Raw genomic sequence first — 71,080 nt, forward strand, 5'->3', positions numbered from 1 at the left:
AATTACTATGTATAACTATCGATTTCAAGTAAATTGTAACAAACTTATCTGCGAGCTCTTGGTTCGGGTAAAAGTCAATTTTAAAATAGTATTGAAGTTCAGTTCCGCTTTCTTATCGCAAAATCCTGGTGAAATCGCAACCGCATGGCCGCGGTTGCAAAACCTGTGACGAATGTGACATTTCCTCTAATAAATCGTTCGAAATTACAACACACATAATTGTAGGAAAGTGCATGATTTCCGCTCGGACTGTGGTCCGGTCCCCTATCGGTACCACCGGCACGAAACCAATCCCACTATCGGTTCATCAGCTTTCACCTTGCACTGTGTCGGGCGGCCAGCCCTATATCGGAAAATCCGAAGGATCGCGTGTCTTACGACAATGACAACGGTTCCGGTTTTCTATTTTTGGTGCGCTACCTGCGCTGTACTGAGAGCGTATGATGATGCCATCGGTTCCGTTCGGTGGAGAAAAAAAAAAAGAATTACACAAGAAAGGATAGGATCTTGATGCATTCGGTGGGATGTCCTCGGCTCGGGCTGTGAGTACTGTGCACTTCTCGTCCAAGCAAGGGACGGCGGCGGTGGTGACTTACGTTACTTATATTCCGGTGAGAGTGTGGTGATGCAAGCATCGTTGCTTCGAGCCGACCCCTGGATGGTCACCCGCTTGACTATGCTAAACGCGGAAAGATTTAGTTTAGATTGCCAGTACGCGAAGGAAAACATGTGTACAATGTACTCACTTAGAACAAAGAAACAGAAAACTATAGGAGAGAATGTAGCACGCAGACTTTAGCATTTTAAAAAGGAGAGTTTTCCTAAATTGAACAAAATTTAGCTACACAATCAATTAAATTGCTTAATTTTCATTTTTAAAGCACAAGAACAGTGTTTCGACCACATTCTCCTCTACACGTGATGTGACGCTAGAAGACCCGGCCATACTCGAAATAGGTGGAGCCCGAAGAAGGGACAGGGCAAATCACTGCAATCCGACGTCGTTCCGAACGGATGCAGACAACGGACGCGGAACGCGGTTGGCTGCATCGTCGTTCTCGCCTGCCAAGCATTAAAAGTCCTCGCTGGAAGTGCATCGCAACTACACAGCACATGACATAGCAAGCCATGATGCAGCCATGATATCCTACATACATAGTTTCCCATAAGCCTGCAGAGAGGGCGTTCTTGGGGCCATTCATCTTGTCTTGTATGTCGAGTGCGAGACGTCCGTTCGCCAAACCGCAGCTGCTGGTGAAACCTCCCAGAGCACCTGGGTGCAATACCGGACGATTGACTCCCACTGGCCGGTATTTTTCCTACTTGCAGCTATTCGGCCATGAATCTAAGGGTGAGTGAAGGGGGAGAAATAACTTCCAGTGACGGGTTTTGCAAAGAAGTATAGCACTGTTATCGCCAGATTAGGATCGTCCCTCGAAGCAAAGCTGGTTTTACCGAAACGACCTGCTGCAGTGAATTTACAGTTTAAGGTGAGTTTTTGCCAAGGAACTAAAAATTATTATTTTTGGTTATGTATTTAAAGACATACGAGAGAATGCAAGTTTAATGATATCAGTCATCTAAACAACGTTGCACACTAAAGAGGCCTAAAAAATATTTAGAAATATTTAGTTGCAGTCTCAGGTGTTCAAAATGTTATTCATTGGACCTTTTGATATTATTTTTGAAGAGATTTGAAGCCATCAGATTTATGTACGTTATTTCGATCATTTCAACATCAAATCCGAATGTTGTTTATTGTTACCACATGAATTCCAAAGTCCGCGTGAAAAGTGATTTTAGTCTAATGAATAACACGTTTAGCGTGCAGTGTATAAACAGTTGCTGTTGAGAAAACTTCTACGCTAAAATACGAACAGTCTTCATTCTTTGATTGAAAAAAATTCTAAACAATACATACAATATCACTCGGCGCACTTTCCACAAACCGATATTTTTGTGCTAAAAGGTGCAGCATAAAACGTTCCATCGATTCCTCTAGATTAAGCTATAAAACCGAGGATCTTCAACCTGACATGTCACGACCAAATTACCATTGGCTGATTACGTTTGATTACGCTCCAGTTCATCGTCCCTTGTCAGCCATCTAAAAACGGCGCTCCGGTATTGCAAAATAAAAGAAAAGAAAAGAAAAATCCAACCGCGGGCCTAGACGTGACCACGCAGGTGCTCTGATTGTGCCAGGACTGCTGCAGGGACCACGACTACGGTGGTGATTCCGCCGCCGCCTGGCAGCTACTTATAAGACACAAACCCAATTACGTCGTCAGTTGCGTCCGGCGCAAAAGTAATCCCGAACCCGGTTAACCACCAAATGAAGCGGCGGCGTTGACCGACGCACGGCACGGAATCGCGGTTTGCGGTAGCTTCAATTGGAATTTATGGCTAAATCTATCCAATCCGGCAAGACGTGGTTGGACACACGCTGGGCACCCAGCGTGGATACAATGGGTCTGCAAAAGTGGTGACTTGCGCAGGTCCCCCTTTTTCATAGCCATTTAGATCGGAGCAGAGAAGAGACTTTAATCAACATTCCCGCAATGACACTTGAACTCGAGCGGTACGTTGAAGATGACGCAAAAATCATATGAGCCAGTGGATGAAATCAAGAGTTATGTTTTATGCTAACCCACATTAGTAATAGTCTTAGTTATTATCTATGACATTTCGAAGAAATTGAGATTGGTTTTAATTTTTTTTTCTCTGTGCTTCGGATGTCATCTTTTATGTTACCACTTTCACCACAAACCTGCGTAGTAGTACGTAGTACTTTTAAGAGTTTTATAACCAATTTCAAAATTAACCGGGTACTACTTCTAATAAAATTGTAAAAGCTCATATAGAGCCAATTTATTTTGAATGATATATTTTTTATGTTACTTCAATTTGATGGTTTATGATGACTTATTATGATGACTTCACGATCTCGAGTTAATATTCTTTTCAATGATCATTATTTTTTATCAAGTTTTAAAGACTTTAGTGGCATTTCTATTTTCAATATTTGAATCGATTGTAAAAATGTTCTGTTTTTATGATTTGAAACAAAAATTGTTGAAAATATATAATACAAATTCAAAAAAAACAGCAAAGAGTAATTTTCAGAATTACTGAGATTTTTTTGCTGAAAATGAATTTCGAGAAAAAAATCTGTTTATGATAACGACGTTCTGTGTTCTAGAAGGCAATAAAAAAGCAAAACTTTATTGTCATGAACAATATTCTCATTATAAGCAAATCTCCATTATACACTTAATTCTTTATTACGCGGATTTAAGAATTCACACGCTTTTTTACACAGATTTCGGGATTTACATGGATTTCCCAGAAAATTCGTTTGTTACGGGACATGTTTTTAATAGTTTTTATTTTCACATCGTTTATTTAGAGTGTTCGATGAGTTTATTTGATCGAATTACTTAAAATTCACTGATTTGGCCTAATTTTTTTAATATTTTTTCTTGATTTTTAGCTCAATTCGCAGGTGGAAATAACACTGCTTATTGGGACAGTTTCGGACCTCTTTCTAGCGGCGTCGTAGTTTGATTAGACGGAGCTCTAAATCTGTAATTTATTTTTTGCATTTAATTTTTAGTATAAATTTTGAATTAATAGTCACTTACAATTTTGGTCTTTTCATATAACTGTCACCAACAATATCAGACAATTTTCTCTAACTGAAACTTCTTATAAATTTTGAACAACGTGTTTCTTCCTTGCAGTGAAGAGTGTAAGTGAAAGACAATAGTGCTGATAAGGAGGAAGTGATAGTCGATAAATGAGCAGGGTATTTTAGATTGTGGATCTCGCTATAATGGATTGACTTCAAGTGAGCAGGGTGTTTGAGATTGAATCTCGCACGGGCAGAGGCGCACGGGCAGTGCCCCCAACATCCCCCGGCCCATAACGCTGGTCATTGATCTCCTGTGTGTCAGCGTTATCAATTTTCTTATGTAGTGAGTTGGTGTCCTGGATGTCCAATATCGCGATCTTCGTAACAGGACGTCGTAGCACCCCATTCTGAGTTTTGACGAATGCCTGCCTTACTCGTCCGTCGCGTCCTGTCAATGTAGATAAAACTTTGCCACGCAGCCACCCATTACGCGTGGATTCGTTCACAATAACCACCAGGTCCCCCTTTTTGCACTCCTTCGTATCTCCTGCCCACTTGGGGCGACAAGCTATTGTAGGAAGGTATTCCTTAATCCAGCGGTGCCAGAATTCGTCCACCAGACTTCTCATTAGCCTCCAGCTGTTTCTCGTCAGTTGAGCATGCTCTATCTTGGGCTGTGGCCGTTGCGTTACTCCTTGGGAGCTTAGTAGCAAAAAGTGATTGGGGGTTAGTGATTCCTGTGCCTCATTGTCTAACGGAACGAATGTAAGTGGTCATGAATTAACCACTCCTTCTGCTTCGATCAGGAGTGTGACAAGAGTTTCTTCATTGGGGTTTCTAGTGTTTGACAGCCCAGCAAAAGCGGTTTTAATCGAACGAACGAGTCGCTCCCACGAACCGCCCATGTGGGGGGCTGAGGGGGGATTTAATATCCACTTAGTATTGGCGTTAGTAAACACCTCGGAAAGCTGTTGATTGATCTGGCTCAGCTGCTCCTTCAGTTCGCGGCTGGTACCGATAAAATTGGTGCCGTTGTCGCTCGAAATTTCCAACGGCGATCCTCTTCGTACCAGAAACCGTCGAATAGCCATCTTGCATGAGTTTGTGGAAAGTGATTGCACTACTTCCAAGTGTACTGCTCGGTTGGTGAGGCGCGTGAATAAGGCAACCCATCTTTTCACCAGTGAACGCCCTATCTTCACCTGGATAGGGCCAAAATAGTCAAGGCCCACGTAAGAAAAAGGTCTGACAAACGGACTAAGCCTTGCTTCTGGGAGCGGGGCCATGCGTGGAATAATTGGTTTCGCTTTTCTTATTTTGCAGTGCATACATAGGTTTCCCACTTTCCGAAGCTGGGTGCGCAGAGATGGTATATGGAATCGCTGTCTGAGTTCATTTACTACTGTCTCATTATTTTCGTGAAGGTAAATGCGGTGATACCAGTCTATCAAAAGGATAGTGAGTGGGTGGGTTATCGGCAGAATAACCGGGTACTTTGCTTGGAAAGGCAAAAAGCTAGCCACGCATAGTCGAGAATCCATTCGAATTACGCCATGGTTGTCCATGAAAGGTGATAATTTATAAATTCGGCTTGTTTTTTCTATTGAAACCGACAAGCCATTTTGAGTGAACTTTGTCAGTAGCTCTACTTCTTCCGGGAAGGCATGTTTTTGAACTAGAAGCCATAAAGTGTCTTGGGCCCTATTCAATTCCTCCGGGGTAAGACAACCATGTTCAAGTGGTAATCCCTGTTTCTTTCGACGAAAGTTTTTTATTGCACGGTGTACATATACGACTGCACGCCAAACTCTTTCAAACTTAGAGAAACGGCTCCAATCGATTACCCCATTTACTACAATATATTGTACCAGACAAGGTTTCAGTTCTTCTGGGGTTTCTTCGCTTATAAACTGTCGTGGCCAAGATGCTTCTGTTTCTCTCAGGAACTGAGGACCAGTAAACCAGCGACTTTCTGGGTACAAGTTAGGTCCTTTGCCCCATTTTGTTGCCTCGTCCGCCACATTTTGTTTCGTGGGTACCCACTTCCAATCTTCGGCATTAGTTTTGGAGAGGATCTCTCCCATTCTACACGCCACAAACTGCCGGTAGCGGCGGTGATCGGAATTGATCCATGCGAGTACTGTTTTAGAGTCGGTCCATAACACCCTTCTCATGATCGGTAAACTGTGACCTGCGCAGAGTGTTTTCATTAACCTAAACCCGATAACGGCTGCCTGCAACTCCAACCGGGGCACAGAGAGGGACTTTAAAGGAGCAACCTTTGCTTTTGCGCCCACCAGTGCGCAGCGAAATTCGCCACGGATCTTTGCCCGAAAGTAGCCGACGCAGGCAAATGCTGTCTCACCGGCGTCGACAAATATGTGCAGCTGGAGATCTTCAATCTCATCTGATGTCACATTCGGGAAATAGGCGCGGGAGATGGTTACTTGCTTGAGATCATCGAACAAGCTCGTCCACCGATGCCAGCTTTCGAGAATATCCCCTCCGACATTGTCGTCCCAGCCAGCCTTTGTCCGCCAGATGTTCTGTATTATTACACGGCCATGGATAAAAAAGTGAGACAGTAAGCCAAGTGGATCGTACTGGCTCATCACGCACCGTAAGATGCTCCTCTTAGTCGGGGCGATTGCAGCCAAGTTCATTGCATTGGTATAGACGAAGACATCAGGTTCAGATGCCCAAAGCATCCCCAAAACTCTCTCAGTCCGCCCGCTCTTGTCTATATCAACTGCCTTCTCGCGGTGTACATCTGTTCCTCCGATTCGTCGAAGGACTGCAGCAGAATTAGACAACCAGTTCCGCATGGTGAAACCGCCTTCTTTGTGCACTAACTTGACCTCCTCTGCCACTCGACACGCTTCTTCTTCGCTATCAAAGCTGTCCAGATAGTCATCAACATAATGCCGTTGCTGTATCGCCTCAACTGCCCTAGGATAACGATCGATAAACTCTTGAGCGTTCAGGTTTTTAATGTACTGCACTGAACATGGCGAAGACGTCGAACCAAACGTTGCCACGTCCATTATAAAAATCCGCGGTGTTTGACTTGGGTCATCTCGCATAAGGAAACGCTGGGAGTTACGATCTTCTAATCGTATTTTATCCTGATGGAACATTTCTTGTAGGTCGCCACCCAGGGCTACTCTGCGTTCTCTAAACCCGTACAGGACTGTTGAGAGTGGTACGATGAGATCCGGTCCTTTCAGCAGCATACTATTCAGCGAAATCCCATCGACTTTAGCAGCGGCGTCCCACACGAGGCGAATCTTATTTGGTTTTTTTCGAATTGAGAACCACGTTTAATGGCAAATACCAGACCAAGCGTGGGTCCGCTGTTTCTATTTCCTCCTGCGTCGCTTCGTGAATATATCCTTTTTGTTGGTATTCAATCAATTGCCGTCGAACGTTTTCTTCGATGAGAGAATTTGCTTTTAGCCGTCTTTCAAAGCACTTTAGCCTGCGCATCGCCATGGGATAGCTATCCGGGAATTCCACATGATCATGTCGCCACAATAGTCCAGTCTCGAAGCCTCCATCGATTCTTTTCGTTTTTTGCTCAAGGATTAATCTTGCCCGCTTTTCATCATCCGATTCCGGTCCTTTGTCAGCCGAAACGCCGACGTTCTCTACGGTAAAATATTGTTTAACCATTTCGTGTAACTGAGTATCGCCTGTGCATTCACAAATATGGAAGGTATAGCAACGACTCTGCATCCGTTGTTCCACTGGTCCATACACCGCCCATCCAAGCCGGGTTTTTGCAGCAACAGGCTCTCCTGTTCGCCCTTCTCGGAGTTTCTTGGTAGCGGTCAACATTGTATGTCCCGCGCCTATCAGAATTCCGGGTGTCACCGACTCATAATCCACGACTGGCAGCTTACGAAGATGTTGGTAATGCTCAGCTAGCCCCCGGTACCGAAGCGATTGTGTCGGGAGTGCAAGTGTCCTAACAGTTCGAACGCCATCAAGCTTGTATCGACGGTCTGAATTGTTTCCTGATATTTCTATCGTAACTTCTTGAGAGTTTTCTTCGTCTCTAGTAACATTACCTGTCCACGATAAGCACAGACGTTTTTTGATACCCTCAACATCGAGTGCATCTGCAATCCATTTTTCCATCAACGTAACTGAAGACCCCTCATCGAGGAAAGCGAATGTATCAACACTTCTTCCTTTTGCTGAAATAGTCACCGGTAAAATGCGAAACAGCGTGGTACCCTGACTGTGCCGGTGTGTGTTGACTCCTTCCATTTGATTCCGAATTGCAACGGTGTCTCTATAACTAGATGACGCACTTGCCGACATTGGCGTTGAAGAACCACGATGTAATAACGGATGATGGCGCATTTGACACCCTTGCATCTCACAACGTATTTGAGAACGGCACGGTTTCCTCCCGTGTTTGCCAAGGCAAATGCGGCATAGCTGGTGATTTTGTATAACCTTCCATCTGTCGACTCCACTCATATTTTTAAAAACGCCACATTCTTTTATTTTATGATCTTGATCGCTGCAGATTAAACATCGCACCGGTGAATTTTCTGTTTTTATAGAACTCGATCTCGATTTTGCCTGTTCACTCACTTCCGCTGAATTTGCATGAGCGTTGACGAACTCTTTCGGTTTATCCCCTCTGCCTACCTTCGCGTTAGTAGGCTCAAGCGTCAGTGTGACATCCGCCGCAGCAGACACTAGATTTGCCATATAGCTGCCAAAACACGTAAATCTGCGACCATATACTGCCGTTTATATACCACCCAATCCAATTTCAGGTGTGCGGGTAATTTGTCGATTAGCTCTTGTAAGAGAACTGGATTAGAGAGATGAGCCACTTGATCCGCTGCCACTAGATAATCGCAAAAATTCTGCACTGCCATACCAAACGTTACTAATGTTTTCAGATTGTCCGCTTTCGGGGCCGGAACTTCCCTGACTGTTAAGAGAAGAGCATGAATTATCTGCTCGGGACGTCCATACAAAAGCTGCAGTGTTTGCATCACCTGTGGTACCGCAGAGGGAAGTAGAAGACGGCTTCGTACTGCTTCCAATGCACTGCCCTTTAGACAGCGTTGAAGTCGGCCGAGGTTCTCCACTTCACTGTAACCACAAGCCTCTGTTGACGTGTAAAATGCACTATAAAACATGGGCCACTCCTTAGGGCTCCCACTAAACGCAGGAAGATCTTTCGGCATAACGTGCCTGGTTTCGTACTGGAATTGTTTGATTGGCACCAGAAATATTGGGAGTATACTGAGATACGGACACGGGAACGTATGGGAATGTATTTGCGTTCAAAAGATTTATATGAGAATAAGCTGGCCCTGCACTAGTGAATGAATATTGAGGAACCTGTGCTTGTCCTAACCCTACTTGCAGTTGGTTGTTATATCTTTGTAAATGATTATTCTGACTTACATTTGTTCCAAACAAACCAATCGTACTTATTGTCGGCGGCAGTGATTGGGTAAGAACCGTCTGATTCGTCACTGGATCAACCCACGGTGTTGCTGTCGCTGACGTAATAGGTGTCGACGATCCGAGGTTGTATCTCCCCCCACCGGAGAGAAAATCGTGCCCGTAACTGGTGGTCGATCTCACTGCACTCGGGTACGTTGACGCACATGCAGGATGAACACTCCTCGGCAGTACAGAGGATGACATTGGTGGTATTCCGAAGGAATTAATTCCTGTAGCAGCAGTATTAACGAGCGAAAACGGTACTGGAGCATTTTCCACACCTTGGAGAGTGCTTCTCGAAGAACTCGAACTCGAAGTAACGCAGGTGTTGTTATCGACTTGGGGACCATCAGTTACCTCAGCTAAAGTCATTAAAAACTCACATCGTCTTCGCCATGCCGCCTGTTCCACTTGCAGCTTTTTTCTCTCGCACTCCATTTTACGATCTAACTCGATCTCTCGCAAAAGAAACGCCTGTTGTTCTTCCAGTAATTTGAGGTTGAGCTTTGTTCTCTCTGTCTTTGGGTCAAGCACACTCGTTTCCTTGCAAGTAGTTGGTGGTGGTTCACTGGTCGACATCGAAACTACTGCAGAACTTGTGACAACTGGCTCGTTGGCCACGCCGCTACCGATACAATCATATGACCATATGGCACTTCCAATTTAATTCCTTCCTCCCGTCGTCAAATCCCACACAGCCGTAGTGGAACCATCCGCCACATCTCCCTTAGCACTGGACCAGATCATCGATATTATTGGCCAGCTCGCAGCAACGGCAATCGAATCGGCTGGATTCAGACATCATTCTCCAACAAATAGCAAAATTCTTTAGAGAATTATTGGGACAGTTTCGGTTCTCTTTCTAGCGGCGTCGTAGCTTGATTAGACGGAGCTCTAAAGCTGTAATTTATTTTTTGCATTTAATTTTTAGTATAAATTTTGAATTAATAGTAGCTTACAATTTCGGTCTTTTCATATAACTGTCACTAACAATATCAGACAATTTTCTCTAACTGAAACTTCTTATAAATTTTGAACAACGTGTTTCTTCCTTGCAGTAAAGAGTGTAAGTGAAAGACAATAGTGCTGATAAGGAGGAAGTGATAGTCCATAAATGAGCAGGGTATTTAAGATTGTGGATCTCGCTATAATGGATTGACTTCAAGTGAGCAGGGTGTTTAAGATTGAATCTCGCACGGGCAGAGGCGCACGGGCAGTGCCCCCAACACTGCTATTGATTCTTTTGCGAAAGTATTTAGCATGTTTAACAGAAATATTTAACAACCTGCAGCAAAGAAGTTTTTTTTGCGGATTTTAGAATTCACGCGTTTTTTTTTTTCACGCTACGTTTCCCCCTCGTAAAAAAACTATAGTTCACACGCACAAGTTGGATCAACAAACTCACATCAATATTGTGCGAAGTTAGCGCAACTTTTGATTGATACCGATAAGCAGTTTTGCCACATTTTCATCTGTACTGGAAGGGTAAAAATCTTTTTCATCCCGAAAATCTGTACCAAAATCTGTACCTGTAAAATTTGTGTTGTTGTAAGGTTTACTTTTGTTAACCTCAAAAATGTTTCAGAAGTTGCAAGTTATTGATTTAGTTGATGATGTTAATACATATTTTTGTTGAATTTGGAATTTGTTTTCAACTGTTCCAAGAAGAGAAGCACGACAACAGTAACGTTTGGTTTTGTTTTGTTTTCCGAATGATGCACCTCAAGTGATTTGAAATGCACCGAGGAAAAATATCAGTTTGATTACCGGACGCTTTGAAAAATCTGTACTCATCTGTACCTGTCAACAAAAGCTATACAGTCAGGTTTTTTTTACGCGGGGGATACGTACCTCGTAAAAAAAAACGCGTAAAAAAAACCGCGTTAATTCAAAAATCCGCGTAAAAAAAACCGCGCTAATTCAAAAATCCGCGTAAAAAAACCGCGTTAATTCAAAAATCCGCGTAAAAAAACACGTTTTTCAAAAAACCGCGTAAAGTAGTCCAGTAAGAAGGGCTTTAGAAAAAAACCCGAGACACTCTAGAACCAGTATTTAATACAGAATTTGATTGTCCTCTTTGACGGACATTCCGGATCTTTCGGTGGGCGGAGAGTATTTTTTGGACTAAGTCTTTTACTAGATAAACACTTGAACGTTTCTGGTTCCAAACCCACGTTAATTTGGAAATTCGTGAAAATTTTTTTGAGTTACGCGGTATCGCGTAAAAAAAACCGCGTTAATTCAAAAATCCGCGTAAAAAAACCGCGTATAAAAAAACCGCGTAAAAAAACCTGACTGTAATCTGTACCATACAGAATCTGTACCAGGAAAAAAAAAGAGAAAAACTCTACCTTTCCCGATAAATCTGTACATGTGGCAACACTGCTGATAGGGGAGCATACTTAAATGACGTAACATTTTTTCAGTGATTTTTACAACCCCCCCCCCCTACTTCCCCGCCTTCCTCCCTTCTCGTGGCATTTGGTCACAAAATCTCAACCGTCCTGAAAAAAACGTAGCATTAGATGACACTCCTCCCCCCGTTCTAAGAAAAACTTATGAAAAAAAAAAACAAGCCAAAACATTTATAAAAAAAAATATAAAAAAATAAAATCACCATGTCAAATTAAATTTTTTTATCGCTCATACTGCACTCTATGTAATTGCCTCTGCAGAATGTGTCTTTGGCACGAGGGAAAAAATTGTTTATACAACTCCATACGGTCCATGTCTGCAGAAAACACAAAAAATATTTACGAGCTCGTTAAAAAAATAAATAGCTGCACTTACCAGCAAAAAACAAACGAGTACCTTGTAATTTTCACTACTACAAGGCACGCGTGTGAGATGCAAGCGATTGTTTATGTGCTAGAAAAGCTTTCAGGAGCTCGCTGAATCTTCTATCTTCTTCTTCTAAACATATAAAAATGCAGTTCTGTCTGTCTGATCTATATAGGCTCGGAAACTACTGCATCGATCGGCGTAAAGTTAGTTAATAGGAGTTTTGGGGGCCGGGAAAGGTTACTAGGATAGTTCGAGCCCCTCCTTATTCTGGAAGGGAGGGGTTCCATTCAAATTAAACACAAATTTCTGCACTTTTCGAGAACTAATTGAGTAAATGGAAACAAATTTGGCAGGCGAATGTTTTTAGGGATAACAAATATGTCCAAAGTGGTTCGACACCCCTCCCTCTTCTGTAAGGAAGGGGTCCCATATAAATGAAACACAAATGTCTGCACATCTCGAGAACTAATCAAGCAAATGGAACCAAATTTTCAATGTAAAAGTATTCAAAGCCAAAAAAATATTTCCATGGTGGTTCGAAACTATCCTTTTTCTGGAAGGGAGGGGTCTCATACAAATGAAACACAAATTTCGCACAACTCGAGAACCAATCAAGCAAATACAACCAAATTTGATATGCGAATGTTTTTAGGGTCGACAAATATGTCCATAGTGGTTCGACACCCCTCCCTCTTCCGTAAGAGAGGGCTCCCATGCAAATGAAACACAAAATTCTGCACATATCGAGAACTAATCAAATGAAACACATATTTCTTCACAACTCAAGAACTGATCAAGTAAATGAAACCAAATTTGGTATGTGGAGGTTTTTTAAGGTAAAAAATACTTTCGTAGTGGTTCGACACCACTCCCTTTTCTCAAAGGAAGGGCTTTTATACAAATCGAACATGACCGAATACCACCCAATATAAGTGTTCCCGGAAGCAGAATGACGCTCAGAAGCCAAAAATTGTCTCCAAATGCCATTCTGAAATCCAAGATGGCGACTTCCGGTTTCTGGAAAATAGCCGCTAGGGACCCAAAACCACCCAGCATGAAAATTTCCGCAATCGTGTTGATGCATTAAGGCCACAAATCAACTACAGACACCATTTTGAATTCTAAGATGGCGACTTCTGGTGTCTGGAAAATAGTCGAAAATTACCAAATACCATATAAATATTTCCGGAACCATGAGGGCGCCCAGAGGCCAGAAAATAACTTCACATGCCATTTTTAAGTCCAAGATGACGACTCCCGGTTTTCGGGAAACAGTCTAAAGTGAAATTTACATAATCAGAGAAAAGAATTATATGTTTCCATTAAACTCTACTATAAATACTACTCTAAAGTGACCAAATACCACCCAATATGAATATTTCCGTGATCGTGATGATCGGGATGAAAATGACCAAATACTACTCAATATATTTGCTGTGCTGTACAAAATCCACTAAAACCAATCGTTTTAAACCATATGTCTTTTGCCTTTGATCGTATCCAATATTCGGCTCGTCATACATTTGCAGACTATAAACGAATCGCCAGGAACCAATCAATTTGAAATGTTCAAAATTATTTTAATAAAGAAAATAATGGGCGGAACGAAGTCTGCCGAATCAGCTAGTGTCATAGATAAAAAGATTTAGACAGCTCCCGCTGCTTTGTACGATGTTTTGGTGGATAGGTTACTTCTGTTCTGTAAAAAAATGGTCTTTCAAAAAAAAGTGCTACGTCAATTTCAATAGTATTAATTTGCTATGGAGCACGCGGAACTGATGAACTCATAGCAATAAAAGTAATGCGGCTTAATGCTGCTTTTGTATTCTAGCTAGTACCTACTAAGAATAAATTTTGCTTGAGTTTTCAGATTTACTCTTAGTGTTTAAATAAAGACAAAATCTCCAAAAACAATCTTATATGTGGAATCCAATAAAAGAACAGCTCGACAAGTCGTGAAACAATAGAGTTAAAATTCAATAGAACTAGAAAAAATACGTACATTACAAATTCAAAAAGGTAGGTTATTGCTTCATAGTTTCATTTCGTTTCTAGGACATTTTGGAACATTTGGGACTGATTATTTTCTTATCATTGGTCATGACTCTTTGTCTCCTCAATGAACAAAAAGTTTATACTAAAATCAACTTCTGTAGATTGTAACGAGTTAAAAAATCTTTTGATTGCTTTTCGAATAAAATTTAAGAATATTGAACAGAGAGTATCCTAAATCAATGACCGATCATCTAACAAACGGTATTAGAAAACAGTGATTTAGCGCGCCTTTATCATTTACTCTCCATACGAGTTGCGTTGTAGTAGAGATATGCGTACGGGAGAATATTGAAGAGAGAGAATAGGCAGAGCCGGATTTACGATTGTGTGAGCCCAGGGCCCAGTTCCAAGTGAGGGCCCTAAAATATTTATTTTTCATACGAGTACGAGATTTACACCAATGGTGCCAGATGTTTTTGAAAAGAAGTCTGCAACTTCTCGAAAACCGGAAACTTTTTCTTGATATAAAAAAACCTACCGTAATTTTAAAAACTTACGATCCACAGGCAAAAATTTGCACTCAAAAGACTGCGCAAATATTAGGCGACCGAGACAGTAATCTACAGAAACTATGAAAAAACTACACACATCTGCAGGTCAATAAAATCTGCACACGAGCTCTGAAAATCTGCATTTTGCAAAGCACATCTGGTATCCCTGATTCAAACAAGTTAGCAATAGCAATGCATTAAAAAACTTGTGGGTTATTTTTTTCTCTGCTTTACATACCTAGCTACAAAAACGTGATGAAAATTGAGTTGATAAAAAAAAACAATGGTTTTAGAGCCGTAGTGGCTTCGGCAATGTTGATCCATTGATTATTCTCCATTTCATAGAAGTTGCAGTTTCGTGATTAATCCACCAAACAGTGAGAAACGAATTTTACTTTTTCATTTTTACATATAAAAATTCACTTTGTTTGGCAAAGTTATAGCACATTCTATGAAAAACAGCTTTGTTAAAGACACCGTGCTTCTATCTGCCAGTTTTAATGGACTTTTGTGGAGTTTTCTACAGTTTGCCACAAAAAATCAATTTTTTCGATATAACATTTAGTGGTTCTTTTCTACATTTTTTCAATGTTCTACAATGTTGTCTGCTACATCTGAACAAATGATTTCATCAAACAAAATTTATTTTTATCTCTCATATTTCTTTCATTATTGACGATTTTTATTAAAATAATGCACTAATATACTAACAAATATCATCAAAATCTGCAAATATCCGCAGACTAAACAATTTTTATATTAAAGTATAAGTAAACCATCATTCGATTCACATGTAGGCATTTGTCTCTCGCTGCCTCCTGTGTAGATATATGTAAGTAAATGAGAGCTCTATTTACTAAAAATTTTCAGTAGCTGTCTAAATAAAAGAGATAAAAATAAACTTTTTAAGGTGACCTCATGTGTTTTATTATGATAAACAATATTGAAGAACATTGAAAAATTTTAGAAAATCACTTGAATAGTTATATTAAAAATTGATTCTAAAGGGCATTCCAAAGAAAACATCACAATAGTTGATTTAAATTGGTAGATAGAAGTATGGTGTCTTCGACAAAGTTGTTTTTATAAAATGTGATACAACTTCACTCAGCAAAGTGGATTTTTATATCCAAAAATGAAAAAAATAAAATTCGTTTCTCACTTTTAGGTAGATTAATCACAAAATTTTAGTTTCCATAATATGGGGAATAATTACTGAAACAACTTTACTGAAGACAGCACCCGGCACCCCCCCCCCCTTAAATCCGGCTCTGAGAATAGGAGAGAACAATGTAAAAGAGCTAGTGTTTTCCTGCTATCATTAGTAATACCGCTTACCGTGCAACGCTCGTGCTGTTTAAATGTCAATGTTCAATCCGCCTGACACAAACTGTAGGGTACCAATGGAAATCGACTTTACGAATTTCGTCTGCTGTTTAGGTTTCAAAAGTTTTGTCTTCTCGAAAAAAGTCCAAGTAGCTTCTTTCCCAGAACCAGGTATAGTAGGATGTCAATGAAAATCGATTTTTCAAATTTCGTATACAAGCGGGACTAAAAAGTTTCGTCTTTCGTCGTCCCTATGCAAAATTTCAGCTCAAGAACACGTGCCTCAAGGCGGTCAAAGTTTCTACTTTTTGAACGATGAAATAAATGCACAGGTAGTAGATCATTTAACTGCCAATATCGATATTTTTTTATGCCAATTGTCTCAGAAATGCATTAATAGACGAAAGCTGGTGTTATCTTCGAAACAAAATTTTTTTTTGGAAAAAAATTCAGCTTTCTGGGACTCAGAAATTTTTCATCTGTAAAATTCCCTCATCAGTTTTTTTCGTTTTTTTCGACCACTGATCAAAATAGGATAGCCCAAGAGTTCAAACTGGTTCCTGTGAATTGTGGTGCCCTGAGCAATAAATAAAGTACATAAACGTACGAAGCAACGAACCCGGCTAACAAATACTCTACTGCCTTTTAACGCATTTCTATCTGTGCTAGGGGCAGGGTAGGGAAATGTACTGGTACGCTACAGTAATCACACGACAGTTGCGAGATTTTTGTGATTACCACTGTGGAATGAAACACAACGCGACAGTAGCCGCTACCGAACTTTCATACGATCTGCTTTATCTCTTGCTTTTTGTTACGAATTCAATATGAACAACAATTCTCTCGCTCACTTCTTTTCATACTGTTGTCATTGTATAGACAATCTCTGGCTCGTGTGTTATTGACTGTAGCTATCTGTGGTATTTATTGCATTTATTACGAATTGAAGTGGAATCAATTCACTTAGCGTCAATTTTTATTTAACCACGAGGACGTTAATTGAATTTGTAAGATTCATGCTTTTATTGTCCTGTTTTTGATTAAATATGCTAAACTTGTATGAGACTTTCGCTACAGCGAACTATTTTCGAATGAAAAAGTTTAGAAGTTGGGAATAAAATTTTCTGGTGTACACGATTGATGATACTTTTCGGCAGTACATACATAGTAATTATTAATTTTCCATCTTATTACTGTGCTAAACTGTCGCATGATTGCCAATTATTGTCATTCGCACAATGCGACAGTCGACAGTCGAAGCGGCTGGAGATCGGAACAAAAGAGAATCGTTACCTATCCGTGTTAGCCTTTAGTCTCACGATTCTCTCAAATAGAGAAGCGTACAGTTGAACGCTGCTGTCGAAGTCAGCAAGAGAAGCAACAGTATTTTTCGATAGGGTGTCATGCAAAAATGTCAACTGTTCTACACACTGGCTAGGGGTACCAAAATTCACAGGAATGGTTAAAAAGCTGTAATCTCTCATTTTTCCAGCTTCAACTTTTTGGAAAAACCTGTGTTGATCAGTGTAATCGAAACTTATGAGTGATTTAGTATATAAGTGAGTGAGAGTAGGTATATAAATTATGTGAGAAAGTGAGTGAATGAGCGAATAAGAAGGCAAGCGAGTAAGCGAATGAAAAAAAGGGGAAAGGAGTAAGTAAACGAATGAGGGCATTAGTGAGAGTTGACAAAAAAGTAATTGAGAGAGCGAGTGAATGTGTGAAGAAACTGCTGGTGAAGAAAGTGCAGGGTACGTGCATCAAAATGTATTCTGGACAGACTAGTGCATCAGTAGTATTGAGGCTGTGCATGCGTGCTATATAGAAATGGCAAAACTAAACTCGGAAATACTCCGGATTCTCTTTTTACACGGTCTTTTTCTACACGGTTTTATTGCACGCCTTTTCTACACGGTTTCTCGAAACAACATGGTTTTTTCTTGCACTGATTCTCGAAATAACACGTTTTTTTTACATGGGACGCATCCCCCGCGAAAAAAAAAATCGGGTGTAACAAATTTTGTCATGCGATTGAGTTTTATCAAAAATTAAAAATGGATGTTAAGATACAATTGAAACTAATATGCTTTAAAAATAGCTATAAAATAAAAAAAAGTGAATAAAAATGAAAAAATGGTATGAAAAATAACATCTGTATGTCAAGACAGTTGTTCAGGCATTACTTCAAAATCAACCTCCCAGCTATCCTCGAGGTGCGATGCTGGTGATTGAAGCCAGAATCGTAGCGCCAGCCCCGCAATTGTCCTGTACATTAACAGTTGGCTGTGAAGTCTGTGTCAAAGGAGGTCAAGTCCCGAATTGGAATGTAGCCCGTGGGCTTAGCCATTCAGAACCACTTTATTTTTTCAACTGTATGACGCACAGAAAAAATTTGTTGCACTGAGTGATTCTGCGTTTTAAAATGTTTCCCTCTATTATTTCTCATATATTCAAGGCCACTCAGCAATTGGTTCTGATTATCCATACAAAGACAGCAATTATACGCTGTTTTTTCAAGCTGTTAAACGTGATAGCAATAGCTAACTGCAAGATACGTTTGATAGACATTAAAGATAATTTACATTCTCTGCTTCTAGACATCATTCTTATAGTTTTTTTCTTAGATATCACTTGCGTTATGAGCACAAAACGATGTTGTTTTCATGCATTTCAGTACCTTATGAATGGAAAAACATTGAGCAAGAATTGAAGAAAGCAGATTATAGAGCATCTAGAAGCCAGTTGCATCGTTACTTGATTTAAATCATTGGCTCTTATTCATCTTATTAGAACAAAAAAACCAGTGGAAGATCAAGTGTACGCACGATAACGAGACAATAACTTCGACAATTATAGCTTATTGTCACTTTTACTTGTTATTTTGTTTTGCTCTGCTTGCCTGCAGGTCCATCTCGCTAAACATAGTCGATATTACCCAATTAGGGCCACCTTTCTGCATTATTTTTGCTCCACCACAACTGACGACCGGAGAGTCTTGTCTTGATATCTCCCATGTTTTGCGCCAGGTTTGATTTCCCTTTTTCCAAACTAAATAATTTATGCAGAATGTATGTTAATAAATGTTTTGTTTCTGACTCTTTGCAGAGAACCTTTCCCCATCTCCCGGGCTACCAGCCGCTCTTAACCACCACCACCACCATCAGCCGACATGAAGTGCGTGTTCTCTGTCTGGCCGGCGTTTGCCTTATTATCGCGGTGCTGTTTTCATCGCTCTGGCTTACGTTCTGTGGTTTCGGAAAGGTCCCAGACTAACTAACCGCTGCTCCCTCGTGCCGGCCCAGTTACTTCCATACAAGTGGTTCTGTTGGGCACCTGAGATTGCACTTTGGCTGCCCGCTCTCCACAGTCTGGTATTGCGTTTATAAGTAATATGTATTTTTGCTCAAATATCTCTTAGCTTGGGGCGTTCCACAAATTGACATGTGATGATTTTATAACTAATTGAAAGTTAATATAATATTATTTAGTGCAAGCATTAATAGGTGTTACAAGTGGCGGCGTTCTCGCGTCCTCGTGTGGGTCTCGGGGTGTGCGGAAATTGGTCGGCTCTTCCCCAGCTAATCAAATGCTGGTAGAACAGACACCAATTGGAGTGCAAATTGTCGGTTCCTTTGTATGGCGGATGCGAGAAAAAAAAGGACTCTTTTTTAATGGCTCAATGATTCAAGAATTTAATGGTGCAATTGTTTGAATAAATTCATTCCATAATTTAATGAGTGCATAATTTCATTACTGATGAATTTCGCCCTACATCGCCACATTACATTGGCAGCAATCTCTGCGTATAGAATAGAACTTTGTGAGTGTTCTGTACAGGAAAATAAACACATTCTAGACCAAAGCTCCGTTGTTTCAATAACAAGTGTGTTGCCGTATATGGAAAAAAGTCGCCATTCCATATTGATAAACAGCTTAGACCAAAAGTGGAGGATAAAATAAATAAAACACCTAAGTTGTTATATCTTTCCAGAGAGATTGAAAATTTTCATCCAATCAAATTCAGTGCAAAAACAGGAACTTGGAATCAGATCAGAATATTTTCCTGTCGATTAATTGCCAGCGAATGTACGAAAAATGTAGGCGGTGCGAGGAATCGTGGTGAGTTTAAGCGGTCAAAGACGGACATGGCTCATTTAGATGCTACCCGTACAATTCGACAGGCTAAACATAACTCACAGTTTTCATTGTTGGTCATCGTAGATTCGATTTTCGTGCAAATTTGCCGACGAAAACAAATTTAAATTTGGCTGAAACATCCCCACGAACCGTTGCCATGTAAAATTTTTGACCTGGGATTTGCTCGAAGTAGGCCTTGACATAGGTTTTATCGTCCATCAGAAAACACACGTTGAACTTTGTCATAGCTTTCGAGCACGGCTTTGGCCACACTTGCCTGTGTCATGGTCCGGTTTAGCTGTTTGCTAGCTAGATACGACTTGAATGCTTCCCGGAGTCGAACTCTCCTCACGGTACTATGCACCGTCAGCACCGAATTTTCTGACAAAATCAATTTAGCTAGCCTAGATGCAGACCACAATGAATTTTCCAAAAAAACTGTGCACAATTTTTCCCTTTTTTCGGCTTCCATTTTGACTGTTCACAAAATACAGTCGTTTCGTTTCGTATAGCTAACAAAATTCCCAACACATGGGCGCCAAAAACTTCAAAATCCGTTCGCGAAGAGCGCCGAGACATCAGCAAAAGTTTGTTCCAATTCTAATTATATGAGTATGAAAATGCCATTTAAATGCTACAGTGTATTCGACAAAGTTTTTGTAAATCTTAGGGCGCATCTTTTGATGAAAATAAATTTTTGATTAATTGACCTAAAAGTGAGATAAAATTTTTTTTTTTTATTTACTTATCAAATTAAGACGAAGTCTTCAGCAAAGTTAAACACAATCTCATGTAGAAAAACTTTGCTGAAGACACTTTTGTTCTATTTCTTGAAAATCGACCACATACAGGTAATTTTATACACAGACATTCTTAAAATTTCTTAAAATCTAAAAATGCCAAATAACTTTTTCTTATGTGATTTTAGAGGCCTTCTATATTAAAGACATATTTTCATATTTAAAAAACACATCATTCTGCCGAACATACCTTGTCAAATTTTCAACTTTTTCATAGGGTTTAGGACATTTTTTCTCGAAAAACTGCAAAAAGCTGCAAAAATAACAGTCTCCACTCAAAAGATGGGGATTCCCCAGGTGGTTTCACTAGTTTTTTGCAGTCTCTTTAAGACTTGGACGTGGGTGTAACAAAAAAATTTTTTTTTGGTTTTTCGGCATTTTTTATGTTTTTTTCTTCCAAAATGTACAGAATCGAAATGATTTTTGATTTTTTATTGAAAAATACAAAAACATTTATATTTACGGCACCGTGCATTATTTGGAAACATAAAGATAGAGAAAAAATTTCTTTTCAGAAAATAATTGTAATGTCTCTACATGCAGATGTCAAGGATTTTTTTCAACAAAATTAGCAACATTCTTTGACGATTTTCCAACGCTTGAATTCTGGAAAAAATGACAGAGAGATACTCTCATTTTTTTAAATTTTGTCCATACGGAGGAATCTCGGTATGGATTAGGTACCTCCGTATGGACAAAATTTTAAAAAAATAAGGATATCTATCTCTGAGCTGACATTTTCATTCAAGATTCAAGCATTGGGAAAACGGCAAAGAATGTTGCTAATTTCGTTGAAAAAAACCTTGGCATTTGCACACACTACTGACATAACAATTATTTTCGAAAAAATTTTGTTTTCCAAATAATGTACTGTACCGTAAATATAAATGCTTTCCGTACTTTTTAATTATGAATCAGAAATCGTTTCGATTCAGTGCATCTTCGAGGGAAAAAACATGAAAAAACGCCGAAAAACATATTTTTTTTTAGCCACGCCCAAGTCTTTAAGAGACTGCAAGAAACTAATGAAACCACCTGGGGAAGCTAGTATTAATCCCCATCTTTCGAATGAAGACTATTGTTTTTGCAGCTTTCTGTAGCTTTTCGAAAAAATTTATTTTGAAAAAGTGCATTTTTTTACCTAAAATGTCCTAAACCCTATGAAAAAGTTGAAAATTCGCCCAAGGTATGTTCGGCAGAATGATGTGTTTTTCAAATGTGAAAAAATATTTAGAACATAGTAGGCCTCTGAAATCACATCAGAGGAAGTTATTTGGCATTTTTCGATTTTAAGAAACTTTAAGAATGTCTGTGCATAAAACTAACTATATGTGATCGATTTTTAAGAGATAGAACGAAGGTGTGTTCAGCAAAGTTTCTCTACATAAGGGTGAACTTTTAGGTGAATTAATCAAGAATTCAATTGCATCGAAAGATGCCCCTTAAGATCTACAAAATCTTTGTCGAATACACTCTAGCATTTGAATGGCATTTTTATATTCAAAAGGCTGACGTCACGTTTATCGCGCTTTAAACCCTGTGCAGTGGTCCCAAATTACTGCCTTGCGGGACACCCGATAAATTCGAGAAACATGCAGATTGCTGTGATCCAATCCTAACGCATAACGTTCTATCTACTAAATAGGACCTTAACCATTGTACGATAGCTGAAGCTGCTCCTAATTTTTCCATCTTAGCAAGCAAGATTTTGTGGTCAACGCGATCAAATGCTGCTTTCAAGTCCGTATTAACCGCATCGATTTGTGCACCTTCGGACATATTTTGTAGGCATGTAGCGGCAATGTTGAGCCATTCGTCAGATATTTAATCAGTTTGAAGTGAACAATTTTTTCTACAAGCGTCGGACACTCTACAGTCTTTGGAAGACTTTTCCTCAGGAACAAATATAAAATTCAAATATTATGTATCGATATATTTTTTGGAGCTAACTAGACATCTTTGGAGAATAACTTTTGAATACGGACGGCCCCTTTTTAAAATCCAATGGAAATTTATAAAATCGGGCGCAAAATATATTTCGACCGATCGATCTTAAAATTTACACAGTTGTTATAGGACTCATAAGGAACACGAAAAGTGCATTGGAGTAACAGAATAACACCATCAGTTCTCTCCAACATCCAAAAGCAAATCGCTCCGTTCAATGCTATATGATACAAACCCCGCTAAATTCAGATATATCCAACGGTATGCTGGACGTCGCTGCACCTGAACGCATATAGGTGTCAGATTTACTATCAAAATGTTCGAGGCTTATGAACGAAGATTGATGACTTTTTCATTGCTGTATTTAACGGCGAAAACGACGCCATCATCTTGACGGAGACCTGGCTGAAAGACGATATCAATTCCATGCAGTTGTTCGACCAATGCTATTATCTATACAGGAAGGATCACATTCCTAAAGCGACTGGTAGAACGCGAGAAGGAGGCGTTCTTATAGCTATCAAGAATCTCTTTAGTTCCACTCTCTGTTTGGTTAGTATCGATGATAGCCAAGAACATCTATGGGAAAAGGTTAACTTTATTGAACGAGTTAATTGCCTATGCGTGGCTCTTCCTGGATTTATCGAGAAACCACCCTGTTATAGAGAAGCTCAGTAGTTCGATTTCTTACGTAGCAGAATGACTTCAATCTTTCGAACTTGTGCTGAATCAGCTTCCGTTAGTAACACTTTTATTGACAATATGATGAAAAATTATTCATAAAGAGTCTGTTTCGATGTGTAACCTTACAGAGCCTTCTGAAGCGCTCATTTCCTAGCACATCTGCTCCTTACGGCTCCCATAGGCTTTAGTGAACCACATTAACTTCTTGACTTCGCACGCGCTGGTTTTGAAGGTCGGAATTGGTCATCAGTTTACGTCATCAACGAGGCAGTTCAATTCTTCAACGCAACTTTCATACAGCTATTCCCGATATTCGTACCAACTCGTCGCCTGAAAATGTCGCCTCCGTGGACCAACAGCTGCCTTCGCTATCTGAAGCAACAACGTTCGAGAGCTTTGAGACAGTACTTAAACAATCGTGGTTCGGCCACGAAACGAAGGTTTATTGGAGTGAATACCAAGTATAAGTTGTACAAACATGCCCTCTAAGGACTGTACGTGCTACGAATGCAAAATACCCTAAGAACTCAGCCAAAAAGATTTTCGGGCCCTTGTTAGTGAGAAGTGGACGGAGCACGGTCTACCTTCAAGTATGTTTTTGGACAGCAAAACCTCGAGGTCCACTGTTTGCAAAACGCTTTGCTACTGTGTTTGACGACGCAGTATGCAGCCACCCACAGATTGATGATGCGCTTGGAAATCTCCCTTTTTGGCACGGTTTCAATGTTTTACGGGTTGTCGACAACACGGATGTTCTAGTAGCTGTTAGAAAATTGAAGTCCTAGAAAACACCTGAACCGAATGGAATTCCTTTAACTGTGTTGAATAATTGCGCTGTTGAACTACGCGCGCCATTGAAAGCAACATTCAACCTATCTTTATTACGAACGCCATTTCTAAAATTCTAAAATCATGTTTCCAGTTCTTGAAAAAAGTAACAAAAGATGGAAACTTTTTGAGATACTGATGAACGCAGAAATCTTCCGAACAGCAAAGTCATATATTTCCCATGAGCAACACGGATTCTTTCCTGGCAGATCCATTTTAACGAATCTACTACAACTTACATCACTGTGCCTTACCTCCATAGCATAAGGGTACCAAGCTGATACAGTCAGACGACTTGAAAGCAGCCTTCGACAAAGTTAGCCGTTGCATTTTGCTTGCTATGTTGGATTTTCTTGGCGTATCCTCGAATCTTGCCCGCTGATTCGAATCATATTTGCAATCGACGATTATCTGTTAAACTAGGGTTCGTAGAGACAGATGAATTAACTAACCGATCAGGTGTTCCCCACGGTAGCAATTTGGGGCCACTACTATTCATCATATTTGTCAACGACGTGTGTCTATCGCTGCCTAAGGACTGCAAATTGGTGTAAACCGAAGACTTGAATATTTCTGGCTTTATTAGCACTTCTGTCGACTGTCAGATTCTACAGAATACACTGTTCGTTCGCTAACTGGGCTGAGGGCCTAGCCCAGTTAACGAATGTCGCTCGCTAACTGGGCTGACAATTCAAATATTGTGAATTATCGAGGGGGATTCGGATGTAATGGCTAGGCAGAACTCTCTCAGCGAAAATTGGAAAATGTTTCAAACAAATACACTAAAAATCCTGATTGATGAACAGAAAATGAGATAAATTGCTGGCCTTGCGTGTGCTTTATTCGCACTAACCGTCGCCTGGAAACATGTTCTTTTCATTAAATATTTTTTCGACCTGGAAACCAGTAGATGGATATCTAGTGGATCGCATATGTGATGACAACCAAAATCCATTGAACTGAAAAAATCAATCTCAATTACCTATTCATGTGCCCCTATCTCGTTTTGGCAGCAATATGATAAACGCTGATTTTTGACGTTCATCTGTGTTTTAACTGGGCTATAGCTAACGCTAACGCCCAGTTAAAAAGCAGCCCAGTTAAACAGTACCCAGTTAGCGAACAGTTACTGTATATTTGACAGACTTCATGACTGGTGTCAGGGTATCGAAATGCCCAGAGATAACTTTTGCAAGGAAAAAAACATTCTATTCAAGGGAACTACCATATAGGCACCGAAACCATTAGCCAAAATATTTACTGGTGTTGAACCATTACTTTCGAGAACACTACAGTCACGTAATCAATAAATCTAGGCGGTATCTTGGATTTATTTATCCGGTGTCAATGGAACTTCGTGATTTTTACTGCCTGTGATCTTTGCACTATAGCCTAGTGCGATCTGTTCTAGAAACAACTGCCGTCGTGTGGAGCTTTTTTTCGCAACACCTATAAATGAGAATTGAAAAAAAATCAGTCAAAACTCATTAGTTACGCTTTGAGACAGATTCCTTGGAGAGATTTGTAACAAATTTGTATGTGCAGATAAAGCTCTAGATATTAGCATGATGTATAGATACAGTTATTAGCTCTTAAATGTTCATTTACACTGTTTGTCGGATGAATGTAAATCAAATTGAAATGAGAATAAAATATCACTCAATATATCAATCAATATAAAAATTTGCAAAAATATATTTACTTTAAAATAAACAACTTTAGTCTTTCAGGATTGTGAAATTTCCGTTTCGTATTCTACCTCTGCCTCTACTGTTTGTTTGTGCTTCTACTACGACTTTTGCTTCTGCTTTTACTTCTACTTCTGCTTCTACTTCTATTTCTAATTCTGCTTCTGCTTCTGCTATACTTTGCTGTTGCTTCTGCTTCTGCCTCTGCTCTTGCTTCTGTTTCTGCCACTACTTCTGCTTTTGCTTGTACTTATACTTCTGCTCCTGCTTCTACTCGTACTCTTGCTCTTGCTCTTACTTTCACTACTATTGAATTCTGACAATAGCTCAAAACTTGTGCCTAGAAGCCACTAAGTTTCATAAAAGGGAAGTAAATGTTCCTGAAGATGTTTCACTGGAACTGAAACAGTTATCTAATTCTTTAAGATTTTTTGAGCAGATTTTGTTTGAATAGATCGGTTAAATTTATTTGAGCTTGACGACCGCACATTCCGTAATTGCTCCTCCGTGATCGATCTAAGGTAGTGAAGTTGCACAAACAACCACGTATATGGCTACTTGGGATTAGTTAGCCATCCTCAATGTACAACAATTCAGTAGCTTCCATTTTATATAGATCGATAATGGCACCGGCCACGTCCCACAGTGCAACGTTCCATAGACTAAAATCAAAAAAGTGGACTTTTTATTGAACCAATTCTATATGCTGATATGTTTCATACATGTTTGAGACATACTGTAATGATATTATTAACCTAGCAAGTTATCCTAATTGCGAAAGCAAACAAATCCTAACAATTAAAATTACAAATTTCTAACAGTGTTGAGAAGTCACCATTTGTGATTGGACACACATACTCATTATTTACTAATATTTATCATAAATACTTAAGCTACTAACAAATCCCCCCCTTACAAAAAAAAACCTCGCAAGTTCACCAATACGATCATGAAAAGCATTTACTGTAACTGTAACTGTATGTAATGTAACTACTAGATTTCACATGTTACTATTCAGACATAACGTAGCGCATTTGAAAGTTAATTGCTTCTTGGTAATGCTTTTTTTTTGCTTAGAGAAAAAAGACACTTTCGGATTAAAATCGATCGTCAAAAAAGCACCCCAAAGTACCTCTCTGAATTTCACTTTTTCCCCTTATTTGGAATATCCTTCAAACTTTGGAAGTGATTGGCATTGCTCAAGTTTGCTCTTCCAACCAGAATTCGCGTTTTCGAATGATACCTCTGGAACCAAGAGTGAGCAATTTATCGTACATCTGTCCCTTAATTTTATGTATATCACGTAATTTATGTGTAAAACACATAAGATTCCTGAATTAATGATGTCGAAATGGTATGCAACAGTAAACCGTATATAAACATAATTAAAAGGGATATCAATAAAAGTAATGATAAAAACTAATAGTCATGGCATTTAAGTCACGTTTTAGTCAGGCATCGCAAATAAATTATTTTAATATGCTTTTCAAGCCTTTTATCTCGAAATGGATAATATTCTTGGAAAATTATCATTTTATGCTTCTGTACAAAAAATGGAGTTTGAGACATTTTTGCGATTACGTATTTGACATTCGCCAATTATGCAAATGTTAGCTCTCATCGGTACTAAACATTTTTCGTGCTACACAAATTGAAAAAAATACTAGAATGGCTGTTTCGATTTTTGTCCCGCGTTATCTCATACTTTCAACGCACTGTGCGTCCTTACGATCGTTAGGGTAGGAGAGGATGTCGTAAGGAAGAAGATATAACGAGCGTTGTTGTCGGCGATCGAGTTTAGGTCTGCATCTCCAACGCTGCGACGAAAAGGAAGAATTGCGTCATCATGATGAGTGACTGAGACAGACAGTGTTGCGCGCGAAGTAAATTCATTGCGAAGTCGAATGATGAGTATCTTTCTTGTCAGACCCCGCGACACAGTAGTCCAATAAGACAAAAAGTGGAATTCAATTTCATAGCAGCTTTCACCTTCATCCTAGCTTAATAGTGTCTTAGGGATATGTGTTTGTATGAATGACCCGCATAATCTCAAATTGTTAAAAAAATTGTTAAAAACTTTTCATAGTTTACTATATTGAAAATTAAAAGCAATAATTTTTTTTTGCATAAAGAGTTGGGGAATGGTTTATTCCACAAAGTTGTAGAATATTTGAAAATATGAACCATTGCTGAACAAACAAAAATCCTATGTTCATTATATACAAAGTTACGAAGTATATTATATGAAAGTTACTTAAAATTTAGTATTTTGTACTTTACTTTTTAGTTGCATTTTACAAAAAAAATTTTGTTCGGAGGAATTGCTAGGGTACAAAAAACACACATTTTTGACAAAGTCCATACAGCTCCAGGACTTTCCTTTACAAAGTTATATTATATTTTAGCTTATTAACTTCAAGAACGTATAGGATATCGGGGGCAAGTAATCATGATGTCAATACTTTTCCTTGAAGTTAAGCTGAATTGCTAAAAACTCTTGCGGGATCCATTTGTCTCAGTCCTTCCACATCAGAGTACAGCGAGCATATGTAACAGTAGGTTTTCACATATTGAAAATACTCACTTTTTTGGGTCAACAGAGGGGGTTAAAGTTTTAAAACATGCAAAAATAAGAAACTTTGCAGAACATATAAAACTCATATCTTCGTTGGGTACAGAGCTACAGAGTATTTTATATAGAAGTTGTTTTAGAATCAGTTTTTTGTGCGTAATTTGTGTTAGTTACATTTTACAAGAAAACGTTATTCTAAAAAAGCATTTGAACATATAAAACACACATTTTCGTTGAAGACTACACATCTCTAGGGCTTTTCCTTACAAAGTTATAGCATATTTCAGATTACTTTTGCAATAACTTTAAGATTATTTTATTAGTAGCCACGAATTCAATCGGTTCATCATTTATATGGATAATATTATGATCAATTGATTCTCTAGATTTATTTATCAAGAGAGCCTTAGTTTTGTGAGAATTTCATAACATATTTCTGCAAGACCATTCATAGACATTGCGTTAATAAGACTGAACATCAACAGCAAACATGTGTACAAAACAGAAAAAGCGGGCCAAGAATAGAACCTTGAGGTACCATGGAACGGGGTGAAATTGATCATTTTTATAACAATTTCCAATTAACTAGCTTCATGTACATTTTTCCCGAAATAGTATAATTTTAAAACAAGTACTGGTATGTGCTCCAGTCAACCTCTATGGCTATTGGTAAAATTTCTATCGTCTACTTCATGAAATAAATTCGATAATTCTATGGGGTAAATACATTCTTTTGGCAAAGGGCTTTTTTTCGATATGCAAGAGATAAATGATGATTTCTGTACTGAAAAATAGCATTTACAGCTAGTTTGGAAACGAAAATAACGATATTTCATGTTAAAATTTGTTTATTTCGGTTCACGAGCTGCTTGTTGTTAAATTTGCTCTTATTTGAGCGTCGTTAGACCGATTTCAATTCGGCAAAAAAAAATAAAATCTTTGTGGTTTCCTGCGAATTAATCAGTATTTCTTTAATGGTATGGAATGATCATTGTTGAAAATTACATTTTTTGAGCTTTTATCAAACTTTACTCACTTCTCCAAATTTAAAGTAATTAACCCTCAACTAAGATTACTTTAAGCAGTTTTGACCGAGTTAGAAAATTTTTTCGAAAATATGAAAAATTGCACCGGGCATGCAAGGGTTAACTTTGACAGGTATGTGAATCATGCAAAAGTTGCGTTTAAGGACACGTTAACATTGCCTACACACTTAATTTATCCCGGTAAACTTCCCAACAGCTGATTGGGCTCGGCAAAGTTTTCAACAAATGTCAGCAATATATTTCGACGAACATTCAGCAAATATATCGATTTACCGTAAACCAGCAAGTATTGACATTTCATTTGCCGAAGTTCTTGAAAACTCTGCCGAAAGTTTGTAGAACATTTCGCTGAATTTATCAGCTGTTAAGTTCTCGGCAATAAAATCTAAGTGTGTAGTGTTGTAAGAGCAATATCTTTTGATTAGTATTTTTTATAACGAATTTTCAGGTGATCAATTTCTCCCCATTCCACGGAACACCAGATTTAGTTGGTTCAAACAAACACAGAGTTATAACAGACCACAGTTTGAAAGCGGTTTTCTAGATATGATTTTATAAGGTTTACGGTAGTGTTATAAAACTGAAAAAAATTATAAGTTTATGTAACAATTTCGTATCCAGCTTTCTACGAGCGGTAATGGCGCATGGATTTGACAATGGGACACCCGAAAAAATGTTCAATGCTAAGAGTTGGCGCTGTAGTGGTAGTGGTAGTAAAGTCGAAATTTCCACGAGCATTTTGCTCAATGGCCGAAAAAACTGCTATTAGTTACCCTGTTTTTGATTATTTTAACTTTCTAGTACTTGCTTTTACTACATGCAATCTATTTTTATCAAAAAACTTGATTTTCCTATACAACTCAATGAACTCAATGGAGTTGTATAGGAAAATGAAGATTTTTGTTAAAAATAGATTGCATATAGTAAAAGTAAGTACTAGAAAGTTAGAATAATATAAAAACAGGGTAACTAATAGCAGTTTTTTCGGCTATTGAGCAAAATGCTCGTGGAAATTTCGTATTTACTACCACTACCACTGTAGCACCAACATTTTTTTGGGTGTCCCATTGATGTAGGTTGTCAAACTACTAATTCATTGAATACTTCGATTGAAGCGGATAGGACACCCTATAGAATGCTTCGGTAAAATCCAGCGTTTCCAGGTATCAGAACTTATCTGAATTATCCAGATTTTTGAACATGTGTCCAAACCGGTAGATTTAATATCCAATTTTCCGGATTTATCATAAATAATCCAGATTTTATTCTCTCTGTCTCGCATGACAATTTGGCGCAAAATTTTGCAATTTTGTTACTGCAAATGATGCGTTCCCCCAGCATTTTAGCCGAAAAACAAATTACCTTTTGCTCCACGAAATTTTTCCGAAACCCCGATTGGTAGGAAGTAGAAAACCCCAGTTCATTGATGAAGTTTGAGCTTTGAGTAAGAAAAGGCTTCTCGAAAACTTTCGAAAGTAAATTGGGTCCAAAAGCCATACCAGTTTTTATATATCATTCGAAAAAGCCGCGTTTTCTGAGCAAAACGTGATTTTTTAAAAATGTTTATCGTTTTCCTTCGATTTTTAAATGAAGAGTGAAAAAACTGCTCGAAAGGTCTTAGTTGACGTTTCGCCCATGTACGGTATATGAGAGAACTGTTATTTAAGGCATTTCGAGCAGTTTTTTAATCTTCATTTAAAAATCGAAGGAAAACTATAAACATTTTTTAAAAATCACGTTTTGCTCAGAAAATTGCACTCTTTCAGCTGATATATAAAAATCAGAAAACCGTTTAAAACTTCAGGACTTAATTTCAACTGGTAATTCCACCACGCAAATTATATAAAAATATACACCTCAGAGTAATTATGTACAACCAATTCCAAGTTAAAACCCGAGTACTTTGAATTTCAAAATGTTACAACTTGGATTGATAGAACGCTGAATATCAAATATTTAAAACGGTAAATGTTTTATTGAAAAATTTGAGACGTTGCTAGCCAAGTCTGGAATCCTCTAGCCAAAACCTCACCCGCTTCAACCAAACTTAGACTACTAACCAGCAGATGTCACTTACTCATATCAATTTAGGTACAGCGGTATCCTCATGAGCTATGCGCACACGATGCGATGCCAAACATTTAGCTAGCGGCAACACATGTAACATCTATGACTGTATGCATGATGCAAATACGCCACAGCTGGTGATAGCGAACCAAAACAGAAAATAAGAAAATCGAAAAAGATAATTACAAGCCCTCTCTTATTTATATTTTCACTACCGGACTCTGCAAGTGATTTTGGGAATAGCTCTGTGATCGAGTGAAGTTAATGACACAGGTACAAAAGGTAATATCTGTGTTCTCTTCATCACCCACATCGTCAGTGTGTTTGTTGATACGCCGTTCGAAACACCACACGGATCGAATACATGCTCGCAAGAGTGGATTCTGGTTTGTAGTAACAATCCTGCGAGAAAGGTTGGACGTGCAAAACAAAGTGTTTTTTAACTTCTGCTAATGCAGGCAAATTTACGGACGTGGTGCTAATATATTGGCCAAAGAAAGAACATCTCAACATTTCGTCATCTTTGTTCCTCCTCTGCCAGTTCATTGTTTGCCACTGAACCGCGAGGAGTGTTTTTTAAGCTGTACCCTACCGGCCCGATCGAAATCAAATCACAGGTAAATAAATTGCGTCTGAGCAAATTCAGTGACATTGAATGCTATTTTTTATCATATAGAAATGGAAATTTCGGATCAATACGTAACACCACCAGCAGAAGAGTCGAAACCCACTACATCAGACAGTGAATCGATGATATCCAGTATAGAGGACATCCACAATTGGTCTTTCGTCACTGACCCCGATATGCAAAACGACGGGCAACCGATAGAAAGTGGAAGCATTGAGTGGTAAATTTGCATTGTTTTTTTTTTTCGAGCTTGATCGATGTTCTCATTACACTAAAATTATTGCTTACAGTTGCCGCGAAAGTTTCTCCTCTGACAGTATCAGCGTTATTAGTGAAGGGGAAGATCTTCACTTGGAAACGTTCAGCTCAGTGCAGACGAATACTAGTTCTATTGAGTTGATTGATCACACAGAAAAATATGTTGAAAATTATCACAAAGCAATGGCAAGTCAGGAAGCGTTACCAGTACGGAAAAGCGTAATTTGGACCACTCCACTGGTGCTGGGTGTCGTCCTTGCCACGAACGCTGCTATTCTGTACGGTCATTCGAGAATATATCAGAATGTAATGAACGAGTTTAAAACCCTTCAGGACATTAGGGTATCCGAATTGATGAACAGTACTTCCAAAAGTTTGAAATGCATTAACGACTTGGAAACAGAAAACGGTCAGCTAAGAGAAGAAATAGAGCGGCTCAAACGGATTGACATTAAATCCGAGCTGGAGAAGCATATCCACCAGACAGTACTTAAACTTTTATCTGAGCATAAATCCAAAATGGATGATTATCGGGAAACAGTGAGAAATGCGAAATACCATGAAATTCAATTCAAAACATTCCTGAATAATAATTCACCTTCAAAGGAAATTAAGGATGAGGCAGCCCAGCCGGAATTTTGCTATGATAAATATGCAACACAAGATGCAACATTTTCGGAAAAATGCAATTTCGGCCATGATGACAACGATCTCAATAAAATTCCTCAGGCCAAAACACGACGAGGCCGTAAGCGTCGGCGCATACTACCCAAAATTTGCTACAATAAATATGCCACACAGGACGCACTATTTTCCGAGGAATGTAACTTCGGAAAGCATACGAAAGACAAATCTGAGACTTTCAAAGATTCCTCAGAACAACTCAATGACTACTCGAAACAAAAGGTTCTACCCAGCTTCTGCTACAACCAGCGTGTAACCCAGGATGCTCTGTTTGCGGAAGAGTGCAATTTTGGAGAAAGCCACGCCAGACACGCCAAACCGAAACTGATGAAGGCAAAAAAAGCAACCATTAAACGAAGCCGACAGGACCGGTCACCTCGCGGCCACAACCTGCCGAACGAACGAAATTAGTTTTACACAATTCGATGTGTAAGAATTAATATACGAGAGATTACCATAATATTTGGCAACAATGGCTGTTGATCGGCAATGATATGCATTTTAATCTGTGAAACGAATAGATCTTCATTTTACCGTTATAAATAAACATACCAACCTGAAAAATAAACGTTTTGGTTCCTATTCGAACAGCAAATAAAGTTTGAAAACAATGAAATGCACTCATTTGTTTTCAGTCTAGTCTCGTGCCAGATTATTTTTTACAGATTGAGCTGTAATTTTGTTTAAAAAATAGTTTTGCTGAAATGCAATGAATATTCTACAAACTCCCATTTTACGATGTTTGGTTAACGAGTTATTAGTTTTTAAAGCAATTCAAATTAATTTTGATTTTTTTCGAAGAAACCCACCAATTCTTAATTTTTTTTCAATTATGCTTTGTCATTGGTTTAATTAATGAAAAACGTGTCCACTTTTCCACCGAACAATTAACTTTTTCCCAATCCCAATACCTTGCGCACAGGCGTGTTGTTGAGGCGTATTATGCGTATTATACGCCTAACAAAAACATCACAAAGTTGCATCTTACGTGAAAGAGAAGGACGATCTGTCACTAGCTGGTAATTATAATTATTATCATAAGTATTGCATTGGTAATCGAATTATGAAAGAAATATATCAATAATCGTAGCAGCAGAGATAATTTTTACAGCGGTACTCTAATGACTGAATCTTGCTGAACAAAATTATCTGCCTTCTCGTTGAATAGAAAAGTACCGCAAACCCAAACAAAAATAAAGCATCACCCCTTTCGTTGGTATTGGTGTTGACAAGCAAAATCGCCACCCCCGCCGGCCGCACAGCGGCACAACACATGTTTTGGTTTACCTCCCACGACCCCACAACCTTTGCAAGGTTCGTGGGTTTGCAGCGCAGTCATCATTAGCGTTTCGTTCCTCAAGCTGTGGTGACGTTTAAGCATTGTTCAGTGTTCGCGCAGTAAGTCGTCATTCGATGTGCCTTTTTTTGCGTTGGAAAAATGTAAACTGCAAACTTTTCTATCTAAGTAGACTATCGATTTAGCGAAGAAAAACGACAATCAGCTGCGAAAAGTTTAATATCGCAGCAGAAGAGTTCATTGTAAAACATAAAACTAGATAAGTAAATCGAAAAAGTGTTATATCATTTGGCGTCGATCAAAATTTCGAGTGAAAAGACTTTGTTGAAACTCAAGTGCAGTTTCAGTGCTATCGTTCTCGACAAGGTAAGCAGGCTAATCTGAAAACAAGTGAAAGGTTATTACATTACGCTACTGGTTAGCAAACCAGTTTCAAACACTTCCTGATAGAACTTTTTCTACTCCTTACGTTATGAAATTTCGAGCTTGGCAGATTTGAGCTCAATTTTGACAAGATAATTTAAAGGGGCCTAACAAAATTTTTACCTCGTTTTCCGACTTTTGCTTTTACGACTACCTTTGTACTTATTTTGCCGGTATTCAACAATAGCTAAAAATCAAAGACAATCGTTCTAACAAACCTTTCCTTAGCTAGAATTTATTATACAAACAGAGGAGTGTCTATGCAAAAAGCAGTGAAAACTCCAGGTAAAAAATTAAAATTCAAACTTGTACATTAAAGCAAACAATCAGTCCCCTCCTCTATTTCTGTACATTTCTACTTCTCTCATTAACCATTATAGTAATGAAAACCAATGTAATATTTCAAAAAAAAAAAACAATTTCAGGCCACCCCTCTGCTCACACAAAGTATTTTTAAAATTAAATCACAGTTCGTTCTCAGCTTAGAAAATTTGTTTTCATTTTTCGCTTTTGCTCCATTCATTCTAGCGATCTACCCACGATGGACCCATCCGCCGAGAGAACCGGCGACAAAGTGGTCTCTCCCGCAGAGCAAGACCAGAGCACCGGCACGGATATTCTAGGCGCAGAAGTGTTCGAGAGTTGGACATTGATAGAGCCATCGCCGAAACGTACAACGCCAAATTCCACCAAGGATTCCACGGTAGAGACCGCCGGAAAAGTGCATGATCTCGACAAAGACGATGAGGATGACAGTGTAGAAGAAGAAGAAGAGGTAGAGGAGGATGAAGAAAGTGGATCGGAGGAGGCAGACGACAGCGAGCATAAACCCGTGGATGCAAAGGCAAGCGAAAGTGAAAAAGCGAGTGGCGTGGAAAATGTTCCGGAAAAAGAGAAAAAAACGAGTCGCGAAAAACCTGGTGATGATGAGCAACACAAAAAGAAGCGAGATGACAATGAATACAGTGCTGTGTGAGTAGATTTTTGCCAACTGACGCCCTTTCTTTAATACCAAATGAGTCATTGTTCACTTAAATGAGAATGGTTGCGGGAACTGATTTAATTACTTTTATCTTTATTCTTATTACAAACAAAATTTCAAGTGAAACGGCTTAGACATACTCTGATCTTTAAAAAATAGCACTGCCGCCAACGGGCTTTGGTTTGAAAAATATTCTACCCGAAATTTTGGATTTAAAAGTCTAACCCTTACAAGTTAAACTTTTAAACACATTAGCACTGCCTCCAATGGACTTGAAGCTAATTCGTTTGAAAAAAATTCTACCCGAAACTGTGGATTTAAAAGTCTAACTCGAGCAAGTCAAACAGACCCTCCCTCTATTTGCTTAGTTCTATGATAGGAGTTGAACCACAGGCAGAATTGTCCTAACCAATTGCATTGCTCTTTTTTAAGAGTAGAATTGTTATAACTAGAAGTCTAATGGTTTAATGAAGCTTAAACAACGTGTAAAGTCATAAAGGATGGATTAAGAAACCTAAATTAATAACTGACTTTATGAATGAGGCCAAAAACATACTGGCGCGTCCTGCGCTGCGGAGACGGTTCGACTTCCGTGAGTTAATGTACAGCTCTAATTAACGCCGTACATTAACCCACGGCAAGGCGAACCGTCTCCGCAATGCAGAACGCGCCAGTATGTAAACGGCCTAACGCTTTTAAGCGTTGTGGGATTGTTGTTCAAAATTAGGTCTCGAAATTTCATGATTATCTTGTGATGGTAGTTCATGCATGACTTAATTTATTAATTTATTAAGATATCAAAAGAACAACGAATACCATAAGTTTTTTTGACATTGCCATACTTGATCCACATTTCATGACAAAATTATAACATCAAAACAAATAACCTTATTTACAGCTACGTTTTGGTGTTTATTATTTATCGATGTCGTAATGAGCATTCATCAACTATTAATGAAAAATTAATGAAGAACTTGCCAAATAGTCGGAAGTCAATTTGACGCATGATTATCTTTTAACGCACATTAAAATGTAATTATCTTTATTGGGATTATTAATTGTGGAGATAGTATCCGTCAGTAGCCGGTTATATGCGGTTTTCTTACTGTTGATTCCAAAAACCAGTTTTTATTCACTTAGGTACCAAAACGCAATGAAAAAAAAATGACAAAAAGGGTCTTTTTTAGAATACCATTACGAACCAATTAGCAAACCTAAACTATAAAACGATGTTGATATTTTGATGATTAAATAACTTATAAGAAAACTTATTAGTTTTTTTTGTGTTTTTACACATACTAGAAATGAGTGGTTCTGATGATACCAATAAACGGCGAAATAAGTCGAAATTTAAGATATCACTATTACTTGAGATTTTTATTTTTTGATTCCTGAGCCTCTTCGGAACGTTGACCAATTAGAACATTCGAATATTCTATAATTTCGCTGCCATCGATAAGTATTTTACGCACTGAAGCTGGTAGTACCAAGGGTATACATAAGGGTGGGGAAAAGTGATCGATTTTCCAGAACCAAGTTTTTTTGGTTCCTTTTGGGGCCCCAAACAACCCTAAACTTACCTGAAGTCGATTAGTTTTGTCTCCGCTTGGCGCATTGCATTTCAAATTTGTATGAAAATTTATATGAGAAACCCTACTTTTTTGCATTTACCTTTCTAGAGAGCTCAATAATGCTCTAATAATGCACTACATTATGTTAAAGTATAGTGTTTTAGATGCCTAACAACCTTGCAGAAGGCACTGACGAGCTAGGATGTTTCTTAAAAGAGCTATAGCTGTTCAAAGTTGAGTATGTCGATTTAAATGCAGAAAATCTTGTTTTCTGCCAACATTACCAATGTACCGGCGTCAGTAGGATTCTTATCAGAAATAACCTGTCGTTACGAGTTTGTACACTCAGCTGGATCAAGCAAACAAATTTAGGTCAATATTCTAGGCGTAGAAAGAATCTACAACGTGTTTCAGAGGTTACTTCTGATGGAAATCTGACTGTCACCGGTACACTGGCAGTGTTGGCAGAAAAAATGATTTGCAACATAAATTTCGACATACTCAACTTTGAACAGCTCTAGTATTTTTTGGGACACTCTTTAGTGTCTTCGGCCAAGTTGTAAGGCATCAAAAAACCTACTATTTGAAGTTATGAAACTTATGGTTTGAGACATTTTGAGCTATTCAGAATGGGAAATGCATAAAAGTTAGTTTTTCCATACAAATCTCCATATAAATTTGAAATGCAATGCACCAAGCGGAGACAAAACCAATCGACTTCCGATAAGTTTAGGATTGGTTTGGACCCCAAATAGAACCAAAAAAACTTGGTTCTGGCTTTCTGCTATCAACTTTCGTTTTTTCCATATAACGATTCCCCACCCTAGTATACATACACTAACATGTTGCTGTTTCTGTATAATGTTCAGAAAATTGCTGATTTTTTATATAGGAGATTTTATCCACCCAAACTTTCAATAACTTGCTTGAGGCGATGATAAGGTCGATAAAAAAGATAGGAAAATAGGAAGTTTGGAGAAATGCAACCACTATAAAGCGTAGTAAAAAACGTTGGTTTACAGAATCCAAAACATTCATTTGGTTTGGTGTTGATGGTTGTTGTGGATTCTGGAACAATAATTTTCCCTCAACGGTGGCCTTGATAGAATCCAAAAAAGTTATGAACATATTCCAATCATTAGATTCTCCATCGCCATTTTCGAGTTTTTGTTTGTATTCCACATGTCCTTTTCTGCCGTCGAATCCCCATTTCACCAAAAGTATGGGAGAACCGTACAGAACGCATCAGCAGGGTAAGATGGCCCATGCTATTTATTCCCTTAAAATACTTTAAATAATGTTTTTTTTTTCGATTTTCTCATATAAATCTAACTACAGTTCTTATATAAAATGCGCCAGAATGACTTAAATACTTGAAAAACTGTAGAATTGTCTCTGGCTCTGTTCAATATCAACATCAACATTTTATATAATCTTTTATGGTCAACTGACCTGCACATATTACAAAAAAAAACATTCCTTCAACTTTCACACTTTTGAAATTTGTAATTCCATAAGTATTTCAATTTATTTCACTAACTTTCAAATTTTTTTTACCTAAAAACGATAAAAATTCAAATTGAGGTAGAATGCAATATGAAGCACTGCAAAAGCTTGCTCGAAAACTTAGCGTTTATTGTCTCGCTTTTGATTTTGCTTCTGAGACTTCAAACGCTTCCCACTTCGCGTGTTGGTTTCTTAGAGGGGTATATTCTGCATCGGCCAAGCATATTGGCCTTTATTGTGGTGCGTCTTGGCCACGAACTTGTTTGGTAGCAAAAGTAATTTTTAAAATTTTAGAATAAGCTTCGTCATAAACATACATTATATAGATTCTACAATCATCCTGCAATGCCTAAAAATGATCGTGTAGTTACTCGCTATTTACTAAAACAATCCTGTTCTTGATATGATCTAGAAGCTTCTTTAGATTTGCTTCGACCTTTTTCTCGCCGATAATGATGAACTGTTCTTACGGATAGCACTCTTTTTTGGAAGTCGAGCGGTTTACTTCTCCTGGTAATTTTTTCAAGAAACATTCATGCGGATGCCGCACCGTCTCTCTCAATATTTTTGTCCCATTCGTTTGACCGCCTTCACAAAGCTTCATTTTAGTGGCATATGCTAACCTGTTGGCGGAATAATCACGCCTTAGCATTCTTTCTTAGTTTGTTAAAGACAGTTTGGGAAGCGGGGAATTGAGGAGTTTGAACTCTTTTTCGCAATAGCTGTTTCTGTTCCTGGCAGAGCTTTGAAAAATATTTGCTCATTGAAACCATCAGTTTTTCATTACAGCCTGACTTGTCTGCCTTATATGCCGCATAAACCACTTGACTTAATTTTTTCACCTTGCCTCAATTATTGCACCTTATATAGAACACATTTATTCTCTATCGGCTGAAAGAGGTACAAATTTTCTAAATGCACTTTTACCTTAAAAACAAAATGGCGAATATTCCAAGGAAATGGAGTGCTCGCTATTGATTAGTTCTTTGTATGCGGGATGGCTACTTTCAAAATTTTCATTTAAAGCAATGCAGTAATATTTACCAGGATGGCAATTGTATGGAAAAAAATTTCTTTCCAATTTCGTTTGAATGCAGGGCTCATCAAGGCAGTAGCATCAAGGCTTTGCTTTGCTTTATATCAATATTTTACAAGCATTATAACGCGCACGTCACTTGGTTGAAAATGACTGTTCGTCTTACCGAACAGTGGCCAATACGTGTTCACCATGGTGCCTTGCAAATCAATTTTCATCGCTATGAAACACGACTTTCCGAAGTCCGGTTGAGCTGGTATTTTGCATAGCGACTCCTTTCGAGAAGACGAAACTTTAGACCTATCGATAAACATAATTTAAAGATAAAATTTTTCTCATATATTCCATTGGGATCCTAACTCAGACATTGTCACAAGCCCGCTCATCTGTGAAAAATGTAATTTTTATGTAATTTCTGAATGTTTTTGAGCTTTTGTACCACAAAGAGAACAAATTTCAATAAAATAAAATTTTCCAGGATTCTTCACAAAAAAAATCACATATTGGCTCACTGTATGGTAAAACGAACAGTGAAAAACTTGGTTGTGGAAAGCCGTAAATATTTGTCTTCGTATTTTTTTGTCTTAATTAGAACAATACAAACCTGTGTCGTGAAAATCGGATCTAGTTCTAGGTCTGGGCCATAATAGGTTAACAACACTCGAAAGAGTATTGTTTACACTTGGCAATATTGTGCCTGTAGTGTTTATTCTTGTGTTCAACCAACGTTTATTTGATCATTACAGCCAATACATACCGCTGCAATGATAGACCAACGACGTTCTGCTCCACCTGTACTGTACGGTGCTGTTGCCTTTATCTGCATGTTTTCTTGCAAGACATCAGTTTTTATTAGCTTCTAATAACAGGTTAACAAATTGTTTAAGAAAGGGACCATACCTAAATGACGTAGCATTCATTGGGGGAGGGTGCTTATTATCGTTTTGTTGCAGAATGTGACAAGAGGGGGGGGAGGTGTTGGATTAAAATCGACGTAGCATTTATTAAAAAAAACGATTTTTTACAGGAAAAATGTATACTTAAAATACTGCGCAAAGGTTTTGCAGCGAGAGCTGTCAAAATCCTTTTATCTGTGGCATTCTGAAATCTTCTTAAAGCTCTGCTACATAAACAATCGCTTGCATTTCCAAACACACAATCTGCTTTAAAAACAAAAATCGTTTCTTTGTGGCATTTAGTAGTGATAATTACCAGATACTCATAACTTTTCGAAGCTGGTAAGTGCAGGGATTAGTTTTTTTGCGGATTTCGGAACATTACCTGTGTTTTCTACAGGCATAGGTCACGAACATCTTTCGTTGTCGTACCAAAACACAAATCCTTCGAAGCAAGATATTAATCCAGATGAGTGATAACAAAATTTAATTAGACACGGTGATTTTGTCAAGGAATTTTTTTTGTAATATTTTACCACTTGTACTTTTCCACGTTTTTCTTAAAACCGGAGGGGTGGGGGAGGTTAATCGAATGCTACGTTTCTTCAGGGGCAGTTGCAGTTTTTGTGACCAAATGCTACGAGGGGGGAGGGGGGCTTTGAAAATCATGAAAAAAATGCTACGTCATTTAAGTATGTTCCCAAAGGCAAAAATCGGGGGCTTAGTGTGGTTGGTAACGTCTCCGCCAACCACGCTCGACGCCTGGATTCGAATCTCACCGCCGACATAGATGTCGATGGTTGTGAGGTGGCGTGATCCACTCACAACCAACCCAACTGGTCTAGATTCAATCCTAGCCGACACCGGGAGATTTTCTGAGGCGAAAAATCTCTGGGATCACGCCTTCCATCGCATGAGGAAGTAAAGCCGTTGGCGCCGGTCCGTTAATAAACAGGTCGTAAGTTAGGGTCCTGGGTGGAGTCGCCTCCCTGGGCGTCGGTGATTGGCACAACAACAGTGGCGGAACTAGACCGACGGAAAATAAGCGAGAATAAAAAAAAAAAAAAACTTCGACATTTGGAAGAGTACCAACGGAACCCACGTACAAAAGGTAAAAAAACTGAGCTAAGAGGTTTATGCGGCATATGAGTTCAAAAGTTCAGACTTCAATGAAAAACTTCTGCTTACAATGAGCAAATATTTTTCGAAATTGTACCTCGAATTTCATTGTATCGAACAGAAGATAATTAAATACTTTTACAACAACTCTGGAATACTTTGTGATCACGAAGTACTCCAGAACTGATCAAACTCCCCAATTTTCGCTTTCTTAACTGTCCACAATAAACAGAGGAAGAAAAGCGTCGAGTTTGCAAAAATTTTTACAAAATAGAACACTGTAGGATGCTCAAAATATTTAATCAGTATTACAAAGAATGAAATATATACGTGGAGAGCAATGCGACATTTTTCTTATGTGTTGTTCAATTTAACTATAAAACTTCTAATATCTAGTAGTAACAGCACAATTCAAACAACAACTGAATACACGCTGTCACATTTCAATTTCGAACTAAAAACATTTGGGTTGCTATGATCGTGGCGAACGTAGCGGTTCACAGTCTAGTTAGCTGAGTATTTCAAAAATAGGAATGTTTGCCCTAAAAATTCCCAATAAAGTCATTTTCCGGTCTTGAAACTCGACCAGGAATAGCCAGAAGCAAGCCATGTTTCAAAATCATTGCGAATACGGCTGATTTCACAAGATCAGCCAGGCGTAATCAGTAGAGGTCCAAGTGGCCGAATACACTTGAATTTATCAGCAGTGGTCTTGTTTTACAAAAACATAAAGTTTGGCATATGGTAAGCCGGGTTTTGGTACGTTTTTTAAATCTAACCTGGAAGGGTACCCACCCCACGGTTTCTCTCAATAAATCCGGAGTAACGGAAAATTTTAATATGTCTTCTACTGTCCTAAAAATTATGATAAATTTGTAACCTTTTAAAAATAGTCGGATCAAATTCGGCTGAGATCTTACGGAATGGCAGGTAATTGATTTTTCGGCCTGGAGGGCTCAGATACGCAAATGTTAAGGTTTATTTCCTGGGCATTTTTCACTAGACCATTATGAATTCTTATCAAGGTGACACTGAAGATGCTTTATCACGTTACTCGAAGCATGAACAAGGTTGCAAAATTGTGACATACATTTTAATTTGTTTTGCAACTTTATCTACCAGCACACATCCAATACACGTGTTTCCGTGTTTACGCAACCACGAAACCCCTCTGAATTGTTATCAAACATATCTGCGTAATATATCCTGCAACCAGTCTCATCCGTTATAAATTATTACCCTTATCTGTTGAGGAGAAAAAAACTAATAATTTCCTATCTACTTTCCAGCTCATCCGACGATATCAGTGTAGTAAACAAAGGTGAGAAAAGCAACGAATCGTTCGTGCCCTCCAGTAATCAGTCACGTTTGCACTTCGGCAAAGGTCCTGACCTTGACAAGTGTAAACCCGGTGCACCTCTGACGGCACTCTCACCCGACCGGAAAAGTACCGAAATTGCCGAGCGTGGCACAAGGCAAGTCACCCGAACAAGTCAAACGGTCGGCCTTCATCCTTGGATAGAAAGGTCTATGATAATAGGTTCTATCATAGCAGGGCTCGTTATAGCCGTTCTGTTGGGACATTCACGGCTCTCGCAATATCGGGATAACGCTGTTAACTTTCAACACGAGCAACGGATCTCCGAGCTGGAACTTGAGAATAATTTGCTGCGAAATGAAATGAATAAGCTGAAGTACACGCGGTCCGAATTAGATGAGCAAGTTTACCAAGCTCAAGCGACTTGGATGTTAAATGTGCTAAAACATGTTCAGACGAAAGCCACACCTGAGCCGGATGCTAAATTGGAGCCCAAGCCAGAACCAGACTCTACCGCCACTCCAGCATCGGAAGCGGAACAGCCAAAGGTTTCAAAACAAGGGGATTGGGTTGCTGATGATGAGTATGTGATGCCAGAGTTCTGCCATAACGAAAACGTCGTCAAGGATGCCCTATACTCGGAGTATTCGGCCAAGTACTGCGATATCAAACGTCGGAAGATTGAGGACAACCTAAGATCAAGAACCAAGGAACCTGAGATCAAGAACAACATCCAACCAACCGCTGAGAGAGTGGAAGAAGATAAGCAGAAATTGACTCCACCTACTCCGACGAAAATGCCATCACTATCACCATTCAATTTCGATTATAATGCAGCATACGAAACACTCAAAGAAGAAGGAGCTGTGATCGTCGAAAGTCTTAAAGCTATTCTAGATCTAGATCCGGAACCAGAGTGGGTTACACCTCCTCCCCAACCAAACGAAGACGGCTATGTGGCAGATGATGAAGCTAGCAGCAGCTCAACCATTGACAGCACTGCAGAGCCAGCCAAGCCAGTAGAGATCAACTGGGACAGTTATCCACCCTGGGTACGAGCAAAGTACGAACAGCAACCGGAGATGCATAGTAAACTAGTAAACAAAGCGGAAATTCTGTGGAGTTGGGAAAACAAGAAAAATCAATTCCTTCAAGATGTTGGACTGGATACGCTGGAAGATGTTGGCAAAGCAACGGAAGAAGAGCTGCAGCAACGATTACAGCGGAATAAGAAAGGTGACCAAAAGGTTGGCAAGCAGGACGCCGAACAAAAGGACAAGAGCGGGGATAAGTAAGTAGCTACACAAGAGTGATGGGTTTCGCAGTCATTAACTTCCTTTTTTCTGGTATCATTTGCAGGTTCCATGGTCAAAAAGAACACTACAAGCAGAACAAGGAATCGAAGCAATACAATAATGGTAAACAGCAAAATTTCAAAAATGACAGTGGCAAACAGAGTAAGGAAATGAAAGATAGAACATCATCGGGTGATGGTTACGATAAGAAGCAGCGCCGTGAGCAAGAACATAAATACGATAAGAAAAATTCGAAAGAATTTTCTGGCGATGGTAAACACGATAAATATAAGAAACAGTGGAAAGAATCGTCCGACGAGCGTGACCACAAGTACTACAAAAATTCGGGAGAAAACAATTACAAGAAAGATTCTGGAGATGACAGTAAAGAAAGGAAAGACAAATGGAAGCGGTCATCTGATGAGGGAAAGCACAAAAACTGGAAAGAGCATGAAAATAAAAAGCATTGGCATGATGACGATGACGATGACGACGATCATAGCGATGAAGATCGCAGTCATCACGACGATAGTCATGAGCAGTTTGCTTCTGAAAATTCTTACCTGAAGCGGCACAGTGAAGAACACCCGAAAACCCACAAACATAGCGATGAAAACAACCATTATAAGAAATATGAGTACCAAAAGCACCACCACGATGACGACGATGATGATGACGATGACGACGACGATGATGACGATGACGATCATCATAAACATCACAAACATCACAAGCATCACGATAAACACCATGGAAAGGACGATCATTATCGCAAATCAGAAAAACCTTGGCACGATAAGAAACAACATCACAACAAAGGCAAGCAGGAACACTGGAATAAGCGACAGGAGGACTCGCACTCGCAGGAAGGACGGCGGTGAAACAGAACATACATACAGGGAATGATCCGTTTACTAAGTGTGTTTTTGTGTCCAGTTTAAGATTGTATCCCCCTTATGGATATTTGGCGAGACAGATTTTGATTAAACCCAAAAAACTTGAAGCACTCCATAGACGAGGTCATAAGATACACGTCACGTCACGTAGTCCGAAACATGCAGTACGGATTTTGCTCTAGTCATTCAAGCGGAGCTATACTCTGAAGTTCGTTAATATTTATCACGAAATTCAAACTTTCAGCCACATGTGATCTCTAGCTTCACTAGCAAAAAAAAATGTGTCTTTGTTTCTGGTCTCTTCTGTGGAGTTTTATATTTTCTTGAACATTTGGAAACATTTATTTTTATTTCTATTCGACACATATCCTTATCCTTAGTCAAGCCAATAATTACACTACTTTTAAAAATTCGAGCCAACAGTGAGTGTCTCATTTTACATAAGCTAATCGTGAACGTGAAACCCTATAGTTTTAGGTCAATTAGAGTAAAACTTATGTCTTTTTGTCTTTTGTCTTTTGGAGAGCCTAATTCTGCTGGAGCCGGAGGGCTGGGGGTAACTAAGCAGGACTCTTCAGATTTGCGTTGTAGCATACCAGACGAAACGGGTAATGTCACCCACTAAAACACTGTTTAGCTGTCATCCCCCACACGGCCCTATTAATATGTAATATGTATGGACAGAAGACAACATATATGCTACATTGGCGCAATCTGATTTAAATTTGATCACTTTCTACCATTCTTACCATTGTTATAATCTGAAAATTAAATGTGTTAAAAGATCAAAGAATGTTATCTTTGACGAATGAATTGTTTGTATTATCGGCCTTCACAGGCATAGGTGGGTGAGTCAATGTCGACTGAGAAATATATACATCTGTGAAGGTAATCTTTTCGTCCTGTGGGCTGTGATTGCCGTTCAAATTTTATTTGTATGGATTTTTTACCTTATGTGTAGTCGTTCATACTTTCATTCACGAGTCGTTTCGCATTAATTTGCCTTGTTATATCCTGTTAGAATTGGTTTGTGTTCTTGCTGTCTCTGATCCTTTGTGCATCATGTTTGCTACCCTTTCAAGGATCTTATGTATCAAGATGGTTCTTCATTTGGTCGTTCTAGTGTACTCCTTGTTTTTTTTTGTTCACCTCCTTCTTTTATCCCTCTCTCTTTCTAGTTTGACCTGAAACCGACTCATCATTTAATAGAAAATGAGAAAAGAGAAGAAAGGATATACACGGTGAAATCAGAGTGAAGTGAACAAAATCCTATTACGGGACTCACGCAAGTGAGAAAAACGTCGCGAAGCGACATTCGCCGTGGAATCCGGGTTATTATGAGTGTCACATCAGTGAAGTAAGAACGGAAAATGCGACGTGTCGCGTGGAACTACCTCACGACCATTCTGAACGGTGAAATGATTCCACGAAGCTGCCATGAGTCTTAAAGTTGATTGATTTGTGATCTAATGGTAAATATGGATTCATTCTTCAGTAAACGAAGCGAATCAGAGTCTGATCCGTGCCTTAAAGCGGTCAATCTTTCATTTTTTGCCCTATGAACAAAAATGCAAACTAGTTCAGGAAATTTTCGATACCGACAAAAAAAAATTTTTTTTTTTTGATGCCGAATGTCTTAGAAATGCAGAACACGTCAAGATCTGGTGTTATCTAAAATAACGGGAAAAAACGACTTTTTGGGACTTAGAGATTTTTGAGCTGGGAAACAATCTCATTTCACTTGTCCTATTCTCAATTTCACTTCACTGTCAATCTCACTCCACGGAGGTGATTTCTGTCACCTCACCTGAGGTGGAATCGGGAATAGGTCTAAAAAAGTGAAGTGAGCGTGAGAGTGAAACACACTTCACCGTGAAGTGACTCCCGTAATAAGCACCATAATAAATATTGGTACACTAAGTTCTCCCCTTACACGGTTTTCAACGCATCTTTTTTACGCGGATTTCGGAACTTATGCGGACTCCAGAATTCACCCGGTTTATTTTTTACGCGGATTTCAAACTTATGTGGTTGTTTACGCGCCATTCCCCGTATATGAAAGACTTCAGTGTACATTATTGTCAGTATGAACTCCACCCCGGCACAACTTAAAACTCACAGCTTCGAGTAAACCGCGTTTGAGGATCAGCATCGAAAACCCCTTTCATCTCCGTGAAAACCCAAAATTCTAAGACTTCCCACCCCTATTGAACCTGTTCAGGTCTATAATGAGCAAGTTATACGAGTTGCAACCTCACTCTGTGGTCCCTTTTAGGACATTCCAACTTGAGCCATAGAGGCACATTCACCTACAACTGATTTTTTGTGAATTTTGAAACGGGTCCTTGTGAGATGAAATTTAATAGTATTTTGCATCGTTTGTCATTAAAAACTCAAAACTGCAAAACCCTAATCCGCGGCAACACCGAATCCAACCGACGATATGAGCAAGGATTCATTTCTTAGGAAAGGTAAAGGGAAAAAAGTAAGAAAACATAGAAAGAAAAAAAGAGAGAAAAAAAGAAAAAAAAGAGAAAAACAAAAACAATAAAACAGTGGTTTGGTCCACGTGTGAGATCCATTTTTCAAAACTAGCCTTTTGTAAAATTAAAACCATATTTTATTTTGTAGAATTCTCCCACATAGGAGATAGCCAAGAGAAGTCATAATAGGAAGAAAAGAAATTTACAGATGACCAACTCTCTTCATCTCCCACTCCCATCCGCCACCCAGGAGTACGCGCCCTATAGGCTAACCACCAAGCCCAGGGAATTAGAGTAAAACTTATGGAAACAAAAAAAGTCTTTTAATACGACTGAATTTACTATCTCTTCACTGTCCTACCTAAAAAAAATAAAAGAACATATGTGACCTGACCGAATTACAAACACAATTACAAATACAAAAAAAAAATCAACGTGAAAGAAAAATTTAAAGAAGAGTAAGAAATCAATCACCAGAAGTTAGAGTGACGAATGACACTATGTGTTAGAAACCCCTAAAATTCAATGAATAGATAATATCACCAGAATGAAACTATAAAAATATGGTTGTTTTTTGCTGTGCCGAGACGATTAAGTACAAACATGAAAATCTTTTTGTTTGAGCATATCGATCAAAGAATAGAAAACTTTCTTTATCCGCCATTTCAAAACAACTCACGTCGGCCTGAACCCAAGTCATCACTAGAAACAAACTCTCAATCTTCAAGCGAAACCCTGAATAAAACCGCAAGAAACGTCTTACTCCATACATTTATTATTCACTAGATTTTTACATACTTTAGAGCAATCTTGACGAGATGATTAAGAATAATAACAATTTATATTGTTTAAATTTTACTGTTCTCAATTTTAATACCATGTATCAACAACAACCGTCTTGCTGTCGGAGTTTAGTTCCGTATTTCGAACGCTTATGTGATATTTTATGCTTTCTTCTCGAACTTGTTTACCGCGGTTTACCGTAGAGCGAGAACTTCTTCTGCCAGAGCGCTCTGGTTTGTCTAGCTTGCTTTTTGTTTTTGTTTGTTTGCGCGAAGCATGACGTACTCAATTTCGACCTTCTGCAGTTGAATGATTGCTTAGGGGTAAAGCTTCGCAAAAATGCAATTACGATTTCAGTACGATCGACTTGTTTTTAAATATCTGTAACTTTTAATCCGTAACGAGGAATGCAAGTTGTGAGTTAAATTTAGTAGACACAATCGTTAAGGTAACTCTAAACGAATAAAATATCTTTGGACCCGAGGAGAAGCTACTTAAACAAAGATTAACTGAGAGCTTAGAGCATGGAAATTTTGCTGAAACGATAAAATGGCAGCTTCATTATTTACTAAGAGACATTCCTGTATCCCCATCATGATAGTAAATATAATCAATCCATCGGGATATTACGCTGAGATTCAAGGTGAAACTCAATTTATACAATATATGGCTTAAACTGGCTGTAGGTATAAACACCGTCGCCTGTTGCAGCAGGGATGTTTTTTTTTTCGCTAAAACAAAATTGAAGGTCACTTCGTGGTTGCTCATTGCAACACCGAATCTAAGAACATTTAGAGTTCAACACTTACCTGGTCGATGAATGAGAATATAGGGATTCCCGTGTGAGTGACATATATATGACTAATATTGCATAATATGGAAATAAATTGTCGTCCTCTACCAGCGGCTTACTCTAGCGAGTTTAACGTCAGCAACTGTTTCAGTACTTTGGTTTGCGAAGTTTCCCGGATCTCCCCAGCCAGGAACATTTCATCCACAACCGTGTACACCTTGTAGAAGTTAAACACCAAATCCAGCTCACACACATTGTGGAAGTATTCGTTTAAAACCTCGACGAAATTGTGGATCGCCTCCAGATAGCAGAGATTGTTGTCGTTCACGTCCACACAAATGCAGAAGTACAATCCGGCGTATCTTCGGTAAACAATCTTGAAGTTACGGAACTCAACAAAGTTCGTGTGCTTCGCATCGCGTACCGTAACGACGGCGTGGACCTCCTCGATCAGTTTCTGCTTTTCGTCGTCATCAAAATTCATGTACCACTTAGCCAATCGTGTCTTTCCCGCACGGTTCTGGATAAGGATGAATCGTATCTGTACACCCAATAAAAACAATGTTCAATTATCTCAGCTCTCTCACTGTCTCAAAACTAGAAACTTACCATTTTCGATGTTCAGCGGTTTACGTCGGTGGAATCTGTCCGAGACAGACAAATAAAAGAAGAACAATTTGCGAAATTTATCTTATTCTAGCAAAAATTTAACACTTTTGTACAAGCCAAAATTGATTATCAGCTAGCAGAAGATGAATTGCCCCTTTAGTTCCCTTTATTAGGCCAACTTTGACAGCTCACGCAAGACACCCACTTTATCGCTGCCAACAAGACGAAAATAAAACCACGGAACATGCTCACTCATTTTTACTCCGAACTGAGTAACATTTACTCAGTTCGGTGTTGAGCTCTTCGCGAATGTTAATGCCCGAAACCGGATAAATTCCGCATGTGCGGACCTACGGACCAAAACGACTGTCAAGCGAACTTTTGGCTCAAACAAATCAACCGCCAGTTCTATTCAATCAGTCATTATGAAATCGTATAGATTAAATCTCACCAAACATGTAATAAGGGACCATTTACCATATCCGGAATACTTCGTGATAAGGGTGAATCACAGACAGACGTCCAAGCAAGAACAAAATTGATGGAAAATTCCGTGTGAATTTTCAAAGAGAATTGCGTTATAAATCACCTGTGTACTAGCGCCGCCTGGTGACCTTATCGCTACAATACATTTTTTTTCGCTGGTGTATGAGGCTGGTGTCACTGGTAGCGCTATCTGGTTACGAATTGCTACTACAAAAATCGTTACACAATTTTGGAACTCAGCTTGGACGTCTGTCTGCGGGTGAATCGTTGCCTTGCTTTCCTATCTGAAGTAGCATGGAGTAGTCTGGATATGTAAACAAGCCACAATTTTACGTTTTTGACTATAAACAAGCTTAAGCTGCTCATACAAGTAAGATTGTTTGATTGACACCAATTTATTCGATCAACAAGTCTTATTGGTGGGTGTTAGGGTGGCAGCGAAAAGGGTCATGTCAAACCGACCATGTGCATTTGGCCCTTGGCCCAAAAAAATGGTCTGGGTCCATCTGGACAAAATTTCAGCTCAATCGGACTTAGCTGTTTTATGAGCAACCGAAGGCAATATCTGCCGTAATCTCGCAGACTGACGTATGCGACAGCGAGTAAAATTTTCAGTACGAAGCTTTTTCCAAAAATGTTTGTATAATGAGTGTTTGGACGAATTTCAACAATCTGATCTGTACATAATGCATTAATATAATCACAGAACATTGTCGAACGTATGATTTGTGGAAAAAGCTTTATTAACTGAAGTTATGTTACCAACGTCATTTTGTTGTAGAAACAACGATTTTATTTTCCCTGTTTCTACAACCGATTGACGTACGTCCATCGTAGTATGCGACATGTCGCTAACAAAGATTCTTTTTTCATAACCAGTCAAACAGTAGCGATTCGATTATACGTTCTCGGAAATGGATATATTCAAATATATAGTAGCGTTCGTGGCCTCTGCCATTTTCCATCCGCACTTCTTCCGTACGAAAATCACAAGTGCGCTTCAGTTGTCCACGAACATAGACCAAGCTTCGTGGCCTTAGACGGCTACAGTATGATCAATGTTTTGTAGATGGTAAACTTTGTGCCGCGGCGAATTTAATTTGAGCAGAGCGTCCTTTAGAGTCAATAAAAAAGGTATGATTTCCTGCCATAGAACCTCGACGACTTTCTCTGCTGATGTCTGTCTCGGTAATCACCAGTTGGCCTAGGTACACTCACTTGTCAACTACCTCGATTTCATCACCGCTAAGCTGAATCCGTGGTAGGAGATTAACACGGTCTTTTCTATGGTCGATTGAAGGCTTCTGTGCATCATCACGTTTAAGGAAATATCCATATTGAGTGGTATTCGATAATTTTGGGATGTTCTCCAGAGAGCAGAAGTCGTTAACTTGGATTTAAAAAAGACAGTATCTGGCCTTTTGGTATCATTCCGGTTCCGGGAATTGTCACGACGTATTTGGCCATTTTGATCTTTTATTTAGAAACCAGAAGTTACCATCTTAGAATTCGAAATAGTCTCTGGGGGCAATTCTTGGCTTCTAGGCATCATTTCGATCATTTTAGGCTGTTTTCCGGAAAAATTGTTTCAAATATGTGTTTCATTTGTACGGAACCCTTCTTTTGCAGGGAAGAGAGAGGTGTCGTACCATCATAAAAATATTTCCTGCTCCCAGAAACTTTTACATGCCAAATTTGATTAAATTTGCTTGATTAACAACAAAGTTGGGTTGGATTCCAAGTATGATGACAGTTCTACAAGGTATGCTACATTTTTGTCTATCCACGCACACAAACAAATCTCGTTATGAAAAATTTCGCGTTTTGTTTGGAATTCAGAACATTTTTGGAAATTTCTCGTTTTATGTTGTTTTATATCTGATTTTTTTAGTTGGAGAGTGAATCTCCAGTAGAAACACACTAGAAATTGATATTAATTTAGATTTAGTGTGAAAAGTTGCGACAATATGTCGCAATAAAATATATAAAAATGCTATATTTCTAATAGTTGGAGCATAATCTTAGTCTTTGTCATAGCTCATGACTTTTGTTACTGTATGAAACATAAGCGACTCCATTTAGAAGCGCTATTAGAGTACAAGAAAAAAACGAAAAGTGCAAAAAGGTTACCGGCAAATTGATGAAAAACAGCATATTTTACCTAGACCGCAGCATGTTTATGTATTCCCCACAAATAACACATGTTTCAACATCATTTCTATAACTTTTCAGGAAAGAATGTTCAATAAGTTTAGTTTAAAATGCAAAATCATTTCAAATTTCATACAAAATTGTTACAAAATTTAAATTACAAATTCATACAAAAAGTTCATAACGATCACTAATACTAATGCATCGACGTGAATAGCATACCTTATAGAACTATCATCATACTTGGGGGTTGGATTTACGTCACGTGAGTAGAAATGGCGGTTACGTCATTTCGTTTTCGTGAATTAATGACGCTATTTTTTACACGTTTGATCAAATTTTGGTGCCTATAGGTCCGATTTGGTGTCTTCTATCGTTTAATCACAAAAAACACAAATCGGCCACTTTGGCGCTTACGTCAGTCTGCGAGATTACAGCAGATATGGAATATTTTAAAACGGGCTTCTAAAATGACTCACAGATGGTGCCAAACCAGTTAAAAATTATTTAAATATTTATTAGGTATCTCAAACTCGATTTTCATTAGAGTGGTTCATTTATCATTCCCCTTTTGGTAATTTTTTGAAGATCGAAAAATCACAATTCTGAGCGCTTTGAGGCACCCCTAAATCATGTTAGATTGAGCTGAAATTTGCACAGATCATTTTTTTTGGGCCATTGAACAAAATGTACATAAAATGTAAATGTAACGGCCCTTTTCACATTTTTGGCAATACATCAATCTTTTCATATATATGTTGCTTTGTCAGGCTTGAGCTCGAACGGAAGCACATTTCGTAGTTATTTTTTCGTGGAGGATCTGAGCTAATGAAGTTGCATAAGGAACGACATATTGATTGCTATTTGGATTAATTTACCATCTTCAATTAACAACAATCCAGTAGCTTCCGCTTCGTAAAGATCGATAGCGTCGCCGGCTATGTCCTTACGGTCGGTTAGGGAAAGAAAGAAGTGTTACAATCGGTGTTGCCATGCCAGAGACCGAGTCTATCTTTGCATCTCTAATGAATATAACGGAAAAGAAGATTACCTTATCACCGTGGTCAACGACGGATTTTTATACATTCACACTTTTTTTTTTCTTTATTAGAGAAGCTTTCAGCTTTTGGTTGGTTCGCCTCATCTATTCATGCTTCTCTTAATTAAACATCCTCTTTAAAAATTGTAACAACTCTTGTCATTTTTAAATTTTTGCGCATAAATATACATATACATAATTGGTTCTCATCAATTTTGCAGAGCTGCAATTACACAAATAAACTTAAAACCTTAACAAAAACGTCCTCAACAAACAATTTTATTGATTTATAGCTTATTAAACTAATATCAGTCATACTTCGACTGAATTAATGAATTTCGATCAATATTGTTCTTACATAAACGTCTGTCTGTGCTCTAATGTTCGACAATGCTGATGAGTCTGGGATTTACCCAAATTTGTAATATCGATGTTTTGTGTAATAAACCAACATTTTATTAGCCTAAACAGGGTTTCTCTATTTAAGAAACAAAAAGTCACTGCCTGGTTTTTATTTATTCATTTATTTAAAATTTATTTTTGTTCGAAAAACAATAGGTGGATTCACCGAATGCATCTTGAATCTTCGAATTATGACAAATTGTATAGTTAATCTTTGAATAACTAACAAAGGTAACATCGCTCTTCCGACTAAATCGAGTTTGAACTCATTGTCTCAAAAAGGAGTATAATTGCATCTGTACAATGAACAAGTAAATGATATAAACTCTAGAGGGTATTACAAGGAAAATATTTGCTTCTAGCGATATGTGGAACAGAAAGTATGTATTACCTATTCAGCGTAGCTGAAGGCTTGGCTAGCTTCTAGCATCGTTGACGGTTGCTGGTACTTGCACTTCCAAACCATTTAAATTCTTCGTCAGCACTATCTGGCATCCAAGACGGGAAGTATCGGTTAGGTCATAGGCCAGATCCAGCATGTCGAGCTCTTCGTCGCCCGGTTTATCCGGTAGAGCATCGTAGTCAGCCTTTTTAAAGATCAGATGACAAGTCGAGCAGGTCAGTGTGCCTTCGCAAGCTCCGAAACCGTCCAAATCCAGCTCGTTATTGAGGACAACATCAAGCAATGAATCACCAATTTTTCCCTTCGCCTTTATACGCTCACCATTGGAGCGGACGAAAGTAACTTCAATCCTAAAAGAAGAAAAAAAAGTATGACAATGCAATAGCTTTTATCTACGAGATAGTATTTGACATTATAAAAAAAAACCCTTTCAAGCGTTGCAACAGTGCCGCTTAGCGACCCGCGAATTGTTTCTTTTCCTCGTCTCTTTCGTAATCTACCTAAATCACTACACGACTCGTTGTTTAGCGTTTCCTTGATGTGCATAACAGTTTACATTACCCTGAGCGTAAACAAAACCCGCAAACCCATCCCACGCGACGCGACATGACTTGCAAGTGCACGATAGTACGATGATAGGAACTTACTCTTCACTTTGCAGCTTCGGCTGAGAAGTAGATATAAATCGGGAAAAATTTTGGATCAAACGTGCCTGCTGGAACAACACCAAATTTCGGCTTTCCCCTGTAGCCTCTGCCGAACAGGTTTTAAGAAGCAACTTCCGAAATGTATGCTGAGTACATCGTGATGTAATCAGCTTGAACATTTTTGTGTTGGTTTCACTTTCTTTCTTGTACCTAAAAACACGTAAGCACAGCGAATCGATAGATTTATGCTAAATTGAACACAAGCTGCAGTTCAACCTTAACACATAGCACACATTCTAATCGAAACTTCGTTATTTAATCTAGCGCATTAGATTTAAATTGATTGAGATTAATACTTTCACACTAAACTCGCACTCGCTATCAACCTGTCTGAAAAATCAACTGATTTGATGACTGCACGAGCCATCAACTGGCACAAGCAGAAAACGTAATGATGACGTCTTTTGTGTTGCCCGCCTACATGCAAAAAAAAATTAGAAAAGATTTATGTGAAAAATACGCTTACAGCTCCTCACATCGGAGAGAGAGAGCAACAGAGATAAGTGATTTTTCACCTACGCACACTAGGAAACGTGTAAACCCGTGTGTAAGTGTGCTGTTGCTGTTAGAACTAACTGGATATTTATTGTGCTGATTCGTAACAAAGTAAATGTACATATGAGCTAGGACAGGACGTGACAAGAGAAACCAAAAATCACCCAAAGTTCTGTCAAAGCGAAAGCCCTCTCTGATTGGTTGATTTTACTTAGCGCACTGTTAAATTTTATTATTAGTCGGTACGGTTGGCCGTGCTGCGAAAACACACTGTTTTTGCTTACCAAGTGAATGAACAGCTTTTGGTTCAACAATTTTTTGAAACTTTTTCATACACTACACGCTGCTCTATTTTAACTCTAATCTGATTAGGATCTACTCAGTTTGGTATTCTTATGCAAAATGTCAAAAAGTGAGTAATCGAGTACTGGACAATTGAGTAACATTAACCCAAATTTTCATAATTACCATGTTTACTCAGTTTTGAGTTATTATCCATGATGTTTACTCACCCTGAGTATATGTATATGTCAAAAGTTTCCAACAGCAATTTTTTCGGTTTCCGAAGAACAATCGGTGTCGCTTTTTATTTGTTGGCTAGCAGTAAGTATCTGATCTGTCATCAAATCAATAGTTTCTTATTTTTTTAATATTAATTAATAATTTCAGCCCAACATCAGTATTGCAGAGGATTTGAAAACACATAAAAGATCTCTTCAAAATGAACAACCGCATGTTGTATGTTCTACGATGCCGTTTAAAGCCGGACTTTTATTCGTGATAACAAACGGAAACATTTGTATTGATGTACAGTGCTCAACAATCGATGCAATTTAAAACCTTCGCAGTATTAGGTGACGAATGATGACGGATTATCTGGCACAAAAATGTAAGTCACAGTTCACGGGCAACTGTCTACCAGTTGGGTGCCGCATTCAATGAAGACACGGGAATGATTTAGTAAATTTTCTAATGTTTCGATGAAAAATAAATCTGTGTTTTTGATTGTTCTGAATTTATTTTATTTATTGAGTCAGATTTACAAAAACCAGAAATCATTAAATTTCCGTATTTAGGCAAATGGGTAACTTGAACTCATTTTCGTTAATTTCTGGTTTGCATGAACAGAGTAGATTCTACTCAGTTTTTGACTTATGACGCCTTTACTCAGAAGTGAGTAACCGTAAAAGTACCCTATTTTTTTTTGTAAGATTTGGACCACTGCGACCATTATTTTGATCTTTTGTGGTATACCTCTTCTTTAGTCTAGGTACTCGTGGCAGACATATCACTATTGATGGAAGTGATCGTCGTTGTCCTATCGCACCCTTCCTCCCAATTAGGCTTTGTATTTCGTATGAAATGTATTACCTCATTAGGATTCGCAGACCAGACCTCAAAAGGCTCCAAAGTTCCTTTTCCAAAGGCTCTTGTTCTGCGCTGTATTAGTGCACTGCAGTGGCAAAGCAAATGTTCTGCGGTTTCACATTCGAACCCGCAGAGACGACAAATTTCGTCATCTGACTGACCAATTTGTTTCAGGTGATGCTTACTTGGACAGTGTCCTGTAAACAGTCCGGTAATTGTCCTTAGTCCCTTTTTATTTAAACTAAGCAATTGCTGGCTTTTCTTGACGCTTGGTTTTATAAAGCGTTTAGACTGGCGTAGCCCTACTGAGCATCTCCAGTTCTCTTGTATTGTCCTATGTTCCCAGGTTTTCAATTCTGTTTTCAAGGCGCTTGATGACACCCCACAGAACGGTTCTGGGCCAATGAAATCGGTACATGACCCCTGTCTAGCTAACGTATCGGCTTTTTCATTGCCTTTCACTCCGCAGTGACCAGGAACCCAGTATAAACATACTTGGTTCCTTTCTGCCAGTTGTTTTAGTGAAAGGATGCACTCCCATACTAGCTTAGAGGTACATGTGAAGGCTTTTAGTGCTTTAAGTGCTGCTTGGCTATCAGAAAAAATGCATATGTTAGCATGCCTGTATTTCCCAGCCAAACAGACTTGTGCACATTCATAAATTGCAAATATTTCGGCCTGGAACACTGTAGGCCAACGGCCCATTGGTATCGAGATACTTATCCCAGGACCATTTATACCTGCTCCGGTTGAATCATTCATTTTCGAGCCATCTGTGTAAAAGACGACAGAGCCTTGTCGGATGTTCGGGCCACCTTGTTCCCAAACTTCCCGTTCGGTCTCTATGATTTTGAAAGGTATTTCGAAGTTTGCTTCTGTATTCATCCAATCTTCGATACCTGGTATATGTTTGCTCAGCTGAAAATGTTTGAGGATTGCCAGCTGGCCTGTCTGATCTCCATCAGGTACTTTTTTAAGGCGTGTTAGTCTCAATGCACTTTTTTCCGCCTCTAGTTGTACTACCTGGTGGAGTGGTAATAGATGCAGAATTGCATCTAAGGCTTTCGACGGAGCATTTTTCATTACTCCTGTAATTGCATTACAAATTAGCCTTTGCAACTTGCCAAGCTTGTTCTGCGTTGACCTTTCTTTTGTTTTAGGCCACCACACTAGCGAGGCATACGTTATTCTTGGTCTTATTATTGCCTGGTACAACCAATAGATCATACTTGGCCTTAGACCCCATGTTCTGCCAATAGCTTTGCTACATGTCCAGAGGGCACTCGTAGCTTTACCGATGACATATTCAATATGTTCATTCCAGCTGAGTTTCTGATTTAAAACTACTCCAAGATGTTTAGTCTCAGTGGAAAGCTGCAGTGTAGTCTCGCCCAGCTTCAGGCTCTCCAAGTTGTACCTTCTTTTCCGGGTGAAGGGAATAATGGTTGTTTTAGAGGGGTTAATGGTCAGCCCTTCTTGTCTGCACCATTCTAAAGTATAGTTTAGAGCTAACTGCATTCTCTCCGATACTGTACTGTCGAATTTCCCCTCACAAGAATCACAACATCATCGGCGAATCCGACAACTTCGAAACCTAGCTAGGTATATGTATATGTATCAAACCCATGGTGTCCCATTGCGTTCAACATTGAGTGATGGGATACATTATCAAAAGCTCCCTCTATGTCTAAGAACGCAGCGAGTGCGATTTCTTTTATATCTATAGATTTCGCTATTTTTGTCGTTAGCATATGTATTGCATCCACTGTTGACATGTTGCTCCGATATGCAAACTGATACCTACTCAGCGGAGAGGTTTTTAGGTACGTTGATTTAATGTGATAGTCAATTAGTTTTTCCATAATTTTTAACATAATGGAGGTTAGACTAATTGGTCTGAAGGCTTTTGGAAGTGTTTTGTCGCGCTTCCCAGCCTTTGGTATGAAGATCACTCTCGTTTTTCTCCAGTTGGTGGGTATGTAATTAAGTGTCAGGCTTGCCCTAAATATCTCGGTTATGAATGGAATTATTACCCTTCCACACCGTTGAAGCATTATTGGTAATAATCCATCCAATCCCGGGGACTTATAGGGCTCGAATGAGTTGATTGCCCATTCCACTTTCGATTCTGTGAAGATATCGCAGGCTATGTAATGCGCATTTGTCCTAGCGATAGTCGAACCAGCACATGGCGCATTTGAGTCCTGCGTTTCTTCTTCTAGAATGGATCGTGATCCTGGGAAATGTTTCTCCATCATAACATTGAGTGTTTCAAGAGAATCGGTAGTAAAAGTACCGTCGTCCTTCTTTATTCTGCCCAAGCCATTCGTGTGATCTTTGGAAAGGGCTTTGTGTACTCTTGCAGCTGCAGGGGTGCTTTTAATTTGTTCACACATTAATCTCCATCCCCTCCTGCGTGATTTCCTAATTTCTTTATTGTATTGCGTAAGGGACTCTCTATAAGCATCCCAATTTGAGGTTAACTTGGCTCTGTTGAACAACCTTCTAGTTAACTTCCTCAGTTTTTCTAGATTTTTGTTCCACCAAGGCGCGTCTTTGTTGGATACTCGCGTCTTGGTTGGACAGCTTTGGTTATAAAGGGCTATGATTTTATTCGTAAATTTTTGTGATGAATCCTCCAGTTCTTTTATTGTCTGGATTTGCCCTTCAAAGGTAGATTCATCACGAACTATTTTTGAATGAAAAAGCTCCCAGTTGGTTTTTCTAGGGTTTCTATAAACTTCCGTTACTAAGTCCCCTGCGTTATAGTCAAACAAAATTTGCTTGTGATCCGATAGAGAAATCTCATCAGATACATGCCAGTTGACGATTTTTTCCGATAGTTTAGCGCTCGATAAGGTTAGGTCGAGCACTTCTTGTCGAATTGCATTTACAAAAGTTGGATTATTACCTCGATTGCATTTATCAATATTATTTGTTAGTATATATTCAAAAAGGCACTCACCTCTTTTGTTTATATCTGTGCTTCCCCATATTTTGTGATGGGCGTTTGCAGCACACCCAACGATGAACTGCTAATTTTGTCTCTTGCAGTGTGCTATAAACTCCTGTACCTCCCTGGGAGGGGCTTCTTCTAGTTCCCCTGGGAAGTAGGCGGAGGCCACCATTATTTCTGCTTTTCCCCGTGTCGTTGGCAGTTCCACTTGCACAGCAACTATATCCCGTCCGATGAATTCTGTAATTGGCGTATAGTTGGTATTAATACTTACCAAAAGCGCTGCTCAAAGTACCCTAATTAGGGTACCTCCACTTTTTTTAAAAAATGGGTGATATCTAACTCACTTTAGAGTAACAAAAAATGAGCGTGTATACTGTGTAATGTCTATAAAAATCAACATTCGAAATGTTATTAATGTGTTTGAAACTACGTATGATAAACAATAGCAGATTCATTTCATGAAAAGCAAGAGGAACCCAAAATGAGTTGAAGTTATGGCTGGTTCAAATAAATTAAACATATATCTTTAAATCAATTGAACTAGCATTATCAAATGAGTTAATTAAAATTAAAATCCAGAACATGTAAAATCCTTGATATTTATATTTTGCTAATTAAACATTTTTGGCAACACTGGCAAGCGTTGTGCCGAAAAATCACAATGTTTCATGAGGGCAATTTTGAACGAAAAGAAGAATAACTAGAAGCCACTTGTCACGTCCTGTCCTAGCATATGAGGTGTATCATTCTGACTACATATTAGTGTTAGTAAGTCACTACGTCACATCTCTCTTGTTTTGAAGTTTAGTAATACACAAAATCTTTCCTTAAAGCAGGCTTGACGAGTCTACCAGATCGTGTTGTTTGCTGTGTAGTATCATTCGACCCAGATATTGGCTGTGTGGGTTGAGAGACGCTCAGATTTTCTCTCACGTAGTTGGTTGACATAACTTCATCCCTCTGCACTGCTTCCGGTTCCGCCACGTTTCCCACTGTAGTCGGTCGTAGATGGTGCGCGTTTCTTCTGAGCACCTTCTCACCATCATCGACTGCATACGATCTTTCATCGAAACTTTTCACCACAGTAGCTTTCTTCCATGTTCTATCACTTTGTAGAAGTAGAACTGATTCTCCTTGCTGAAAATGTTTAGGTATGGTAGCGCCGCGATCTGCATACCATTTCTGTAGATTCCGTTCTGCATCGAGGGCTTCCGTGACCCCCGTCACTGTTTTCGGTTGTAGTTTTTCCAATGCAATAGGAAGGTTAGAGCGGAGCAGTCTACCCATCAATCTCTCACAGGATGCTGGTAATCCCTCGGAACGTGGAGTGTTTCTTACGTGCAACATAGCCAATTGAACATCTGATTTATCCTCAGCACACTTTTTAAGAATATTTTTGGCCGTATGATATGCATTTCTAGCAATGTTAGGTATAAAAAACGGTACGAGAAAAAAATATTGTCGTTGATCGAGAAATTTGGTTTCCAAGTCCAACGAAAATATTCAAGTAAATCAACTAACAGGTTAAAATAGTTTCAACAGTCGTGAGGTGTACGATCCAAGAAAATTTGTTAGACAATGTTTGAATGGTTGAAAGATTTTTAGTTTAATTTGTTCTTTTGACGTTGATTATGAATTGTTACTGAATTTCCACTTCAAAGATCTCTTGAATGCGGTCCTGTGTGAAGTGCGGTCGGTCCTGTGAACTTGATTTTGATAGATTCAACTATTCAAGATCACCTTTTTGCCTGGTTATTAAAGCAAAAAAAATAGTTTTTTGGTGCATGTTCAAACTATTGGAGCGAACTGTTCGAACGATGCACTGTAAAATCAATGTAGGATGGAACAGCAAAAAATGAATGCGAAAGCTTGGGCACCAATTTGCTGCAGAGTTTTGTTCGAAGTTGCATATCTGTTCTGTGCTACCAGTTTTGTTGTTTATTGTAACACTTGGGAATTATTTGCGTGGATCAGAATGTCATCCATAGAGCATTCGACACCTTCTAAATCACCTATTATGTTCTGCATTATACTTTGGAAAATCTCAGGTGCCGACGCTAGTCCGAAAGGCAGCCTTCTACAACAATAACGACCCCACGGTGTACTGAATGTGAGAAACTTTGACGTACGCTCGGTAACCCTAATTTGCCAGAATCCCCTTTTACAGTCAAGAATAGTAAAGCGACTAGAATTTTTCAAACGAGCAGTAATCTCCTCAATCGTTGTGAGAGGGTGGTGTCTTCTCAAAAGGTTTTACACACCGTGTAAGTTGCTTTTGTTTCCTCCAAACTGTAAATCATCGCAGCTCGTTGCTTCGACTTTTATCGACTTTTATATTATTCAGCAGCTTGAAAATGAGAAAATTTATTCAGAAACAAGTTTAAAACATATAATGAGTGTTCAACTGAATATTTGTCCAGCTGCTAAAAACATAGCATTGTAAACAAAACAGTTATTTGTAATATTTTCCTCAACTAATGGCACTAACACATTCGTACGTAAAAAGGTCTATACATTTTCTGTCAAATTTACGCAACGCTACACAAACGTATCCATTTTGCTTGGGCCTTAATTGCGAGGGAATGTGCTATGAGTTATAACATCGAGTACAACATAGAAACGTCAAATCTAATGTTTTTGCTCTTTCCTGTTTCCTTGCTTGTGTTTGCTGGAGATATGAACCTCTCGCCGTTCCTTTTTTCGACCGGAATGTTCATATATAAATTATGAAGAGGTTTTTTACTTGGATTACATCATTTTTTTGGTTAATAATCAAATCCATTGTGTCTACCGAAGAAGCGCAAGGGCTAAGCTCCAACCGAAACAGCAAAACAATGAAAACAATGCGACCGACATTGACGTTTTTGCATCAGGTTTGACGTTTTCGTATCAGGTTTGACGTTTTTGTATCTTCGATGTTATACTCTGTCAAATGTACAGCGAGGGATAGGAAAAGGCATTCCGCTTAATTGTTTACCGCCCGGGATATCGCACAGCAAAAAGTCTAGTCTTTAGTCTGTGGAACTGGTAACAATTTGTTGTTGTTGGATTTCTCTTGCTTTGATGCTCGACTGCACACAAGATGGAGTCGTTCTTTGAGTGGTAAAGACGTGCTTTTGAAGTCTATTTTCGAAGGTGGAAAAGAAATTATAAGTGGAAGAATAGTACAGTATTTAACGGACAAAGATTAACTGAATCCCAGTGAGTGAAAAAAGGTGTTCGGATTAGTGAGTTAATCGCTCTAGCGACAGGACGCTCAAAAACAAAAATATTTTCATGCGTGGCAATAGACGCCATTTTGCCGAAGAGGGAAAATAAGAAAGGAGAAAAGTGCCTAAGAAGGATGGACGGTGATGAAGATCCCCCGGGAGGGGACAAACAAGGCGCAACTGCGTTGGAATTCAAACAGCAGGAAACGAGAAAAGAACCAACAAACCATAAATACACACACATCGATAAAGGACCGTATCGGTTGCTTTTTGAGCATAAAGATCGAAAGCAAGATATTAAAATTAACAAATTCGCTCTTGGCAATACCTTGCGCAAAATAAAGCAAATAAAGAGGTTTATTGTTGATATGAAATACAACGGTCGATACACAATTATGGTCATGATGAGCAGTTATCAAAAAGCGAACGAGTTAATGGAAATCATCAACAACACCAGTAACATGTACAAATGCTATGTACCGCGACGGTTAATTAGCATTTCAGGCATTATTGCAGGAATACCAGCGGATATTCCACCAGAAGAAATTAAAAACGATATGGTATGTGATGTCCCTGTGCTAGGGGTATACCGGTTGCACCGATATGAAGGAAACGTCAAAATCCCAATCAACCGAATAAGTGTGGTGTTCAGAGCAAAAGCCTTACCAGATGAGGTAAAAATTTTTTGTTGCTTAAGCAAAGTGAAACCTTTCATACAGAAACCAGTTTTCTGTCATAACTGTTTAAGCTATAGCCACGCAACTGAAAAATGTAGAGGAAGCCAAAGATGTACTGTGTGCACGGAAAGACATGGAGATGAAAATCAAACAGAAATTTGCACACGACCAATATACTGTCTTCATTGTAAAAAAGGTGAACACTGCACCGGGAGCGATCAATGCCCTGAAAGGGAACGCCAAGGTAAAATTAAAAAAATAATGGCAGTTCAAAATCTTACATATACCGAAGCTAACGAAATATGCCCAGTAAGAGTAGCTAATCGCTTTGAGCTATTAAATATGAATATGGATTTTCCGGAAATCAAGGATAGCTATGCAGAACAATTGGCGCAGCGGGCTAATGAACCGCTGAGTGTACAGTGGAAAAAAACAAATGAAACCAGACAACAAGTCCTTGCAGCAATCAAAACTTATCCAGAAACGAAAAAGAGTACCGGGAAAGGAATAAAACGAAGCAAAAATGAGCAGAGTATACCGAGTTCAAGCGCTGCGAATGGTGAAAATATGAATTCCTGGAAAGAAAAGGCTGAGAAAGAAAAAAATGGAACAGCGCTAAACAACATGGCGAAAGTAACAGAGAAAGAAAAATGAGAAGGAATTCTCAGAGAAAATGAAAATAAAATGAGAGAAGCAGAGAAAAGAAGAACGAAGGAGAAAACCATAAGTATCTACTCTGAATTGTTGAATGCGACAGATTTTAGTGAAAAACAAAGAAGAAAAATACAAATGTGTTTAAAGCAGCACATTGATTTAAGTGACGTAATTATATAATTTTACAATCTTTTATCAAAAAAAAAAAAAGGAAAAAGAATAATCAAGTAAAATAACAGCAGAAATGGGTGATGAAATAGAAATCTTACAGTGCAACATTCAAAGCGTATATAAACAGAAAGAAGAATTACAAAGAGTTCTGATTGGTGAAGATTATTCGATCGCGATTTTATCAGAATCGTGGACACAAGAAGTCTACGAAAATGGAAAACGGTACAAGGTTACGAGATATCACGAAGCTCTACACTCCAGAGCAGACGGATATGGTGGCGCTGCCATCTACATTAAAAATTCTTTAAATTTCAAAAGAATAGACTTGCCGAATCTATCAAGAAACACGCAAGCTGTTGCAGTGAATCTAACTACTGCCAACATTGTGGTGGTTTCAGTGTACATTAGTCCTTCATCCCTTATAAATGAATTTGAGCAAGACATATCTATTATTCTGGATACCCTGAAGCACCACAAGAGAGTGCTTATCGGCGGAGATTGGAACTGTCATCATGCCGAGTGGGGTGATGAACAATGTGACAGAAAAGGATGTATCCTGGTGGATCTAATAAACAGCTACAACTTCCTGATTTTCAACGACGGGTCGTGCACTTACATTCCAGTTCACTTGGGCAGAAGAACTGCCGCAATAGACATATCTTTGTGCTCACCAGAGTTATACGGAAATTTACAATGGAACGTTCTTAATTTCGGAATAGGGAGCCAGCATTTGGGAATTCAAATGAAACTAGAGGAAACATCGAAGCAACGAACTCGACGCTGGATCTACAGTAAAAAACAAGTCAACGAACACTTGGCAAAGCTGGAGGAGACACAGGTAGGAAACCTAAGTGAACTCATATCACAAGTCAGGAGAGCCTGTAAAGAAAGCGGAAAACGTGACAACTATACCCCGAAATATTGGTGGTCTACTGAGGTAGAAGAGGCCTGGAAACAGAAATGCGAAGCAAGAGCTAAGTTTAATAGAGTGTCTAGCATCGAAAACTTAATACAGTTCAAAAAAGAATCTGCGATTTTTCTACGTCTGAAGAAAAAAGAAAAAGAACGAAAACTAGAGGAGTTCGTACATCAAATTAATCCACATACTAGCTCACACGAGTTGTGGCAATTAGTAGGTAGACTTACTGGCAAAAGATTCAACAAAAAGGAGAATAATGTACTGTTAGATGATGTAGAAATGGCCGAGAGTTTTTTGGACACACACTTTGGGCCAAGTACTGTAACCAATGAAACGACATCTGAAAGAATGATTGCTGGATATGAAATTTTGGACAAAGCCAAATAGATTGAGATACTAGCTTCAAAAAAAGTAGATCAACACCAGGACATGACAGAATTAGTTACGAGATGCTCCGACAGCTAAAACCGGCCGTGGTCAACAACTTACTAGTCGATCTGAACAATCAATGGATGCGTGGCTTTCCGGACGAAAAACTTAAATACATGAAAGTGGTAGCAATACCAAAAGCAGGAAAAGATCGGACGCAAATAGCAGGAAAACGACCTATATCACTGGTACCAACATGTACAAAAGTGGTAAACACAGCGGTACTCGAAAAACTAAAATAACACCTAGAGAACGACAGTATTCTCCCAGAAAAGTCGTTCGGATTTGAGCATAAAGATCGAAAGCAAGATATTAAAATTAACAAATTCGCTCTTGGCAATACCTTGCGCAAAATAAAGCAAATAAAGAGGTTCATTGTTGATATGAAATACAACGGTCGATACACAATTATGGTCATGATGAGCAGTTATCAAAAAGCGAACGAGTTAATGGAAATCATCAACAACACCAGTAACATGTACAAATGCTATGTACCGCGACGGTTAATTAGCATTTCAGGCATTATTGCAGGAATACCAGCGGATATTCCACCAGAAGAAATTAAAAACGATATGGTATGTGATGTCCCTGTGCTAGGGGTATACCGGTTGCACCGATATGAAGGAAACGTCAAAATCCCAATCAACCGAATAAGTGTGGTGTTCAGAGCAAAAGCCTTACCAGATGAGGTAAAAATTTTTTGTTGCTTAAGCAAAGTGAAACCTTTCATACAGAAACCAGTTTTCTGTCATAACTGTTTAAGCTATAGCCACGCAACTGAAAAATGTAGAGGAAGCCAAAGATGTACTGTGTGCACGGAAAGACATGGAGATGAAAATCAAACAGAAATTTGCACACGACCAATATACTGTCTTCATTGTAAAAAAGGTGAACACTGCACCGGGAGCGATCAATGCCCTGAAAGGGAACGCCAAGGTAAAATTAAAAAAATGATGGCAGTTCAAAATCTTACATATACCGAAGCTAACGAAATATGCCCAGTAAGAGTAGCTAATCGCTTTGAGCTATTAAATATGAATATGGATTTTCCGGAAATCAAGGATAGCTATGCAGAACAATTGGCGCAGCGGGCTAATGAACCGCTGAGTGTACAGTGGAAAAAAACAAATGAAACCAGACAACAAGTCCTTGCAGCAATCAAAACTTATCCAGAAACGAAAAAGAGTACCGGGAAAGGAATAAAACGAAGCAAAAATGAGCAGAGTATACCGAGTTCAAGCGCTGCGAATGGTGGTAATATGAATTCCTGGAAAGAAAAGGCTGAGAAAGAAAAAAATGGAACAGCGCTAAACAACATGGCGAAAGTAACAGAGAAAGAAAAATGAGAAGGAATTCTCAGAGAAAATGAAAATAAAATGAGAGAAGCAGAGAAAAGAAGAACGAAGGAGAAAACCATAAGTATCTACTCTGAATTGTTGAATGCGACAGATTTTAGTGAAAAACAAAGAAGAAAAATACAAATGTGTTTAAAGCAGCACATTGATTTAAGTGACGTAATTATATAATTTTACAATCTTTTATCAAAAAAAAAAAAGGAAAAAGAATAATCAAGTAAAATAACAGCAGAAATGGGTGATGAAATAAAAATCTTACAGTGCAACATTCAAAGCGTATATAAACAGAAAGAAGAATTACAAAGAGTTCTGATTGGTGAAGATTATTCGATCGCGATTTTATCAGAATCGTGGACACAAGAAGTCTACGAAAATGGAAAACGGTACAAGGTTACGAGATATCACGAAGCTCTACACTCCAGAGCAGACGGATATGGTGGCGCTGCCATCTACATTAAAAATTCTTTAAATTTCAAAAGAATAGACTTGCCGAATCTATCAAGAAACACGCAAGCTGTTGCAGTGAATCTAACTACTGCCAACATTGTGGTGGTTTCAGTGTACATTAGTCCTTCATCCCTTATAAATGAATTTGAGCAAGACATATCTATTATTCTGGATACCCTGAAGCACCACAAGAGAGTGCTTATCGGCGGAGATTGGAACTGTCATCATGCCGAGTGGGGTGATGAACAATGTGACAGAAAAGGATGTATCCTGGTGGATCTAATAAACAGCTACAACTTCCTGATTTTCAACGACGGGTCGTGCACTTACATTCCAGTTCACTTGGGCAGAAGAACTGCCGCAATAGACATATCTTTGTGCTCACCAGAGTTATACGGAAATGTACAATGGAACGTTCTTAATTTCGGAATAGGGAGCCAGCATTTGGGAATTCAAATGAAACTAGAGGAAACATCGAAGCAACGAACTCGACGCTGGATCTACAGTAAAAAACAAGTCAACGAACACTTGGCAAAGCTGGAGGAGACACAGGTAGGAAACCTAAGTGAACTCATATCACAAGTCAGGAGAGCCTGTAAAGAAAGCGGAAAACGTGACAACTATACCCCGAAATATTGGTGGTCTACTGAGGTAGAAGAGGCCTGGAAACAGAAATGCGAAGCAAGAGCTAAGTTTGATAGAGTGTCTAGCATCGAAAACTTAATACAGTTCAAAAAAGAATCTGCGATTTTTCTACGTCTGAAGAAAAAAGAAAAAGAACGAAAACTAGAGGAGTTCGTACATCAAATTAATCCACATACTAGCTCACACGAGTTGTGGCAATTAGTAGGTAGACTTACTGGCAAAAGATTCAACAAAAAGGAGAATAATGTACTGTTAGATGATGTAGAAATGGCCGAGAGTTTTTTGGACACACACTTTGGGCCAAGTACTGTAACCAATGAAACGACATCTGAAAGAATGATTGCTGGATATGAGATTTTGGACAAAGCCAAATAGATTGAGATACTAGCTTCAAAAAAAGTAGATCAACACCAGGACATGACAGAATTAGTTACGAGATGCTCCGACAGCTAAAACCGGCCGTGGTCAACAACTTACTAGTCGATCTGAACAATCAATGGATGCGTGGCTTTCCGGACGAAAAACTTAAATACATGAAAGTGGTAGCAATACCAAAAGCAGGAAAAGATCGGACGCAAATAGCAGGAAAACGACCTATATCACTGGTACCAACATGTACAAAAGTGGTAAACACAGCGGTACTCGAAAAACTAAAATAACACCTAGAGAACGACAGTATTCTCCCAGAAAAGTCGTTCGGATTTGAGCATAAAGATCGAAAGCAAGATATTAAAATTAACAAATTCGCTCTTGGCAATACCTTGCGCAAAATAAAGCAAATAAAGAGGTTTATTGTTGATATGAAATACAACGGTCGATACACAATTATGGTCATGATGAGCAGTTATCAAAAAGCGAACGAGTTAATGGAAATCATCAACAACACCAGTAACATGTACAAATGCTATGTACCGCGACGGTTAATTAGCATTTCAGGCATTATTGCAGGAATACCAGCGGATATTCCACCAGAAGAAATTAAAAACGATATGGTATGTGATGTCCCTGTGCTAGGGGTATACCGGTTGCACCGATATGAAGGAAACGTCAAAATCCCAATCAACCGAATAAGTGTGGTGTTCAGAGCAAAAGCCTTACCAGATGAGGTAAAAATTTTTTGTTGCTTAAGCAAAGTGAAACCTTTCATACAGAAACCAGTTTTCTGTCATAACTGTTTAAGCTATAGCCACGCAACTGAAAAATGTAGAGGAAGCCAAAGATGTACTGTGTGCACGGAAAGACATGGAGATGAAAATCAAACAGAAATTTGCACACGACCAATATACTGTCTTCATTGTAAAAAAGGTGAACACTGCACCGGGAGCGATCAATGCCCTGAAAGGGAACGCCAAGGTAAAATTAAAAAAATAATGGCAGTTCAAAATCTTACATATACCGAAGCTAACGAAATATGCCCAGTAAGAGTAGCTAATCGCTTTGAGCTATTAAATATGAATATGGATTTTCCGGAAATCAAGGATAGCTATGCAGAACAATTGGCGCAGCGGGCTAATGAACCGCTGAGTGTACAGTGGAAAAAAACAAATGAAACCAGACAACAAGTCCTTGCAGCAATCAAAACTTATCCAGAAACGAAAAAGAGTACCGGGAAAGGAATAAAACGAAGCAAAAATGAGCAGAGTATACCGAGTTCAAGCGCTGCGAATGGTGGTAATATGAATTCCTGGAAAGAAAAGGCTGAGAAAGAAAAAAATGGAACAGCGCTAAACAACATGGCGAAAGTAACAGAGAAAGAAAAATGAGAAGGAATTCTCAGAGAAAATGAAAATAAAATGAGAGAAGCAGAGAAAAGAAGAACGAAGGAGAAAACCATAAGTATCTACTCTGAATTGTTGAATGCGACAGATTTTAGTGAAAAACAAAGAAGAAAAATACAAATGTGTTTAAAGCAGCACATTGATTTAAGTGACGTAATTATATAATTTTACAATCTTTTATCAAAAAAAAAAAGGAAAAAGAATAATCAAGTAAAATAACAGCAGAAATGGGTGATGAAATAAAAATCTTACAGTGCAACATTCAAAGCGTATATAAACAGAAAGAAGAATTACAAAGAGTTCTGATTGGTGAAGATTATTCGATCGCGATTTTATCAGAATCGTGGACACAAGAAGTCTACGAAAATGGGAAACGGTACAAGGTTACGAGATATCACGAAGCTCTACACTCCAGAGCAGACGGATATGGTGGCGCTGCCATCTACATTAAAAATTCTTTAAATTTCAAAAGAATAGACTTGCCGAATCTATCAAGAAACACGCAAGCTGTTGCAGTGAATCTAACTACTGCCAACATTGTGGTGGTTTCAGTGTACATTAGTCCTTCATCCCTTATAAATGAATTTGAGCAAGACATATCTATTATTCTGGATACCCTGAAGCACCACAAGAGAGTGCTTATCGGCGGAGATTGGAACTGTCATCATGCCG

General features: G+C 38.7%; 5 protein-coding genes across 8 annotated transcripts; 2 read left to right on the forward strand and 3 right to left on the reverse strand.

Moving 5' to 3' along the window:
- Positions 1 to 3,313: 3,313 nt before the first annotated feature.
- Positions 3,314 to 10,178, reverse strand: LOC129732102 (uncharacterized). Of its 2 annotated transcripts, XR_008729176.1 has the most exons (3): positions 10,072 to 10,178; positions 3,645 to 10,012; positions 3,315 to 3,585 (listed from the first exon to the last, which is right to left on the reverse strand). XR_008729176.1 is itself a non-coding variant. In XM_055692617.1 (2 exons), exon 2 carries the CDS (start codon positions 6,865 to 6,867, stop codon positions 4,408 to 4,410), a length of 2,460 nt encoding a protein of 819 aa, XP_055548592.1. In that variant the 5' UTR covers positions 6,868 to 10,012; positions 10,072 to 10,178; the 3' UTR covers positions 3,314 to 4,407. The 2 variants fall into 2 exon arrangements, 1 of the variants encoding a protein (XP_055548592.1); XM_055692617.1 differs by having other exon boundaries at positions 3,314 to 10,012.
- Positions 10,179 to 31,654: 21,476 nt separating this feature from the next.
- LOC129727860 (uncharacterized) lies at positions 31,655 to 33,722 on the forward strand. The gene is made up of 3 exons (XM_055686097.1): positions 31,655 to 32,154; positions 32,214 to 32,385; positions 32,456 to 33,722. Exons 2-3 carry the CDS (start codon positions 32,216 to 32,218, stop codon positions 33,516 to 33,518), a joined length of 1,233 nt encoding a protein of 410 aa, XP_055542072.1. The 5' UTR covers positions 31,655 to 32,154; positions 32,214 to 32,215; the 3' UTR covers positions 33,519 to 33,722.
- Positions 33,723 to 34,445: 723 nt separating this feature from the next.
- On the forward strand, positions 34,446 to 45,861 carry LOC129730070 (probable ATP-dependent helicase PF08_0048). Its single transcript, XM_055689092.1, has 4 exons — positions 34,446 to 34,770; positions 35,356 to 35,799; positions 43,227 to 44,546; positions 44,615 to 45,861. Exons 2-4 carry the CDS (start codon positions 35,369 to 35,371, stop codon positions 45,429 to 45,431), a joined length of 2,568 nt encoding a protein of 855 aa, XP_055545067.1. The 5' UTR covers positions 34,446 to 34,770; positions 35,356 to 35,368; the 3' UTR covers positions 45,432 to 45,861.
- Positions 45,862 to 49,521: 3,660 nt separating this feature from the next.
- LOC129730071 (AP-2 complex subunit sigma) lies at positions 49,522 to 50,297 on the reverse strand. Its single transcript, XM_055689093.1, has 2 exons — positions 50,115 to 50,297; positions 49,522 to 50,046 (listed from the first exon to the last, which is right to left on the reverse strand). Exons 1-2 carry the CDS (start codon positions 50,115 to 50,117, stop codon positions 49,621 to 49,623), a joined length of 429 nt encoding a protein of 142 aa, XP_055545068.1. The 5' UTR covers positions 50,118 to 50,297; the 3' UTR covers positions 49,522 to 49,620.
- A 3,998-nt stretch (positions 50,298 to 54,295) lies between these two features.
- On the reverse strand, positions 54,296 to 55,672 carry LOC129727773 (adrenodoxin-like protein 2, mitochondrial). 3 transcript variants are annotated; one of them, XM_055685925.1, is made up of 3 exons: positions 55,519 to 55,672; positions 55,243 to 55,452; positions 54,296 to 54,945 (listed from the first exon to the last, which is right to left on the reverse strand). In XM_055685925.1, the coding sequence occupies exons 2-3, from the start codon at positions 55,419 to 55,421 to the stop codon at positions 54,609 to 54,611; spliced, it is 516 nt and encodes a 171-aa protein (XP_055541900.1). In that variant the 5' UTR covers positions 55,422 to 55,452; positions 55,519 to 55,672; the 3' UTR covers positions 54,296 to 54,608. The 3 variants fall into 3 exon arrangements, with proteins under 3 accessions (XP_055541900.1, XP_055541902.1, XP_055541899.1); XM_055685927.1 differs by having other exon boundaries at positions 54,296 to 54,488; positions 54,584 to 54,945; positions 55,243 to 55,672; XM_055685924.1 differs by having other exon boundaries at positions 55,243 to 55,672.
- Between the last annotated feature and the right edge of the window lie 15,408 nt (positions 55,673 to 71,080).

Source organism: Wyeomyia smithii, chromosome 3, assembly GCF_029784165.1.
Source record: "Wyeomyia smithii strain HCP4-BCI-WySm-NY-G18 chromosome 3, ASM2978416v1, whole genome shotgun sequence".
Lineage (NCBI taxonomy): Eukaryota > Metazoa > Arthropoda > Insecta > Diptera > Culicidae > Wyeomyia > Wyeomyia smithii.

Bases quoted from the DNA above. Each gene is read 5' to 3' on its own strand.
- LOC129732102 (XM_055692617.1), bottom strand. From the start codon at position 6,867: ATGCTGCTGAAAGGACCGGATCTCATCGTACCACTCTCAACAGTCCTG.
- LOC129727860 (XM_055686097.1), top strand. From the start codon at position 32,216: ATGGAAATTTCGGATCAATACGTAACACCACCAGCAGAAGAGTCGAAA. The intron at 32,386-32,455 runs GTAAATTTGCAT...TATTGCTTACAG, and splicing joins GAAAGTGGAAGCATTGAGTG to TTGCCGCGAAAGTTTCTCCT.
- LOC129730070 (XM_055689092.1), top strand. From the start codon at position 35,369: ATGGACCCATCCGCCGAGAGAACCGGCGACAAAGTGGTCTCTCCCGCA. The intron at 35,800-43,226 runs GTGAGTAGATTT...TCTACTTTCCAG, and splicing joins GACAATGAATACAGTGCTGT to CTCATCCGACGATATCAGTG. The intron at 44,547-44,614 runs GTAAGTAGCTAC...TATCATTTGCAG, and splicing joins AAGGACAAGAGCGGGGATAA to GTTCCATGGTCAAAAAGAAC.
- LOC129727773 (XM_055685925.1), bottom strand. From the start codon at position 55,421: ATGTTCAAGCTGATTACATCACGATGTACTCAGCATACATTTCGGAAG. The intron at 54,946-55,242 runs GTAAGTTCCTAT...TTCTTCTTTTAG, and splicing joins CCGAAGCTGCAAAGTGAAGA to GATTGAAGTTACTTTCGTCC.